Below are 72,089 nucleotides of genomic sequence, written 5' to 3'. Positions count from 1 at the left end.
CCTGCTGAGAAATCTACCATGTACAGATCATCTTTTCGATACCCTTCAAAGACTAGAGATTTGTCAGATTCCATAAGCACAAGGCAACGATATTTTCCAAATATCACAATCATGTTTAAGTCACAAAGCATTGAGACAGACATTAAGTTGAAACCAAGGGATTCAACAAGCATCACTTTATCCATGTGCTGATCCTTTGAGATTGCAACTCTACCTAGACCCAATACCTTGCTTTTACCAGTGTCAGCAAATGTGATGTGACTCTTGTCAGATGGACGTAGGGTTGAATCCATGAGAAGACTTCGATCACCAGTCATGTGGTTAGTGCATCCACTATCCATAATCCATTCTGAAGCCTTTGGTGTCATACCCTACAGTGCAGTTAGGGGGATAGGCTTCACCAAGAGAAATGTGAAGCATAAACATTTGACGAACAAGCATATTATCAAAGTTCAGATCCTGGTTAGGGCAGATAGGATGATTGTCAAGGAATCCAGGAACAAAATACATAGTAAGACCATTTGGGCATTTTATCTTGCGCCCCACAAGATGTTTTAGGTCCCCAGCATAAGCATCAGACGCCTTTGATTTCCGGCTGGAGACCTTTCCCTGCAAAAGAGAGTTAATTTTTCTTAACCACCCACATCTTCAGGGGTGGCTTAGAAGCAATGAGTCTAACACTACTGGAATCAGGATCTTTGCCGTCAGCCAGGTCTTTGCCGTCCGCTTGCTAACGGCAAAGACCTTCTTTGCCGTCAGCTCAGTAGAAGTTGACGGCAAAGATTTGGCTGATGGCAAAGACCATGTTTGCCATCAGCCAAGTCTTTGCCGTCCGCCAGCAGACGGCATATAGTCTTTGCCATCCACTAGCGGGCGGCAAAGAATGAGGGTGGCCCACTACCGAGAACGACCTAACGGACACTGTCTTTGCCGTCCGCTAGCAGATGGCAAAGAAAGTGGCCAAGCTAACGTCCGTTAGCTAGGATCTTTGCCGTCTCCTGTCGGACGGCAAAGAACCGTGCCCTAACTAAAATCCATATCGACGCCCGCCCGCGCCCCACATCTGTCCCCTCTCTCTCTCCGCCCGCGCCCGAGCCGCCGCCGCCCTGCACCATCCCACCCCCGTGTCACCGCCGCCCCGCACCATCCCGCCCCCGTCGCCGCGCCGCCCCAGCAGCCCCGGTGACCCCCTTCCCCGCCCTGCGCCGCCGCCGCCCCACGCCACCCACGTCGTCGCGGCACCCCCCTCCTCCACCCCGGCAGCCCCGACACCCCTCTGCTCCACCACCGCGGCCGCCCCGCCGCTCCGACGCTCCTCCTCCACCCGGCGACCCCGGCGCCCCTCTGCTCCACCACCGCGGCCTCCCCGCCACTCCGGCACCCCCTCCTCCACCCGGCCGCCCCGGAGCCCCTCTCCTCCACCACCGCGGCCGCCCCACCCCTCCGGCGCCCCTCCTCCACCCGGTGAGACCTCTTGTATTTTTTTCTGTTTTTGTTTCTGTATTTTAAGTTTAGTTTAGGTTTGGTTTAGTTTAGGTTTACTTTAGTTTAGGTTTAGAGCATAGATAGCATCTTCTCTACTATAATTGTGTATAATCTCAATTCTCACCAGTAGTCTTATTAGTTAGATCATCTTCTATACTATTATTGATCCACAGTGTTTAGTTATGCATGATCAATTTTTTGTACATTATGCTTTATGTCTCATTTAAATAATGTAGTGCCACATTTCTCAACTCATTGGCATATAATGAATTATTATTGTTATATTATTAATAGATGATGGAACAAAAACTATTTCCCTTCAAAGTGAAAAATCTTTCAGTCAAGTAAATATTAGTGCACGAGTTCTTTTGTACACAAGAAAAAAGTGGCATGTCTTGGAAGGTACGTGGCAACCGTATCATCAGAGTTAAACTTTAGAATTAGTATTTGTGATAAATGAATTCAAATGCATTTCCAATAGAGAATGTAATACACATATCTAGTGAACTGTAAACGAAAGTTATCCACAGACTCCTTGAAGGGGTTGTATAAAAGATTATGAAACTAATAGTGAGAAGAGCAAAAGCTTTCCTCATATTCCTTTGCATATATTCAAATTCATCAATCAGCAACACTTGAATTAGTTTAATTTGAGAAAACAACAAGGCATGCATATTGCTTATGGAATCTGTCATAAGATGCAAACTATACCCGTCTTTTTCTTTTCTTTTTTGCGGAAAGGCAAACTAAACATTCAGCAAGCCGAAGGAAAGTCTAGCGTGTCTTTCTCACTAGCATAGGCATGAAAGCATAATCTCAATCTAAATAAGAGGCCGTGTTGATCGGAGTGACTGCAGCTTGATTATGGTTATAATGTCTTACCCCAGCTTGCATTTACATACCTTTTCTGTAATAGGATCCTATGGTAATGTGATGTGGTACTTGTGCTGATTTGCATACAAAGTAAATTGATTTTAAAACACTACACCCTTAGTTTCTGATTTGAGGTTTGTTTGTTTTCTTGGTGTGTGGCACCTAGAGCCACCTAAAATATGGTGCAACTATGATTTGTTGCCACAAGTATTCCAATGTGATCACACCAGAAGGAACTTTAGGTTTAGTTTTGGTTAAGAAGAAAGAAGAAAGATGAAAAAAAGATAAAGAGGAGAAAGAAGAAGTGTATTTTCCCCTATTTTTAGATTACTATGCTCTTTCTTTCAACATTTTCAGTTTTCTTTCACGTCTAAAGAAATCCCTAGTTTTGACGGGTGCCAATTGCCATTGCCAACTAACCTACCAAATTAACTAAGTGTTGTTGATGTTGTTGAGCACAAGTGCATTGCTTTTTTTTCTCAGTTTTCTTTCATGTCTAGAAACTTGGCTCTATGTTATAGATATGCTTCTAGCTAGATACTAATTGGTCTCTTCTGCTGCTTATTAGAGATGGGGGGAGGCCGTCACTGCAGGCTCCGCTCTGCCACACCGGAGTACGAGTTGGATGCTTTCGAGTTCTTCAGTATCATACTTGGGACTTCCTCCAAGAGGCAGGTATATAAAAGGAGAGATCTCCCCTTCACCCATCTCATTATGATAACTCGGCTGTTTGCTACATCACTCCTCGTCCCAAACTGCAAAGGCTGCCTGACACTTTTATGAACATGCCGGGTGAAGATCCGCCAAATAATGTGAAGCTGCGACAGGCCGGCAGCGGGTTTGGCAGGCTGTGGGACGTGGAGTTGGTGATCATGGAGGGCCACATGTACCCGTGTCATGGCTGGGAGAAGTTCTACCATGCCTATGACCTGCGGCTGGGGTACTTCCTTCTCTTCAAGTACGACGACGACGCCACCATACTCATCATGATGGTGTTCAACGCGACTATGTGTCGCATGCGCTACACTGACGACGATGATGCCAGTACGTTCTGCCTCTTCTTATTCCTGTACATTTGTCTTTGTCTCGCATCGACTGTTAACGGTAATTAATTGTTGCATTTGGACAGGCAATGGGAGCAGCAGCAGCGACACTGGCTACAACCAAAGCAGCAGCGATTCTGGCTGTAGCAAAAGCAGCAGTGATTCTGGCTGCAGCAAAGACAGCAAGGAGGATGATCCGGACTGGAGTGGGGAAGAAGAGGAGCAGAGTGGGCATCAGGCTGAGGATGACCTAGCGATGGTGGTGGCTGACCAAGGGCAAGAGATGCTGGTGGCTGACCATCGGAAAGAGATGGTGGTGGCTCAGGATGACCCAGCGATGGTCGTGCCTGTCCTGCCTGAAGATGGCCTCGCGATGATGGTGGTGTCTGACAATGACCTCGCGCCGGTGGTGGCGCCGGTGATCCCACAGCTGGGCGACATGACCACACCAATTGTGGTAGAAGACTACATCCCACTGCCTCCACCGCCTCGCCGCTCTTGGCGCATCAGGCTGAGGAAGGAGAAGGAGAAGAACAATGAGAACTGAACTATGTCAGGTATGTCAGATCTCCAAAATGACCTATATATACTTAGCTTTGTTGCCTCCGAAATGACGTAAGGTAGCTCGAAGTTAGCTCTAATATGCTTGGTTACCTATGTTAGCTCTAATATGCTTAGTTACATATGTTAGCTCTAATATGCTAAGTTATCTCTACTATGCTTAGTTTCCTATAGGTTAGCTCCAAAATTACTTATGTTAGCACAAAATGACCAAGTTTACATAATAAGCTTATAGTCTTCTTCTTCTTCTTCTTCTTCTCCAAAATGACATAAGTTAGCTATAAGTTAGCTCTAATATGCTTAGTTCACTCAAAGATGGCATAATTAGCTAGGTTGGCTCCATTTTACCTAAGTTGGCTCTAATATGCTAAGTTATCTCTAATATGCTTAGTTTCCTATAGGTTAACTCCAAAATTACTTATGTTAGCACAAAATGACCAAGTTTACATAATAAGCTTATAGTCTTCTTCTTCTTCTTCTTATTCTTCTAGTATTCTTCGAGTATTCTTCTAGCCTTCTTCTTCTTCTTCTTCTTCATTTTCTTCTAGGTTAGCTCCATTTTACTTAAGTATGCTTACTTCTTATAGTCTTCTTCTTCTTCTTCTTCTTCTTCTTCTTCTTCTTCATTTTCTTCTTCTTTTTTTAACATCTTGTTTATCATTTTGCAGATTTGATTTAATTCACGGAAGCTTGCATGGATGGAGTGCTTCTTTACAATTTGTGCTTTTATTTTGTATCAATGAACTTGCATGGTTGGAACTTGTTATATGGATGGATGGATAACCGTGTTGGATGAACAATGTGAAACTTTTGTAATATGTAAGGATGGAACTATATATGTGTTGGTTATGTATGTATATATGACGAAACTTGTGTGTTGGATATGCTTGTTGTGTATATATGTATATCTGGGAATATCTGTGTATATCTGTGAATTGCTGTCAAATTGAATGAATTAAATGAAAAACAGGGCTGTACAGGCTCTTTGCCGTCAGCTACCTACCGGCAAACATACCACGTGGCAGCTACCTGTGATTTCTGGGACTGGCATGTTTGAGCACTTTGCCGTCTGCCAACGGACGGCAAAGACCGTAGCCTCTTTGCCGTCCGCTGGCTGACGGCAATGCACGCCGTTAACCCCTAATGGCCCTCACCCCACCTCACTACCGTCCATGATCTTTGCCGTCTGCTGGCCACCAACGGCGGACAGCACAATCCTTTGCCCTCCGTTTGCAGGAAGCGGACGGCAAAGAAGGCCTTTGCTGGCACATGTTCGGACGGACAGTTTGCTGTCTACTGGCTGACGGCAAAGAAGTTTGCCGTCCATGATCCATGCCTTTGCCGTCCGCCATGGTGGACGGCAAAGAAGCTGATTCTAGTAGTGTAAGTGCAACATCTGAGAACTTCGGCTTTGGAGCCCTATCAAATAGCCTTGCAGATGGTGAATAATACTCATAAGAATAAGCAGAAAAGTTCTTGGTTTTATGAACATAGGGATTTGACGAAACACGCTCATATTCATAAGTCTGAGTATGGTTTCCCTGCAAAACATTGGCGTTAGGGTGACTCTGGTGAGTCCTCAGTCTGTATGAAGCCTTTGGACCATATGAAGCTTTGTCTGGGGTTTGTCTTCTTCCGAGGTGGTGTCATGATGACATTCACAGGAAGATTCTCAAGACAACTTTTGGGCACCCAGATCTTATTCATAGGGTGCCCAGTCCTGCAGGTAGTGCCAATATACCTGGCAAACACTTCACCATTCTGATTCTTAAACAATTTATAGTTTGCATCAAAGGATTCATCAATGATAATCGGGTTAGCACAAGTGAAGCCAGATAAGGTAGACGGATCAACTGAAGGTCCCTTTGCAGCAATACATGTGGTTTTAGGATACTGCTCAGGCTTCCAGTAAGAACCATCCACATTCATTTTCCTCTCGAACCCAACACCCTCTTTCCTAGGGTTTCGGTTCAGAATCTGCTTTTTGAGGACATCACATAGTGTCTGATGCCCTTTGAGGCTTTTGTGCATTCCTGTCTCAAGCAATGTCTTCAACCTGGCATTCTCATCAGCAATAGTAGTGGTATCCTCAGTAGAGGGGTTAGTTACCACATCAGCAGTTGAAGATATTGCAACAGTAGCAGCAGTAGAACATTCAGCAATAGAGACAGCGTTATCACGCTCAAGACATTTTAGACATGGTGGTCCAAATCCTTTCTGAGCGGAACTGATCTGTTGAGCGCGAAGTGACTCATTCTCCTTTTGAAGATCTTCATGATCCGCTCTCAAGTTCTCAAGTTCTTGCTTCCTTTGAAGATAATCGTAGGAAAGCTTTTAATGAGTTGTTGAGAGCGTTTCATGATGACTTTCAAGTTCCTCGTACTTAACATGAAGATTTTTGATGTCTTCAATTAAGGAGTGAGATCGGGTCATTTCCGCGTCCAACAGGTCATCACTTTTGTCTACCAATTTTTGAATATGTTCCATAGCATTCTGTTGTTCAGTTGCAATTTTAGCAAGTGTTTTGTAGCTAGGTTTAGATTCACATTCAGAGTCATCTTTACTTGATGTTTGAAAGTAAGCATCGCGTGAGTTTACCTTGGCACCGCGTGCCATGAAGCAGTAGGTGGGAGCAGAGTCATCCTCATCATTAGCATCAGCGTTGGTGACGGGGCCATTGTCTTCAGCGTTGAAGATGGACTAGGCAACATAAGCAGTAGCTAGAGCCAGGATTGCCACGCCTGAATCGGACTGCTCCTCAGACTATACCTTTGCCTCCTCAGAAGCAGACTCCTCCTCTGAATCCATCTCCTTGCCAACAAACGCACGAGCCTTGCCAGATGAGCTCTTCTTGTGTGATGAAGACTTTGAAGAAGACTTTGAGGATTTCTTCTTCTTCTTGTCATCAGAATCATATTGCTTGCTCTTCTTCTTCTTCTTCTTCTTGGTCTCATTGTCCCACTGTGGACACTCAGAGATGTAGTGACTAGGTTTCTTGCACTTGTGGCATGTTCTCTACTTGTGATCACTAGGGGAAGCTTCATCATTTCTTGAGCTGGATCTTGAAGACTTTCCGAAGCCTTTCTTCTTGGTGAACTTCTGAAACTTCTTCACAAGCATAGAAAGCTCCTTTCCAATGTCTTCAGGATCCTCGGAACAACAATCATATTCTTCTTCAGATGAGGAAACAACCTTTGCCTTCAAAGCGCGAGTTCGGCCATAATTGGGACCATAGATATCCCTTTTCTCAGATAACTGGAACTCATGTGTGTTGAGCCTCTCAAATATGTCATACGGATCGAGAGTCTTGAAGTCAGGGCGTTCTTGAATCATCAGGGCCAGGGTGTCGAATGAGCTATCAAGCGACCTCAGAAGCGTCTTAATGATTTCGTGCTTGGTGATCTCAGTGGCGCCGAGCGCGTGAAGCTCATTTGTGATATCAGTGAGGCGATCAAATGTGAGCTGGACATTCTCATTGTCGTTTCTCTTGAAGCGGTTGAAGAGGTTGTGAAGAACACTGATCCTTGAGTCTCTCTGGGTTGAGACTCCTTCGTTGACCTTGGAGAGCCAGTCCCAAACTAGCTTTGCAGTTTCCAGAGCACTCACACGACCATACTGTCCTTTGGTCAGATGACCACAGATGATGTTTGTCGGTGTCAAAACCGGCGGATCTCGGGTAGGGGGTCCCGAAATATGCATCTAAGGTCGATGGTAACAGGAGACAGGGGACACAATGTTTACCCAGGTTCGAGCCCTCTCTATGGAGGTAATACCCTACTTCCTGCTTGACTGATCTTGATGAATATGAGTATTACAAGAGTTGATCTACCACGAGATCCTAATGGCTAAAACCCTAGAAGTCTAGCCTGTATGATTATGATCGTCCCTATGGACTAAACCCTCCGGTTTATATAGACACCGGAGGGGACTAGGGTTGTACAAAGTCGGTTACAGAGAAAGGAATCTTCATATCTGACGCCAAGCTTGCCTTCCACGCCAAGGAGAGTCCTATCCAGACACGGGTGAGAGCCTTCGGTCTTGTATCTTCACAGCCCATCAGTCCGGCCCAAGTCCAATAGGCCGGACGCCCGAGGACCCCTTAGTCTAGGACTCCCTTAGTAGCCCCTGAACCAGGCTTAAATGACGAGGTGTCCGGCGCACAGATTCTCTTCGGCATTGCCAGGCAGGTTCCTCCCCCGAATACTCCAAAACAGCCTTCGAACACAAAGAACGTGTCCGGATCTGCAAAACAAGTACCACACACAACCGCAAAGAGTATAATATTTCACGAGTCCAATCTACTGACAACTTTTTGTAGCGTGACACCACGTCACCACCCGGTCATTATTTCGAACCGTTTTTCGGCCTGCCGCTCCACGTCTTGAGATGCGGCTTCATTGGCATGTCTTGTCAAAGCAGAGATCGTGTCCCCTTATTATGGGATTCTCATCAATACGGGCGTGGGTAATCCAACCGTGCCGTCTGCACGGCCTTGGGAATAGGCGAGGTTTAAGGCGAGTGGAGAGGCGCTTGATATTCACTGCCTTTATAAGGAGATAAGGATTCCTTTCTTTCACCCACGCCTTCTCTCTCTCAGCCCCTCCCATTCTCAAGCTCCAGCACCCAAGTTCTCATCTCTTCCGCTTCAAAAGAGCACTCCAGCCATGCCTGGAAGTGTTGTGGCGATTGCAAACGCCCGGCACACGTCTCCGGGGTGTGGCCCCCCTCACGGACTGCGCCGCCGGCACCTGGGGGGGAAACGGCCGCGTCGGGTCTACAAGCACTACTAGGAAAAGGCTAATTAGTGGCTCACCTATTTTTGCCATTAATGGCGCACTACAGATGCGCCACTATTATCACGCCATTAGTAACAAAATAGTAATGGCGCACCTCTCGGGCGCCATTAGTATCCCAGATAGTAATGGTGCACCTATAGTGCGACATTACTATGCCTATCTGGTGCACCATTACTATCTGACTTAGTAATGGCGCACCACATAGAAGTGCGCCATTACTAAAAAAAATCAAATTTTTTCCAGGAAATTTTTTTCAATTTTTTTTCGTTGTTGCCATTAATGGCGCACTACAGGTGCGCCACTATTATCACGCCATTAGTAACAAAATAGTAATGGCGCACCTCTCGGGCGCCATTAGTATCCCAGATAGTAATGGCGCACCTATAGTGCGACATTACTATGCCTATCTGGTGCGCCATTACTATCTGACTTAGTAATGGCGCACCACATAGAAGTGCGCCATTACAAAAAAAAAATCAAATTTTTTCCAGGAAATTTTTTTCAATTTTTTTTCGTTTTTTCCTTCATCTCGGGTCACTATGGCTTAATCTCAGGTAAATATGCTTAATCTCAAGTCAAATCGCACTCCATGGTCAAACTTCCCGGAAGGTCACCCATCCTCACACTACTCCAGCCCTAGCACGCTTAACTTCGCAGTTCTATCCAATCCCAGCACCAGCTCACTTCATAAGCACTTGTTGATATATCTATCATATCAATCCTATTAAACCTTGTTGATGTCTACGACTTTGTTCATGTTCATGAGTGTGATGAAATTTTGAAAAAATATTTCAAACTTCCCAGTCATATTACGTATCATATTTCGAAAAAAAATCCAAATTTTTTTGAAACCAAATTTTTTTCTGTTACTAGTGGCGCACCTAGCAAATGGTGCGCCACTAGTAAGTTTGAATTTTTTTCATTTCCCCCCCTCTAGATCTTAAAAGCCCCGTATCTTCGAGTAGATGATTTTTCATATAAAAAACTTTTTAATCCGAGTTCGTATGCAAAAGTTATGCCCATTTTACTAAATTCCAAAGAGATTTTGCAAATAAAGTCGAAATTCATATTTGTAAATTTTCCCAACAACTAGACCACATATCACATGGGAAACTTATTTTCTTTTATTTTTTTTGACATGTCCATCATTTTCTTTTATTTTTTTAAACTGAAAAGGCGGTCCACGCGGGGGGGGGTGCATTTAGCACCAGGGTTACTAATGGCGCACCTGGTGTGTGGTGCGCCATTAGTAGTTTTGAAAAAAATTGTTAGTAGTGGCTCACCATGGGATAGTGCGCCATTAGTAGTTAAAACTAGTAATGGCGCACTGTCCACTGGTGCGCCACTACTAACAATTTTTTTATATTTTTTTTCAAAACTACTAATGGCGCACGGTGGGTGTGGTGCGCCATTACTATGTCAACTAGTAATGGTGCACTATTCCCTGGTACGCCCACTGTTAACAAATTTTTTTATATTTTTTTCAAAACTACTAATGGCGCACCACACACCAGGTGCGCCATTATTAATATGTCAATAATGGCGCACCTGTATCTGGTGCACCACTGCTATATAGCAGTGGCGCACCACATACATGGTGCGTCATTAATGTCCATATCATCTCTTGCTGTGGGTTTGGCCCGGATGTTGCTCCCAGGTGTCCCTATGGGCGGACCTAACACAACTGGGTGGAGAGGTCGACTGGTGAAAGCCCGTCCGTGGAAAGTCAAAGGGCTAGATCTCGTGGTCAACCGCTCTAGGGTTAGGCTGGACGGGGCCATGGGGGGTAGCAATGCCACCGGAGCGTCGCACCGGGCCCTCATACATGCCGGGTGGTGTGGTGGCATGTCTGAAGAGGCGGCACGCGTCTCCGGGTGTGGCCCTCCTCATGGACGGCGATGACACTGTAGTAGACGTTCTGCGGTAACGGTGCGGCGTGAATATTATTAAATACTCGGAGCGCGGCAAAATCATGAGTTTTTTACACGACGTGGGCACATGTGCTATAGGACTGATGGTAATTTTTCATAATTTTTGGTGATGGAGAAGTATCCGAACACTTCTCTCTACGCAGATTGTGCTTCGCATGTCTACGACTATGGACGGCGGCCTCCGGGGGCTACCATGCCGCCAATCTTGCGTACGCGGCCTCTCACAAGTCTGGAAGTGTTGTGGCGGTTGCAAACGCCCGGCACGCGTCTCCGGGGTGTGGTCCCCCTCACAGACGGCGCCGCCGCCGGCACCTGGAGGGGGGAAACGGACGCGTCGGGTCTACACAGAGGGGATCTTGCTGTGGGTTTGGCCCGGATGTTGCTCCCAGGTGTCACTATGGGCTGACCTAACCCAACCGGGTGGAGATGTCCACTGGTTAAAGCCCGTCCCTGGAAAGTCAAAGGGCTAGATCTCGTGGTCAACCGCTCCAGGGTTAGGCGGGACGGGGGCCCGGGGGGTAGCAATGCCACCGGAGCATCGCACTGGGCCCTCATACAAGCCGGGTGGTGTGGTGGCATGTCTGAAGAGGCGGCACGCGTCTCCGGGGTGTGGTCCCCCTCACGGACGGCGCTGCCGCCGGCACCTGGAGGGGGGAAACGGCCGTGAGAGCTTCGCACCGGGTTCTCATACAGACGACAAACAAAAAAATAGTAATATTTGAATTTATAAAAAACACCAGCATTCATCATGGAAAACGGACGCTCATAGTGAAACCTTCAGTGCACGGGCACCGGGCCGTGCCCGGGCACTGAAAGTTTCACCATAATTGTCCGTATTCTTAACGGAAGTCTAATGAATACCCGTGCTTGCTGCGTTAGGAATAGCTAACTATTTAAACTGGTCATATTTCTTGTCTTTGGGCGAGGTGGGACTATTCCTAAAAAAGTTGACCTGATAACTATGCCGACGGCAAAGCCATCGGCATAGGTTGCCACGTGGCACCGTAACCTATGCTGACGGCTAAGCTGTCGGCATAGTTAGCCTTATCCGCTCACGGGGCAACCCCTTCCACCCATTCCAAATTGACGCCCGCCCCCGCCCCTGCCCCCACCCGCCCAGCCGCACCGCCCCTCCACCTTGACTCGCGCCGCCGCCACCCTCTCCGCCCCTCCTCATGCCGCCACCGTCACTGCCTCGCCACTCCGACCCGCGCCACCGCCGCGACCCTCTCCGCCCCCTCCTCGCGCCGAGCCCCTCTCTGCCCCCTGCTCGTGCCGCGCCGCCAGAGCCTCGCCACCCGACCCGGCCGCGCCGCCACCACCAGCCTCTCCGCCCCTCAGCCCACCGCCCCCTCCTCGCGCCGCGCCCCTCTCCGCACCCTCCTCGCGCCGCGCCGCCACAACCATGCTGCCCCGAGTCTGCCCTCCCTCTCCTGCTCGGGCCTCGGCCCTCGCCGTTCCGGCCGGGGCTCGGAACCTCCCTCCGCCGACGCCCTACAGGGGCGGCCCCGCCCCCCGTCGACCATTCCCTGGCCCTGCCCCCAGCCTCCCTGATTGCCCGATGCACCGGTCCAAAGGTGAGCTTTTTCTTTTTATTTTTTTTTCATTATGTTCATGTTTGTTATGTGCCAGGATGAATGGATGATTTTAGTTAGATGGATTGATGAATATTGGTAGATGGATGGATTGATGAATGTTGTTATGTTTTGTTAGATGGATGGATTGATGAATTTTTTAGATGGATTTGTGATAGATGGATGGATGAAATTTTGTTAGATGGATGGATTGATGAATATTTGTAAGTTTTGTGTTAGGTCATGTTGTTTCATATGACACGTTATTTGTCATGTTTAGTGTTAGGTCATGTTGTTTCATAGGACACTTAATGAAGCTTGTTTTGCAATTTGAGAAGTTGTTTCATGTTGGTTCATAATATAGTGTCAATGCTTTATGTGATATGTGATGAGCTAATTTTTTTCACTTGGTTAATTTTACATGATTTGTGGTGTTTAATCTCAGTGGAGTGATCTTTGACGTTGGAGTTGTTGGTCCACGGTTGTCCCTCCTCTGATCGACTCCATCCTCTACATCCGAGTGTGAGCAACAATTCCATGACCTCGTCCGCTTTTTTTGATGTCACTAGATTTCATTTTCACATCAAGTCGCGTAACCTAGGCGTCTCCCGTCCGAAATGGTTGCATCGATAAATATGCATTCAATTGCATATTTATCACTGCAGCTCTTTCAGATTGTCCAGCGCTTTCCACGGACAGCCCGAGGATGTGTAGATTGGGTACGTTGTTCATGCTCTACCCCGTTCCGAGACAGGATTTTGGCGGTGCCTCCCCGTTGTTCTCCGGATGCACATTCTCTCGGCATTTTTCCAAGACGTGTATTTGGAGAACAGCGGGGAGGTCCTGCCAAAATTTTCTCTCGGAATGGGGTGGAGCAAGGACAACATAATCAGTCTACACATTCTCGGGTGGGATTAGGACCCATCTTTACCTATTAGAGATGTAGGTGGATTAAATGTCGTTTCTCGTCAACCCTGTAAAAAATAAAATATTGATGTGAGTAATTCAAATAAATCCTTAATTTTGTTGTGTGGCTTCCAATAAAGCAGAGATGGCAGATAATCAGTGGATGTATAGTGGGTTTTTCCGTCGAAATCAAGTAACAACAGAGTGGGTCGAGAAAACTGATGTGTTCTTGAAAGAGATGTTCCGTAGTCCAATCAGGATTGTGCCAAAATGCCCGTGTGCCAAATGTAAGAGATGTATGCACAGAGATAAGAGTGAGATGACTAAGCACCTTCACACGCATGGATTTATGCCCAACTTTAATATGCCAATAAACTTTGCCCAGCGGGACCGTGGTAGAGAGGAGGTGATACGACAACGCGTCGCTGGTTATGAGGACGATGGGGCTAGAGACATGCTAGATGTCTTTGCTGCACAGCCGACACCTCTGTCACATTCAGCGAATGAACCAGAGGAGCCGGAGGAAACCGTAAAGGCCTTCCTGGATATCTTGGCCTCGGCAAAGAAACCTCTTTATGAGGGTGCCAAGCTCTCTGTGCTGGATGCCATCTCACAACTGATGGCAGTCAAGGCCGAGTACGGCTGTAGCCGAGGTTGCTTTGAAGAATTTCTGGGAGTATGGGCTAACAGCCTGCCTGAGGGCCATGAACTGCCGACAACCATGTACGCTACGAAGAAAATCATGAAGGCGCTCTCCATGGATTATGAGAAAATACATATTTGTCCAAAGAATTGCCCTTTGTTTAGGCATGAGTATGGGAATGACAACTACTGTAGGAAAAGTGTGATTCCTCTCGGTATATTGAGGTGGTCGATGAGCAGGGTCAGAAGTAGCAGCTAAAAATCCCTGTGAATGTTCTTCGGTATCTTGATTTTATAAAAAGACTGCAGCGCCTTTTCATTACCGAGGAGTCTGCCAAAATGATGAAGTGGCACAAGGAAGGGAAAAGGTACAATCCAAGTAAAATTGTACATCCATCAGAAGGTGAAGCATGGAAGTCATTCGATATAGAATGCCCGGAGGAAGCAGCCGAGGCTAAGAATGTCAGAATTGCTATATCAGGTGATGGGTTCAGTCCATATGGTATGTCGTCTAATCCATTCAGGTATTGGCCCGTGTTTGTTATTCCGCTCAATCTCCCTCCCGGCGCCATAATGCAACGCAAGACCATGTTCTTGTCGCTTATAATTCCGGGGGCTGAATATCCGGGGAAGAATTTGAGTGTGTTTATGCAGCCGTTGGTGGATGATTTGCACCATTCTTGGTATTTCCCGAGGTTGACATACGACCGGCATCTGCAGAAAAATTTCTTGATGAAAGTTTGGCTACAGTATTGCATGCATGACTTTCCCGGCTATGCCCTATTCTGCGGATGGTGTACAAGTGGGAAGATGCCTTGACCAGTGTGCATGCAGGCCTTGCGTTTCATTTGGCTGAAGAAGGGTGGCAAGTATGTTGCCTTTGACCTGCATCGATAGTTCCTCTCCCCAGACCATCCTGATAGGGAGACAAGAAGAACTTCACAAAAGGCCTAGTCATCCATGAAGTAAACGAGATTCCAACGTTTTCTGGTGCGGATGTGCTTGCTCAGCTGAAAGCTCTTAAGCCTGCCGGCGAAGGGAAAGGCAAAGCCAAAGCCAAAGCCAAAGCCACAGCCACAGCCGAAGACGAGGGCGAGGACGAGGGCAAAAGAAAAGGCAAAGGGGAAAATGTTTTGAAGGATGTGGTGAGACGCACGACTGGACTCACATTACCCCCTTCACGCAGCTTCCCTATTTCAAGGACCTCAAACTTCCATACAACATCGACGTGATGCACACCGAAAAGAATGTAGCAGAGGCCCTTTTTCGCACGATCCTCAACATTCCTGATAAGACAAAGGATAATGTTAATGCTAGAGTCGATCAATAGAATATTTATGATAGACCACGTCTACACATGCAGCCTCCCACAGGCAGTCGAAAATGTTGGTTCAAGCCAGATGTTGACTTCGTACTTAAAAAGGATAAAAAGATGGAGGCATTCAAGTGGCTGAAACACGTCGTGAAGTTCACTGATGGTTATGCGTCGAATATAAGTAAGGGGGTCAATCTTTCAACGGGCAAAGTGACCGGGCTCAAGAGTCATGACTATCATGTGTGGATTGAGCGGATTATGCCGGTGATGGTTCGGGTCTATGTCCCCGAGCGTGTCTGGCGTGTGCTTGCGGAGCTCAGCCATTTCTTCCGCACGCTTTGTGCTAAAGAAGTATGTCCCGAGATGATAAAAGAAATGCATAAGAAGGTGCCAGAGTTGATATGCAAACTAGAGAAGATCTTCCCACCAGGCTTCTTTACTCCGATGACACATCTCATTTTGCACCTCCGAACGAGGTATTGTTGGGGGGCCCTGTGCAGAATCATTGGCAGTACGGCCCTGAGAGACAGAACAAACATCTGAGACAGAAATGTGGAAACAAAGCTAAGATTGAAGCTTCCATAGCTGAGGCGGTTATCCTAGACGAGGTGGCAGACCTCAGGACAGCGTACTATCCGGACCATGTTCCCACGCTGCACAATAAGGTGTCTCGATACAATACAGAAGACCCCAAGTATAAACCCAGGCTGCCTCTATTCAGCGGGCAAGGTGGCAGGGCTGGATGCTCGACACCTTATATCATGCCACAAGATGAGTGGGAGGATGTCATGTTCTATATCTTGCACAACATCAAGGAAGTTGAGGATGAGTGGATGAGGAAATACCTTTGCACCATTCTTGTAGTCAATTCGTTATGTTCACTTTGCCTCATTCTAATACCAGTTTTCTTTTTTTAGTCGATTCGTTGATGAAGAGTGGACGGGAATGCTGCCTCCTACTGAACCGAAGGCACTTGCTCTTCTCCGAAAGGGTGCCGATGGAAGGAAAAAATTTGTTGGGTGGTTCATGGAGAAAGTAAATTTTTCACACTTCCCTATTACTCAGTTCACCCTACAGTTCCAATTAAACTCATGCACCCTATAATTTCAATTAAACTTGTAGGGAAGAGATCCGAACACATCAATGGATGAAGAATGAGATGGGTTTCCATGGGTTTTAATAGTCGGGTCATGACTGATACATCTCCAACGTATCTATAATTTTTGATTGTTCCATGCTATTATATTATCTGTTTTGGATGTTTAATGGGCTTTAATATACTCTTTTATACTATTTTTGGGACTAACCTATTAACCGAAGGCCCAGCACAAATTGCTATTTTTTTGTCTATTTCAGTGTTTCACGGAAAAGGAATATCAAACGGAATCCAAATGGAATGAAACCTTCGCGAGGATCTTTCTTGGAACAAATGCAATCCAGGAGACTTGGAGTGGAAGTCAAGGAAGCAACGAGGTGGCCATGAGGTAGGAGGGTGCGCCCAGGGGGGGTAGGCGCGCCCCCCACCCTCGTGGGCCCCTCGTAGCTCCACCAACCTACTTCTTTCACCTATATATACTCTTATACACTGAAAACATCCAGGGGAGCCACGAAACCACTTTTCCACTGCCGCAACCTTCTGTACCCATGAGGTCCCATCTTGGGGCCTTTTCCGGCAATCTGCCGGAGGGGGATTCGATCATGGAGGGCTTCTACATCAACACCATAGCCTCTCCGATGATGTGTGAGTAGTTTACCACAGACCTTCGGGTCCATAGTTATTAGCTAGATGGCTTCTTCTCTCTCTTTGGTTCTCAATACAAAGTTCCCCTCGATGTTCTTGGAGATCTATTCGATGTAATACTTTTTGCGGTGTGTTTGTCGAGATCCGATGAATTGTGGGTTTATGATCAAGATTATCTATGAACAATATTTGATTCTTCTCTGAATTCTTATATGCATGATTTGATATCTTTGCAAGTCTCTTTGAATTATCGGTTTAGTTTGGCCTACTAGATTGATCTTTCTTGCAATGGGAGAAGTGCTTAGCTTTGGGTTCAATCTTGCGGTGTCCTTTCCCAGTGATAGTAGGGGCAGCAAGGCACGTATTGTATTGTTGCCATCGAGGATAAAAAGATGGGGTTTATATCATATTGCTTGAGTTTATCCCTCTACATCATGTCATCTTGCTTAATGCGTTACTATGTTCTTATGAACTTAATACTCTAGATGCATGCTGGATCGGTCGATGTGTGGAGTAATAGTAGTAGATGCAGAATCATTTCGGTCTACTTTACACGGACTTGATGCCTATGTTCATGATCATGCCTAGATATTCTCATAACTATGCGCTTTTCTATCAATTGCTCGGCAGTAATTTGTTCACCCACCGTAATATATGCTATCATGAGAGAAGCCACTCGTGAAACCTATGCCCCCCGGGTCTATTTTACATCATATTAGTTTCCCGTTAACTAGCTATTTCTATCGCCGTTTATTTTGCAATCTTTACTTTCCAATCTATACAACAAAAATACGAAAAATATTTACCTTATTATCTTTATCAGATCTCACTTTTGCAAGTGGCTGTGAAGGGATTGACAACCCCTTTATTGTGTTGGTTGCAAGGTTCTTGATTGTTTGTGCAGGTACTAGGTGACTTGCGTGTTATCTCCTACTGGATTGATACCTTGGTTCTCAAAAACTGAGGGAAATATTTATGCTACTTTGCTGCATCACCCTTTCCTCTTCAAGGGAAAACCAACGAATGCTCAAGAGGTAGCAAGAAGGATTTCTGGCGCCGTTGCCGGGGAGATCTACGCACAAGTCAAGACATACCAAGTACCCATCACAAACTCTTATCCCTCACATTACATTAATTGCCATTTGCCTCTCGTTTTCCTCTCCCCCACTTCACCCTTGCTGTTTTATTCGCCCTTCTCCGTTCGTCTTGCTTGCTTCTTGTGTGTCCGTGTGTTAGATCGTTTGTTTTGCCGTCATGGCCAGTCCTTCTATCGTTGTTAGTACTCCCGATAATGAAGTTCTTAATTTTAAACAAAGGGAGGGAGAAAATCTAAAAGATGCTTGGTACAGAATTTGCAATGCTCAGAATAGATCCACTAGGAAGCAATCTACTTCCGATCTTCTTCGCAATTTTTATGTAGGCATCACTCCTTGGAACAGATATATTCTTGATACCATTACCGGAGGAAATTTTTTGGGTAGCCATACATTCGATTCCTATAATGATATGATAGATTTGTTTGGCCCACCACCTCTTTTGGTTAATGGAACTATTTTAACTTTGGAACATGTGATGTAAAGGCTTGAAATTATTGAAAATAAAGTTGCCACTGTAGAGTTGATCGAGATTTTGGATAAAAAGATCCACAACCAAATTACCCAATATGGATCTAAGGTAGCAGTTACTCTGAAAAATCTTAGGGAAAAGGAACCCATTTTAATGAGAAGATAGGCCAAGATTCCACTAGAATTGATAAACTTGAAGATATTATTACCAATTTGGGATCCGACTTATCTTCCATCAAAATTACTACAAATCCTCCTCCTACCAAAATTGCCAAGTTTATCTATGTTCCTAAAAATAAGGGTGAATCTTCTACTAAAGAAAATGAAGACCTCAAATCAATAAGTGTTCACCCCAATTTTTTCGATATCAATAAGGAACCTTTTGCTATGAATGAATTTCTTGATTTCTTGCATAGGAGTTTGATAATTGATAAAATCAAAGAACCTCCGGACGGCAAAAGGCTCCGGCAAAGTAGGCTACGGTAAAGAGCTTCTTTGCCGTCTACTTTCTGAAGCGAACGGCAAAGGGGCCTTTGCCATCAGCGGCGGACGACAAAGAAAGCCGACGACAATAAATTCACTGTTAGTCCGTTAGGCGTCTAACGGCAGCCTTTGCCGTCCGCCTCTGACGGCAAAGAGCATCAAGCCTTTGCCGTTTGCCACTATAGGCAAACTGACCAAATGGGTCAGCTGCCAGGAAGCACAGGTGGTTGCCACGTGGCTTCTTTGCCGTCCGCGGCGGACGGCAAAGAGCCCGTTGCCGTCGGTGGCAGACGGCAAAGAGCCTGCATTGCCTCTTTTTCTGTTTTTTCTTATACCCAACCATTTTCACAGCAAATAGATGATACATATATATTTTTCACATGGCAAGTCCACAGCAAACATATGAGATATCCAACACACATCATACATGCATAGTTCCATCAACCATACATATTACGATAGTGTCATCCTACCATACATGCATAGTTCATCGATACAAAAGAAACATAGTTCATCCAAACAAGCACTCCATCTATAAAAGCACAAATGGAAAAGAAGCACTCCATCCATGCAAGCTTCCGGAATTAAATCAAATATGCAAAATGATAAACAAGATGTTAGAAAAAGAAGAAGAAAATGAAGAAGAAGAAGAGGACTATAAGAAGTAAGCATACTTAAGTAAAATGAAGCTAACCTAGAAGAAAATGAAGAAGAAGAAGAAGAAGAAGAAGAAGACTAGAATAATACTAGAAGAAGACTAGAAGAATACTAGAAGAAGAAGAGGAAGAAGAAGAAGAAGAAGAAGAAGACTATAATTAAGCTTATTATGTAAACTTGGTCATTCTGTGCTAACATAAGTAATTTTGGAGTTAACCTATAGGAAACTAAGCATATTAGAGATAACTTAGCATATTAGAGCAAACTTAGGTAAAATGGAGCCAACCTAGCTAATTATGCCATCTTTGAGTGAACTAAGCATATTAGAGCTAACTATAGCTAACTTATGTCATTTTGGAGAAGAAGAAGAAGAAGAAGAAGACTATAATTAAGCTTATTATGTAAACTTGGTCATTTTGTGCTAACATAAGTAATTTTGGAGCTAACCTATAGGAAACTAAGCATAGTAGAGATAACTTAGCATATTAGAGCCAACTTAGGTAAAATGGAGCCAACCTAGCTAATTATGCCATCTTTGAGTGAACTAAGCATATTAGAGCTAGCTTATAGCTAACTTATGTCATTTCGGAGAAGAAGAAGAAGAAGAAGAAGAAGAAGAAGAAAATGAAGAAGAAGAAGAAGAATATATGACATTTATGAGCTAATTTAGGTGAAATTGATCGTTTGTGAGCTAACCTAGGTGAAATGGATCGTTTATGAGCTACTCTAGGTAAAATGGGTCATTTTAGAGCTAACTTGGGTAAAATGCACCATTTTGGAGCTAACATAGGTAAGATGTGTCATTTTGGAGCTAACCTAGGTAAAATGGGTCATTTTAGAGCTAACATAGGTAAAATGGATCATTTTGGAGCTAGTCTAGGTAAAATGGGTCATTTTAGAGCTAACTTGGGTAAAATTGATCATTTATGAGCTAACTAAGGTAAAATGGGTCATTTTAGAGCTAACTTGGTAAAATGGATTGTTTATGAGCTAACTAAGCTAATTATGCTAAGTCTAGGTCATTGTGGTAAGCATATTGGAGGAAATAAGGCTAAGTCTAGGTCTTTATGCATTTGTTAAGCAAAACACTAGAGAAACTTACCATGATCATGGAGGTGTAGGAGCGGGCTGGCTCGTGCCGGTAGCTGGAGAAGGATCGTGCGATGCTTGTCTGGAGTTACGCTGCACCAAAGATCATTTCCGATGTCTCGTTAGCATGATGACACTCAAATGTTAAGACTAGCAAGTAATGTCCATTCAAATTAAACTCACCGTGGTCCTAGGAGCAATCACTGGCATCGGCGGAGCGGTCTGACCGGTCTTCTCGCACACAGACTGCACATTTGGTTTTGACGACTCAGTCATACTAGTTAGTAATGACACAAACACTACATGAATGTTTTGGCTAATATGCAGAAGAAACTTACCACAAGGAGCTCGTACATGGCCCTTGCCTGCATGTCATTTCGTGCCCTCTCGTCCTCCAACATCTTTGTCGTCCTCTCCTCCAACTCCCGCTGCCTCTCCGCCGCCTCCACCAGAAGATTCTCCGTTCATTCTCTCTCACTCTGTATAGCAGCCTGCAACACCACTCCTCGTTACCATTTGTAATCATTGATGGAAGCACCACAATGTAATGGAGAAAGATAGCTGAGTACGTATAACTAAACTTGATGGCGAGTTGGACTGGCCGTTCACGAGGCCTTATCTCAGGAGCGGAGCTCGACTGGCGCGCCTTGATCTCCGGGAGAGTGCTAGGACAACGGATAAGTCCATCTCCAATGGCTATGGAGCCATGGGACCTCCCGCCACTAGATATCATCACCAGCTCTGGATCAATGGGATCCTGGCTCGGGTTAAAGTCCTCCCCTTTCCTCGCCTTCCCCTCATCTCTATATTTCACGAGCTTGTCGTGGGAGGAGATGTTGGTGAAGTTGTTTGCATCATCGAGGTCAGACGGAGAGAATGCCTTGACTTTCTTGAAAGAGGCAGTGTGGGCCATGGCATATAGGTTGTACACCTCTGGCACCTTATCCGCCTTATTGTAGCGTGCCTGAAAGAGAGAAACAAAGTAAATTAGTAATTAAAGGGCTCAAGCTAGCATGATGAATGAATTGCATGAATCATGAAGCAAACCACATACCCAGTTCCGCCCGAACTGATATAAGTTGGAGTTGCCTTGCTAGTGTGGCACACCTTCCCTTTGGGCACGTTTGTCCTTGGCCGCGTTGTGGACGGCTAGCCATTCTTTTGAGCACCAGTCATTGACCAACACCTCCCAACAATCCATCCGATCCGCACACCATCTCGGAGGCGCCTAAGTTAGCAAATAGAAACTTGAGCGCTACGGCTATGAATTACTAAATCACTACATGAAACAGGTAATTTGCCGTCTGTGGATTACAGACGGCAAAGACGTAAATCCAGACGGCAAAGAGTTTGCCGTCAGGAAGTAGACGGCAAAGAATACTTTGCCGTCTGCTATTTTTTTGGATGACGGCAAAGATTTTGCCGTCAGTCTATACTGTTTGCTGTCAACTAGATCGTCCAGACGGCAAAGAAAAGCAACCTAACAGACTATCGACCCTGACGGACGGCGTTAGTGTTTTGCCGTGAGCCATACTACTTCTTTGCCGTTAGGCAGAAACATCACAGACGGCAAAGCGTTCTTTTTTATTAAAAAATTGGATCAACAGTCTTGTCACCGCACGTCCACATCATCTCGTCCAAAGCTCACTGGAGCAGAGATTCTTGCCGCCCGCACGCGCCCAACAGCCAAGCTGCTCACCATGCCGACCTCCCCGGAGAAGAGATGTTGGCCGCGCCCGGCCTCACCGGAGAAAAGCACCGCTTCCGGAGGGAGGCCACGCCAGAGCGAGGAGGCGCCGGAAGGAGGAGGTCGCGCTGCTTGCCGGAGTGAGGAGGCACCGGAGAGAGGAGACTGCGCCGCGCGGCCCGTGCTGCTCACCGGAGTGAGTAGGCCGCGCCGCTCACCGGCCCACGCCGCGCCGCCCGCGCTGCTCGTCGGTGTGAGGAGGCGATGGAGGGAGGAACCCACGCCACTCGTGCTGCTCGCGGGAGTGACAAAGCCACGCTGCTCGCCGGAGTGAGGAAGTCACCGCGCCGCCCGCGCTGTTCACGCCATCTGCGCCGTGCTGCTCGCCGGAGAGAGGAGGCGCCAGAGGGAGGAGGTCGCGCTGCCTGGAGTGAGGAGGCGCTGAAGGGAAAGGGCCGCGCTGCTCGCATGTCTGTGCTGGGGAGCGGGCAGCGGCGCGAGGCCTCCGGCGTGGGGCGCTGGGGAACGGGCGGCCCCGCGAGGCAGGAGGACGGTGGCGGTTTCCATGGTGACGAGGGACGGGGCCGGCTCGACGGGGATGGGGGACGGGGCCGGCTCGAGGGAGGAGAGAGGACGGGGCAGTTGGAGGGGAGTGTGGCTGGGTGCCAGGGTGGCCGGCGGCGACCGGGGCGGGGCTGCTGGGGAGTTACGGGAGAGAGAGAGAGATGCGTACGAGATAGAGAACATGGGGATAAGGGAGAGAGAACGTGGTGGGGTCGGCTGAGGGTGAGAGAACGTGGGGGAGAGAGAGAACGTGTTGGGGGCGTGGGAGAGAGATACAGCGTGGGGTGTGGATCGTGCCACCTCATCGATCTGGGAGGTCGATCCGCGAGATGTGTTTATTTTTTGCGGTCTGCCGTTTATATTACAGACGGCAAAGTTATTTGCCGTATGCGGTTTTTACTACAGACGGCAAAGAGCACTCTTTGCCGTCTGTAATAAAAACGGCATACGGCAAAGTTTTCTTTGCCGTTTGTAATAGAAATCATAGACGGCAAACTTTTATTTGCCGTTTGTAATAAAAATAGCAGACGGCAAAGTTTTCTTTGCCGTCAGTCATTCTTTGCCGACAGCAGCTGACGGCAAAAGAGCTCTTTGCCGTCTACACCGATGAAAAGCTGACGGCAAAGATGCTCACTTACGGCAAACTAGCTGTTTCCTGTAGTGAATGAAGGAAGTAAGTACAAGGCCTTAAGAATTACCTTCATGTACTGCTCCTTACTTAGGAACTTATCGCGGCACGCCGGCTTGGGCTTCTTGATACCACGCAAGGCGTAGTAGTCTCGAACAGCCTGCACCCGAGCCTCGTGCCGTAAGTTCTGTAGTAGGCGCTTGCAGACGTTCTCGATAACATTTGCCGCCTCCTCCTCGTATCCCTCCTCACACATGTAGAATGTCTGCAATCAAATGAGACAATATTGATTAGTACAATTAATAACTAGCTAGTTGAAGATTTTTAAATGTGTAAAGGAGAAATTACCCAGAACTTTCTGATCACCACGTCTGCCCTCGTGTCGCACAAGACACCGTCGATAATCTCACCTGGCGGGGCCAGGGCAGCCAAGTAGTGCTCCCAGCTCAATCCAAGCTCTGGAAGCCGACCCTCACCAGGCAACGTGACAAACCCCGGGAAGTTTTGCCGGCAAAGCACTCCAAGGACGGAGTTGGGCCGGCAGACACTATGATGGTGGTCCCAACCCCTACAGCATGACAAGGCCAACGCATTAGATATTCAAAGAAACGTGAATGCAGAAGGTACAAAAAGATTAAATGCACTTACCTCTCCCCATCAGGATAAATCAACCACCTCTGCTCGCGGGTCGTTGGCACGGACGGGAGCCGTGTACAACCACGCTGGTAGACGGTGCGCCCCTCCTCCTCAATATCAGTCGGCTCCCCGCCATCATCAGCATGGCCACTCGGCCCCTCAGGCTCATCCGGCCAGGTACCCCATCCAGACGTGTGCTCCTCCGGGGTCTCGTGGGCCGAAGGCCCGTCGACCCGAGGCTCGTGGGCCGAAGGCTCGTGGACCGGAGTCCGTGTAGCCTCCTCCTCGGACGATTCCACCCTAGCAGCCACGTGCTCGGGTGAAACAGCTGGGGGTGGCGGCGAGGAAGGCGCCCTAGCAGTCACCCTACCTCCTCTCCCACGACTACGTGCTCCTCTCTTCTTCCCTCCCTTACCTCGTCCCCTGCTGGGCACCGCTGTTGACGAAGAAGGGCCCGACGGTGTCGCCATACTGTCTAGCAACGCTCGGCGGAGAGGTGCGTGTGGAATGGAAGACCTCCCACCACGCGCCGACAAAGAAGGGGCCTCGGAGCGCTCCCGACCAGTGCCCACCATCTTTCAACCCCTGCCATGACAAAGAGTAAACGAAATTAGTACAACATAAAAAAATACCGACATGAATAATAATATATGATGTTTTTCATAACAAAATCAAAAAATATATATGATGTTTAAATCTACCAGATCAACACAATTATATATGATGTTTCTGATAACAAAATCGAAAAATATATGATGTCAGGGTGTCGGGGGTCGGGGTCGGGGTGTCGTGCCGGGGTGTCGGGGTGGCGTGTCGGGGTCGGGGTGTCGTGTCGGGGTCGGGGTGCTGTTTCGGGGTCTGGGTGTCGGGGGTCGAGGTGTCATGTCGATGTCGGGGTGCCGTGTCGGGGTCGGGGTGCTGTTTCGGGGTCGGGGTGTCGTGTCGGGGTGTGGTGTCGGGGTCGGGGTGTCGGGGTCAGGGGGTCGGGGTGTCGGGGTGTGGTATCGAGGTCAGGGTGTCGGGGTCAGGGGGTCGGGGTGTCGGGGTGTGGTGTCGGGGTCGGGGTGTCGGGGTTAGGGGGTCACGGGGTCGGGGTGTTTCCTTCTCTCCTTCTTCTTCTTTCCTTCTCTTCTTCTTCTTCTTCTTTCCTTTCTTCTTTTTCCTTTTTCCTTCTCTTCTTCTTCTTCTTTTATTTCTTCCTTATTTTCCTTTTTCCTCTTCTTCTCATCTTCTCCTCTTTTTCTTCTTCTTCTTCTTCTTCTCCTCTTCTTCTTCTTCTTCTTCCCCCTTCTACATATTCTTCTTTTCTTCTTCTTCTTTTTTCATCTTTTTTCTACTTCTTATAATTATATAAATAATTAACTAAAACCCATGCACTAGTCTAATCTAATATAATCTAGCACTAAATCTAACACTAACACATATCTAGTCTAATCTAACAATTAAACAGCAAAAAGAAAAAACAGAAGAAAAAAACTCACCGGAGATGGCGTTGGCCGGGGCTTCGCAGCGGCAGGGTGGCGGTGGTGACGGGGGCCGCAGGGCTTCGGGGCGGTGGCGCCGGAGCGCTGGGCAGATGGTGGGGGCGGCGGGGCGCCGCGGCGGTGGGCTGTTCGGGCGGCGGGGCGCCGCGGCTGTGGGCCGTTCGGGCGGCGGGGCGAAGGGGCAAGGGGGCGACGGGGCAAGGGGGCGGCGGCGGGTGGTGGGGCAAGGGGGGCGGCGGGTGGTCGGGGCGACGGAGCGAGGGCCGATGGGTGGGCGGGTGGCGGGGCAAGGGGGCGGCGGCGGGTGCTGGGGGCGGCGGCGGGGGCGGCGGTGGGCGGGTGGCGGGGCAAGGGGCGGCGGCGGGTGCTGGGGCGGCGGTGGGTGGCGGTGGTTGTCGGGGAGGAGACAGAAACAGAGAGATGGAGGGGCGGGGTGGGGCTCGGCCGTTAGTTAGGTTAGCTCTTTGCCGTCCGCCCCACCTTTGCCGTCCGCTTTTTTCTCTCTGCTTTCTGCTGGCAGACGGCAAAGAAGGGGGCCCGTTAAGTTTTTTATGATCAGCTCATTAGCGGGGGCCACCTCTCTCTTTGTCGTCCGCTAGCGGACGGCAAAGAATTGGCTGATTGCAAAGACCTTCTTTGCCATCAGCCAGTTCGTTGTCGTCCGTTTTCCTGAAGCGGACGGCAAAGACCTTCTTTGCCGTCAGCCAGCAGACGGCAAAGAACTGGCAGACGGCAAATAAGCTAATTCCAGTAGTGAAGATTGAAGACTTCGTCCCGTGTCCGGGTGGGACTCTCCTTGGCGTGGAAGGCAGGCTTGGCAATTCGGGTCTGTAGATCTCCTCCCTTGTAACCGACTCTGTGTAACCCTAGCCCCCTCCGGTGTCTATATAAACTGGAGGGTTTAGTCCGTAGGACAAGAACAATCATAATCATAGGCTAGCTTCTAGGGTTTAGCCTATACGATCTCGTGGTAGATCAACTCTTGTAATACTCATATCATCAAGATCAATCAAGCAGGAAGTAGGGTATTACCTCCATCGAGAGGGCCCGAACCTGGGTAAACATCGTGTCCCCCGCCTCCTATTACCATCCGCCTTAGACGCACAGCTCGGGACCCCCTACCCGAGATCCGCCGGTTTTGACACCGACAGCGGCCACGAGGCAGGAGGGCGCGCCCCCCACCCTCGTGGGCCCCTCGTAGCTCCACCGACCTACTTCTTTTGCCTATATATACTCTTATACCCTGAGAACATCCAGGGGAGCCACGAAACCACTTTTCCACCGCCGCAACCTTCTGTACCCGTGAGATCCCATCTTGGGACCTTTTCCGGCAATCTGCGGGAGGGGGATTCAATCACGGAGGGCTTCTACATCAACACCATAGCCTCTCCGATGATGTGTGAGTAGTTTACCACAGACCTTCGGGTCCATAGTTATTAGCTAGATGGCTTCTTCTCTCTCATTGGTTCTCAATACAAAGTTCTCCTCGATGTTCTTGGAGATCTATTTGATGTAATACTTTTTGCAGTGTGTTTGTCGAGATCCGATGAATTGTGGGTTTATGATCAAGATTACCTATGACCAATATTTGATTCTTCTCTAAATTCTTATATGCATGATTTGATATCTTTGCAAGTCTCTTAGAATTATCGGCTTAGTTTGGGCTACTAGATTGATCTTTCTTGCAATGGAAGAAGTGCTTAGCTTTGGGTTCAATCTTGCGGTGTCCTTTCCCAGTGACAGTAGGGGCAGCAAGGCATGTATTGTATTGTTTCCATCAAGGATAAAAAAGATGGGGTTTATATCATATTGCTTGAGTTTATACCTCTACATCATGTCATCTTACTTAATGCGTTACTCTGTTCTTATGAACTTAATACTCTAGATGCATGCTGGATTGCGGTTGTGGAGTAATAGTAGTAGATGCAGAATCGTTTCGGTCTACTTGACACGGACGTGATGCCTATGTTCATGATCATGCCTAGATATTCTCATAACTATGCGCTTTTCTATCAATTGCTCGGCAGTAATTTGTTCACCCACCGTAATATATGCTATCATGAGAGAAGCCACTAGTGAAACCTATGGCCCCCGGGTTTACTTTACATCATATTAGTTTCCCGTCAACTAGCTATTTCTGTCGCCGTTTATTTTGCAATCTTTACTTTCCAATCTATACAACAAAAATACCAAAAATATTTACCTTATTATCTTTATCATATCTCACTTTTGCAAGTGGCCGTGAAAGGATTGACAACCCCTTTATCGCGTTGGTTGCAAGGTTCTTGATTGTTTGTGCAGGTACTAGGTGACTTGCGTGTTATCTCCTACTAGATTTATACCTTGGTTCTGAAAAACTGAGGGAAATACTTACGCTACTTTGATGCATCACCCTTTCCTCTTCCAGGGAAAACCAACGCATGCTCAAGAGGTAGCAATGACATGCAAAAAGTATGATGTGAATGGGTATCGCTTCCATACAGAGGAGCACCAGAATAGTCGGCCTGATCCCAAAACTATAAATATCGGAGTCTTTACCGAAGGATATAATAAAATAGATTACTACAGAAGGGTAGGAAAAATATACAAGCTTACATTCAAAAGTGGCCGCAAACCCCTAAGTCTCACTGTGTTCAAATGACGATCGTTCGACCCCAAAAAGGGTCTGAGACATACGCCTTTTGTTGGTTTAGTTGAAGTTAAACCATCAACCGTCTATGTTGTAACTGATCTCTTTATCGCCGCTACCTAGGCCACACAAGTATATTATCTGCCTTACCCATGCCAGAAAGAGTACCTAAAGGGTTGGGAAGTTGTGTTTAAGGTGTCGCCACATGAAAAGCTACCGGACCCAAAAGATGATGATTACTGCAACATAAAACCCATGACATACGAGGGAGTGTTCATTCAAGAGCAACATGATGACGTGGTACCAAACAAGGACGATGATGACTTGGATTATGTTGACCTGGACCCAAACGATGATGACACACGGATTGATGGTGAGGCAGTTGGGAATCAAAGAGACATAATTATGCTTGAAAAGTTAAATGAAGACGATGACAATGAGGAAGAGCCTCCACCTCCGTCAGACAACGAAGAAGATATGCGGATAGTGATGATGAGACCGGCCGACAAATAGATTACAATAGTGATGATTCATATGGGTTCTAGAAAATGTAAGTTCTTTTAATGATCATTACAATAGTATGCTTAATGTGCTCTTCTGTTATTAATGTTCTTTCCTGTATGCTTAATGTGCTCTTCTGTTAATAATGTTCTTTCCTGTATGCTTGTTTATTTGATATCCTTACTAATTGTTTATCCTCTTCTCAATGCAGGTTTGCTAATCATGGGCAAGTCCAGCGGCGTCGGTTTCCTCAGTAAATTCAAAGGACTTACTCGAAGTGGACGAGCCCACAAGGTTCGCCCCCCCCCCCCCCGACTACGCGATGATGACACCTCACAGGGAGGTCGAGGGGTCGGGGAGGAGACCCTAGAGGAGGAGGGGGTCGGGGGAGAGCCCCTAGAGGAGGAGGAGGTGGGGGGAGAGGCAGGGGGTCAAAAAACTCCGGGCCGTGTCCGAAATAGGGGGTCTTCTTTGATGCCCTCCTATACTGAGGTACCTTCTGAGTCTGAGGAGGAGGAGTATGTTCCTCAGGAGGAGGAGGGCGAGGAGGAGGAGTGCGAGGAGGAGAAGTGCGAGGAGGAGGGTTGTGGAGGGGAGGGTGAGGAGGAGGGTGGAGAGGGGAGGTTGACCCCGAGTTGTGGGATGACTTGTCGTCGGGTGCTCCGAAGAGGTGGCTGCGTGGTATTGCAGAACTACCTACACCACCTTCTATCGAGGCCAACAAGTGGCTCATTGAACCCAAGGGGACAGAGTAAGTGCCTCTCAATCATATTTTGAACACATCCAACATTTTCTTAGTGTACACATGCTAATTCTTTGATTTTCTTTTGCAGGAACTGGATCCTTCACGGACAGGGCTGTAAACCGAACGGCCTTATCACTGCCCTATTGAAGGAGTTTTGGCCGGGCCTATTCTGCCCGAGGCCAGACAGGGACCCGAAGCTACGGGTTTTGGGCACGAGCTGGGCCCACTACGAGGCTGCCAGCGTCACGGAGTACGGGCCGGCCGCTAAGGCCGTGATCACCAAATTTTGGGTAAGTTCTCTTCAGAATCACTTGTCTTCAGTTTCGTTCATAGTTTATCATCGAATCACTCAACGCATGCTTTGTTTGCTTCTGGTTTTTTGCATGATTGCAGCAATTCTATAGAGTTCTTGATGAGCACAAGGCCAGAGCCGACGTGGTCTTGCTGGCTGCGACAAAGAAGAAAGCTCGTCAGTTGCAGTACGAGGTGCGCTCAGTTGCCATCTCGCACTACTACCACACCTACCTTCATCAAAAGATGAGCAAAAGTGAAGCGCAGAAGCAAGGACTTACCTTGAACAGGGAGCAGTACATGAAGGTAATATTAGAGACTTTTCATTCCAACGTATAAGCAGTCAATATCATCGTTTCGTGCTCACATGTCATGCTTCCATTATTTAGGTTATTCCTCCTTGGTGCTTTGGAAAGGATGATGGATCGGCGAGTTTGGTGAATAGGTGGCTCGGCGAGGATGCAGAGTTCGCTGACAAGAGCAGCAAGGCCCGGGCTAACCGTGGGAAAGACGGGACACACGGCCAAGGAAACAAGAACCACTGGGGCTTCAAGGCCATGAAGGTATATCTATATGCATCATGCATTTTTGTTCTTTTTTTTACCGTCATGTTCTTATGTATGCCTAACTTCTGTTTGATGTTGCGGGATGACAAGTTGAAGAGGCCGCTCTCAGACATTGAGTCGTGGAAGCTGGCCCGCGAGCGGAGTGATCGCAAGGCCGGCAAGAGCCAGTACTACGGCAAGACCGAGGAGCACCTAGAGTCTTACACTCAGCAGTTTCAGGGGTTGCATCCTGGTCCAGATGCTCCTGACGTCGTCCAGTCTCAGATCGGCGACACAACGGTGGTGGCCATCCAACCGAAGAGCCATGGCCGGTATCTGTGTTTCGATGGCTTGATCACTCCTTCGGTCTCGTACACATGGCTTCGGGCTACCAACCCGAATCCGTTAGAGAGTACGGGGTGTTCGCAGCCTCCCTTAGCCCGCCAGCATGCTGTAAGTACTTCCCCTTTATCTTCTTTCTCTCTAAATTTCTTAGTTTATTTTCAGCATTGCTCACTTAGAAACAACCTAAATTTTGTAGGCATATAAGGCCTTTGTCGAGCATAGGAATCTTGAGGTGCGGGAGTACTTGCAATGAGTGAAGTCAAACGATGATTACAATCGTCAAGTCATGACGGTTAGTTTTACCCTCTTAAAACCAAGCTAAATTTTTGCACTTTCATTCCTTTTGACTTTCTAGTTTGCTTGTTTAACTAACATCCAGGCTATGTTGGCGTCTTGGAGTAACCGCACGGATCCACCACAAATGGGACCCCCACCACCACCTGCGGGAGAACCCCCACATGTGCCCACGTTCGATGAATGGGTGGCACTAGGCAGTGATACTCCGGTTAGTACATTTGCCTAACTACTGACAAACTAGTTCTCGTTCATTCAACACTATCATATCATATTTACCGTTAGAATCTCTTCTCAAACATGTAGGGGACCGGTGGCTCGACTCCTGCTTCGTCGACCCCAGTCAATCTGATCTGGCAGAGTGGTACTGGTCTTGGCGGTGGCTTTTCTTGGCTGATGTGTTTCGACGATGATGATGTTGAGGATCTTTAGATGATGAACTTTAGTATCTTTAGATGATGAACTTGAGTATCTCTATGATGATGATGATCTTGAGTATCTCTATGATGATGGACTTGATGATGATCTATAGATCTGTCTTATTTCTGTGTGTATGTGGATATTGTCATATTTTCTGTTTTGAAATGCTGTCAAATTGAATTGAAACAGAGAAAACAGAGCAATTTTTTTTTTTAAAACAGGACATATCTATGCCCAGGAGCGCCCAACGGCGGCCACGTGACAGAGATATGCCGACGGCCAAGCCGTCGGCATAGATATCTGTGCCGACGGCCAAGCCGTCCGCATATCTCTGCTACGTGGCAGCTCGTGGTTTGTCAGCGTGTTTGACGGCGCCATCGGTTGCCGTCAGATGAGAATCATTGCTAATGGAGGAGCAATGGGCAGTGGCGCTAGACAGGGCAGCAAGGGATGGAGGCGGCGGCACAAAATGGGAGAAAATATGGGGCCAGGAAGATGGGTGCCTAGCGGTGGGGGCTACGGGCCTATGGCGAGGGAGTGGCGGCGCTGCATTGGATGTTGTGGAGAGAGATATACAAATTTAGAGGAGACCAAACAAGCAGGCAATTAGCGGCGAGGAACAACAACTTCAAGGCACACCCAGCCAGCGTACACAGCCATATCTCTGGAATTACAGATGTCTGACTGCCCATTAATCTATTTATTAAGGCCCCCCAAAAAACTCAGAATTAGGAGATAAATAAAACCCTTGCAAGTTTAACCTTGTAGTATTAAGCATGGCGAAATCTTCCGTTCTCGGCTCGGTTCTTGTCCATCTGCGATACGTTTGGACTTTGCTTGTTTACGATGAATTATCAGTTTCAGGTCAAGCTGTTTGATGTTGATCAACTTTATTTAAATAGTGCCTCTGCCTTTCTAGGACATAAACCAGGGCGTTTGGTCTAGTGGTATGATTCTCGCTTCGGGTGCGAGAGGTCCCGAGTTCGATTCTCGGAACGCCCCACTTTTTTTTTGTCCTTTTTTCCCCTAGTGGGCCCCTGGAGCCTAACCTCTTCCCAGGTCTAACTATCCTAATTATCAATCAACCGCAGAACCAACTTCGCCCTAAAAAGTTCCTTCTTGAAAAAATAAAACAAAAATCTTCTCAAATAAAAAACATGTTTTAAAAAAGAAAATAAACGTAATAAAGCAAATAAATAAATATGCTAAACTCAAATTTCCCACCCCCAACCTCCGTATTGACAATTATTTGAAGCCCAGTTGTCTTTGGAGCATATGCTAGTGTTTTTTTAGGGGTAAAGAGATTCTATTGATTAAATAATTGTCGCATTACAATACCTTAGGATGAGGTCTAAGATTTCATCAAGCCCCGATCCTAACCACTCTACCACTAGTTCCTCTAGACGACAGAGTTGCTCTTATTAACTAATACAATCTTCGTCCCAAATTACTTGTCTTACATTTGTTAGATACAGATGTATCTAACACTGTTGTTGACAAAGTAATTTAGAATGGAGAGAGTATTATCTTTAAAAAAATAGAACAACGAGCGTACTCTATTTCCAAAACCAGAAAATTCAGTCAAAAAAGCACAGGAACATTCAATTCAGTTAATTCAAAACCCTAAAATTCAGTCAAACAAGACGTAAACATTCACTAAATTCACAACCCTAAATTCAATACTTCAGTTAATTCAGTCAAATAGCAGCATTAAGTTAATTCGAGTTACATAAACATCTGCAACCATAAATCAGCAAACCTTACTTTCCAATCTGGAAGCCTGAAATTCCAGCAGCGAAATGGATATAGATTCAGGCATGTAGCTCACGCAAGGGGAAATTTGCAGTGGGTGACTCGATCGACCACCACCCTACGGGAGACATTTGTCGCCGACAATGGCTATGATGAACGGAATATGCTTCTGCCGCGACAATCTTCCTCCTCGCCGTGGGTGCCTCCTGCCATGCCGTCCAGCCATGCTTCATGCTCTATCCCCACCACGCCCTTGTCGTGGATCCAAAGCCGCCTTCGACAAAACCCGCCGCCGGCTTGCCAGGCGAGTGAGAGGAGAGGGAGAGCGTGGGAGGGGAGTGACTAAGGGAGCGCTTGGCCCAATTACTTCAGACAGAGGAGTCAACGGCCGTTAACGCCGCAGCGTCACCGTTGTCGGCTCGCAAGGGATCAGCCACGTCAAAACATGCTTAGAAAGTAGCTCAGGGTTTTTGGCCATTGTCAGAAATTCGGTTCGGTGCAAAATGTCATGAATCATAAATTGGTGGTTTTATGCTAATTGTGACACAAATATGATGGTTCTGTGCATTTTACCCAAACATTGATCTATTGATGTCACATGTGTCTTTTGATCATGGTTTTTAAGGACAATAATTGAAATTTACGATGGATGGGTGCTTCAAACCTTATGCATGTGCATGCTCACGCTCTATAAATCCTAATACAAAATAATAGTAACATCTTGGACATGCCAGTTACAGTTAATTTTAGAATCAAACTACAAAGCAGAAAGATTGAAACTTGAAACAATTTGGCATTCGTTAGAAAGTACAATTATTTTGCCAGTATAAATATATCTTTTGTGTTTCCTATTTAGTGTACTGCCGAGGTAAGTATAATCCACCTTTTATAATGTTTATATATACTGATCTATACTATTTGTACCTGAACAAGTATAAATAGCATGCAACCAAACATATATCTTAACGTACGGAACATAATGAAAATTCCCTTTAACTTTGATAAAACATCATTATTTAGTGCTACTTAGTTGAAGTTCTGACCTTGAGCATAACCCGGTAATGTTGTACATGCATATTGATATTTTCACTTAAGGAATAAAATGCATAGTATGGAGAAATATTAATTCTGAAAGAACTTTCAAGACAGAAATGTACTGCTCCAATATAAACTCTCTGTCTTGAAATTTCAAAGCTTGTTATTAGATAAATATGACCCGTTGCGCCAAATAGCACGGAGACCCACAGACATCATGTGTGCTTTGAGAAAAATTCCATGTAATAGTTGTTTAGCTGTGGGCGAGCGGTACGGTAACAATTCTAACCCCTTTGTATAGAAAAATGAATAGAGGCTTGTTGTTTACAAACATATGCACATAAATATTTGAATCAGGTAGATGACCCATTGCGCCAAATGGCACAGAGTCCCATTTAAAACCAGGAGTGCTTTGAAATATTTGAATTTGTTAGTGACTTTAGGTTGTAGCAAGCACAAATGGCATGAATTGTAACCATGTTATATGAAAAATTAAGAAAGAATTGTCTTTCAAAATCCGTACCATTAGTGTTTTTATAAGGTTTGTCTTTCTTTGTACAGATAGATTTAAGCAGCCACTTAGGCAATGGTACTTGTAACAACGTTTATTAACATCAATACCCATATATATCTGCCGTCACGATAAAAGCAGTGGCAAGTACCAATTCACACTTGTAGGTTTAGACCCAGACTTATTTGAAACGCTTTGCATTTCTCCAATAACTTTAGGGGTACTAAATTATAGATAAGTATATAATATCAATTGTAGTTTGTAACATCGTTTTATTATCTCATGGCATTTTCGATCACAGAAAACCTGGCGTAGATCTGAATGACATTACAATAACCTTGAGCGACTTTACACATGTTAAGAAAGAGAATACTTGTTTGAAAGAATCTATGATCATTGTCATATAAATACATAACTATTGCTCAAAATCTGCTGATTTTCTTACAAAGATAGCATGAATAGCTGGTTCATCCAAAAAACTATAGTTGGCACATTGGAGGAACTACAAAAGTAAGATGATAACAATGGAATATAGTTATATCATATACTCCTATTTATGACATACCTCTATTTATGGTCAAACTTAGACCTCGGAAAGCGTGGACACACTATATTGTGGAATGGAGGGAGTACAAAAGACAACAAAATGAGTTGTTTTCAAGGAAGCAAAACATTTGCAAGAAACATAATCTGACATCTTATTCTCTGTTAGAAGGGAGAGAGTGATATGATCAACTAGTTGTTGTATTGCTTGAGCCTCGTGGGCATATATATAGGAGTACATGATCTACTTGGAGTACAAGACAAGCCAGAATACTTCCTAGTTTATCCTATGTTTCCTAATACAATCACATTACTCAACATCCCCCCGCAGTCACAACGGTAACGACGCAAACGGTGAGACTGGAGAAGAATCCGAAGGTAAGCAGATGGACACCCCCCCTCCACAGTCGTAACGTTCGACGCATCGCGGAGTCGTGGCTGGAGTGGCAACCGACGAGGTTGCTCAAGCAAGGCGGCAGCCCTTTGTGCCGTTTGTCGTGGTAGCCGAGAGCGTAGGTGGTGGAGCCGTGGTTGAGGTAGCCGGGCGAAGGATGCTGTGGTCAATATCGAGTCGGGGTAGCCGGTGTCGAGGAAGTCGCCGTGGAGCCGCGGGCGCAAGGGGGCGCCAAGTTAGGCATGGGCGCAGTGGTGTCGAAGTAGTGGTGCGCCAGGAAGAAAATGATGTTGACAATGTGTCGCGTCGGGTGTGCCAAACCCGGGGACACGTCGTAGACGAAGGCACGCGTTGGTTGCCAACACCGAGCATGCGTAGACGGACGAAGACGAAGTTGACGAAGCGCCACACCGGGCTTGCCAGGCCCGGGAACACGTCGTGGACGAAGGCATGCATCGGTGTTGCCAGCACCGGGCATGCATAGATGAGGGACCTGCACGAGTTGTACGCCATGTCGAAGAAGTCGGAGAGGCCAGCAGAGAAGGACTCGACGATGGTTGCGGAGCCAATCGACGCGGGGCCAATGTCGCCCGTGGTTGTCGGAGTATATGAAGCGGTCGGCGTAGATGACGGCGACGCTGGCGACGAGCTGGTGCTGGACGAAGACAAAGGGGATGGACGGGCCGCGGCGGCGGCTACGGAGGTAGCGGTGGCGGCGGCCAAAGAAGAGCGGTGGCGGCGGCCTGACGGCGGCGGCAGCGTCTATGTTAGGAGTGCGGCGGCGGTGCTCTAAGTAGGCGAAGAACCCTGACATCGTGACGAAGACCGACGCAGACGGTGGCGTTCCCGCACCAAGGGAGACGGCGTGGCGCATACCACGGGAGGTCGACGCGCGGTGACGGCGAAGTGGACCACGGGCCGCGGCGCTATGGCCCGAAGGGGCGACGCAGCGGCTGCGGGCAGGTCGGGGCGACGACAGGAAGACCTCGTGGCGGCGGCGGGGACCGCGGCCCTCGACACGACAGCCTGAAGTGGCGGTGCAGAGGTTGAGCACGGGTCGGTGCAACCGCGGGGACGGCCTCGAGTTGGTGGCTGGGACCGCGTATCGTGGCACTACGACCCGTAGGGCGACGCAGCGGCGACGCGCGAGTCGATGCAGCCGCGAGGAGAACCACAGGGCGGCGGCGCTGCAGCCCGACGGGGCGACGGAGCGGCAGCCCGTTGCTCGATCGGCGGAGGGGCTCGCTGAACTCGGGGACAATCTTCACGCGACCTGTGGAGGCGCGCGTAACCAACGGGCCAGGTCGATCGCGCGGCGTAGATGAGGCGGATCGCGGCAGCGAGCGGGTAATCAAGCCGATCGCACGCGAGGTCGGGGACGCTGCTCGGTGGAGGCGTGGGGGCGGCGGAGTCCGGGATGAAGCCAGCGACGACGGACAACGTGGGACGTCGTGCGGACGAGCTTGTCAGCACCGGCACCCAGGCTGCCAAAGCACCGCCGGCGCCCGGGCAGCAAGGCCCAGGCGACCAACGGAGTAGCCGCGCCCGAGTTGAGGCAGTCGACGACCCTGATGCAGCCGTCCCGACACAGCCAAGGACGAGGCCGGCGAGGTAGACCGCCGGGCCGCCGTGCAGACGCGGCGGAGGCGGGTGACGTGGATCGATGGGCGCGCCGGCGCGCGAGCAACGGCTATGATTGGCCGTCGCATGGCACGAGGCCGTCGGGTCGGGGCGATGCAGGTGTCCCGGTCGGAGCAAGGCGGTGACGGCCGGCGTAGATCGACGGGCTGGGCCGGTGCGCGGACGGTGGCCGTGATGGGCCGCCGCATCGCGCGAGGCTGCCCGGTCGGGCGACTGGCTGGCAGACACGCGGACGACGGCCGTGAGGGGCCGCCTATCGTGCGAAGCCGCCGGGTCAGTGAAGAGGCCGGCCGGTGGCGCCGGTGTCGGAGTAGAGGCGCATGGGGGTCGACAGCGGCGGTGGGCGACGCAAACCGATCAAGTGGATCGGAAAATCAAAAAGGCCGATCAAAGCGAAGGGTGAGAGAGCGAAAACCCGGATCAAAGGATCGGGAAAAAGACTCTCCAAGGCATCCGACCAACACGGCCGGCGGACGAATCTTAGGTACGGGTGGCGCGGACCCCGGCGATGGTCATGGAGGCCGACCGCCCCGGGGGCGGCGCGCGGAGCGGAAGCGTCGGGCGGCGGCTAGGGTTTAGAACCCGGAAACTGATACCATGTTGGAAGGGAGAGAGTGATTTGATGGAATAGTTGTTATATTGTCTGAGCCTCGTGGGCATATATATAGGAGTACATGATCTACTTGGAATACAAGACAAGTCAGAATACTTTCTAGTTTATCCTGTCTTTTCTAATACAATCACGTTACTCAACATTCTCTGTGGACGCATTTAAGAAACATGTGACCGATGACCCGTGTGTCTCGATGGTAACCTCCTAGGAAAAAGCAACCTCAATCTTTTTCGATTTGTTCCACAAAGCGAAGCACAAGGTTCAGCCCTCGACTCCTGGTCATCATGATAATTAAGTGTTGTAGCCAATACACGATTCTTTGGTTACCTTGGTAGTTTGACTATCAGTGCGCCGGTGCCTTCGGTGGTTCTAGCATGCACTTGTCCTCTTCTCCTAAAAGTAAAAAAAAAACACAAACCTCAAGTATATAAGCCTACTTCTTCCTTGGAATAATAACATAAGTTCATCATCTAATAACAAGAGACTACACCGGTGAATAATTATAGAAAAAAGTGTGTGTGCAGATATGATGATATAGAGCCCAACTCAATTAATAAGTGCACATCGCCGTCGGGCCATCTCTTTCTTTTCTCAAACAAATAACACCAGGATCATCTTCAGTAAGAAGTGCACACAACAATCATGCCTCGGTTGATGAATAATAAAGCAGTAACCAAAATATGTAAATACTTGACTTAACAATATTGTACTGTCCCTTCTGAACATAAACCAAGCAAACTAACATGGGATCTTTAACCTGACCCACATATAAGAGTTCAGCACAATAATTTTCAGACCTTTAACCTGCACACCATCCATATAAAGTGTAAGATTACTACAACCTGATTAATTACAATACTCAGTAACAACATACATGACAAACAAAAGATCATATCTGGTTATTTCAGAATTCAGAGTGGCATGTTCAGATATTAATTAGTAGTACATCATACACCTTTTTTCAAATTTACATGGACCACTTATCATGCTCATAAATTTTACACTCATTTGTCTGTTCAATCAACTAAAAATGTAGATGCTAACAATCATCAACGGCGGATGCTCTCAATTTTTACACTCATTTATATGTCCAATCAACCATGGCCGAGTTAAGCGACTCTAAAGCAATTGCCTATACGTAGAAGTGAGCACGTGAAACATAGATGCAAATGTATGAATAGTTAAGAAATGAGAGTGGGTTTTCTACTCTCGGGTGTACTACACCCAAGTTACCCAAAAGTTCAAAAAACGCTATCAAACTATATCCAAAATATCTGAAAATTTGCGACATCAAATTCTATCAAATGTTAGAGCTTCTGGCAAAATTTAATAAATAAATAACATCCGAGGTGCTCCCACAAAAAAAATCGCTGCTCAAACAGTGCACAAAACTTTGAGCAACGATTTTATTATTTTTTTGTGAGAGCTCAAGGGATGTTACTTTTGGATGAAATTTGCAAGAACCTCAAACATTTGAGAGTAGCCACTTATTTTTTTGGACAAACTCGGGTGTAGTACACCCGAGAGTAGACACTACTTTCCGAAACTTTAAGCCGGTGAAGAATGTCATTGTGTCGAGGTTCAGTTTTCTGGTCCTAAAGTGAAAACAATACACAAATTTAAGAAACTGATCAATGTTGTTGTTTTTAAAATGGTTTTGGCACTACTAATAGATCCTCGTTGGAACTAAACAATGTTCAGAAAGAGGCAACTACATAATTGATGGGGTAACAGTAGCTACACATGGGATTCCGCTCCAACACCTCTCCTGATGAATGACCCCTTAACCTATCAATATCATTATATTAAAGTTAATTTTAAAAGTAGATGGGAGTAAGGCCAGCAAAGATCACTTGAGTTCAAGACCGCCGCGTTGGCCTAATTTGCATGGCACCAGCATTTTTAGCACAATAATAAAAACTGCACCCTTCGCTAGGTCCTCAGAATTATCTTGGCCAATTACTCCCTTCATCTCATAATATAAGATGTTTTTGCAAGCTAACATAGTTTGCAAAAACGTCTTGTTCTGTGGGCCAGAGGGAGTAAATCTTAAGTTGCAGCTACCGATCAGTGTGAATGTAAACACAGTGCAGTGAATGTAGCAGATATATTCCAGTAACTCAAGCAAATCCATCCATAAAGAAACTCTAACAATAAGATAGATTAGTGTGCCAGGTTATGCTCATACCGTACCAAGCAACATAAAAAAGGAATAAATCAGACTACATATAAAAAAATTCCAGAGAAAAACAATGCACACAGCTAGAGATAGTAATAAGCTTGTTCTCAAGCGGCAGTCCACCAATCGAGCATGGTGTTTCAGAGCTTTGGACAATGATATAAGCAATCAATTTATAAAATCTAAGTGCTCTTTGAGCCAGAGAGAGTAATATTTACCTAAACAATTGCTTGTGGCATGACGCACATCAGATATTCCTGGCAAGGGCACAAAGAATGTACTGCCACCAAAAGTCCCATAGCCAACCATTCCAGGTCACACCTCAACATCTGCAGAGCGGTCTAGTACAAAATAATTAGTTCTTTAGCACAGTATATCTTAGAGCAGAACTCTTAATCTGTATAATCAGCCTAACCCCACACGCAGAAAAACATTACCCTTAGCAAAAAAAAGAGCAGATAATGGAATAGGAAAAGCACTAAAATATCTACTTCCAGATCCATGGGCGTGCAAGCACCATGGAGTATTATTAAACAAACAAATTGAAAATACATAGGATGGGATGAGAAGGAGGAGGGGAAGGACCAGGAAGAGAGGTAGTGCAATGGATTGGAGGAAGGAGCTCAGGACCGGTTCATCCTTTGTGGAGTGAAGTCTATTATAAACCTTGATTTTTTTTTTGAAAATCATATTATAAACCTTGAATTCATATACTTCGTTGGAATCAAACCCTGGCCTCCTCCATCGAGGTTCAACGCACTGACCACCCCGCGCCCAACCTCATCTGCCTACGTACATCTTTCTCTACGTTTTTATCCATCTAGTTTCCTTTTTCTTTTTTTCCTTCTTCCTGGTTCAATGAAAATTTCAATTTTTTCATGAACCTTTTAGCAAAACCAATGAACTTTTTCTTAGTTTTGATGAAAAAAATTCAAATTCTATGAACTTTTTTCAAAATCAATGAAATGTTTTCAAATTTGACGATTTTTTTTTCAAATTTGGTTACCTTTTTTTCAAAATCGGTGAACTTTTTTCAAAGTCGATGAACTTTTGTCAGGAATCGGTCAACTTTTTTTTTCAAATTCGATGAACTTTTTAAAATTTGATGAACTTTTTCAAATTCGATGAAAAAATTTCAAATTTTTATGAACTATTTTTCAAATTCAAAGAACTGTAAAAAAACTGATCAACTTCTTTTCAAACGTTGAACTTATTTTTCAAATTCGTGACCTTTTTTTAAAGTTTGTTAACTTTTTTCAAATCCATGAACATTTTTGAATTCACGAATTTTTTATATTTTTTCGTTTTCTTAAGTCAACCGGTGAAGGAAGGGTGGCCGGGAAGCTGCGCTCGAGCCGTCGAGCGATCAGGAAGGGGGGCAGATTGAAGCGATCGAGCAGGGGGAGGACCGGTGAAGCGCTCACCTTACATGGGCCGGCCCACAAGCAGGGGAGCATGAGCGCCCGTTCATCCCAGTGGCGCTGAAGGCGCTACTTAGGAGCTCCCGACTACATGTCCTCAAAAAAAAAGGAGCTCCCGACTACATTGGCCCACATGCCATATGTATCATCTATCCCAATCTCGTGATACAACGTCAGTGGTGGCAGTGTGGCACCGAAGGCAACTTCATCTCCTCGAGATCGCGAAGCAACTACGCTGCCGCCAGCAGCCTACTGCGGTAGAACCGGAGCCACTTGGAGTGGCTGGATGCAGCCTATGGTATCGGTGGCGTACGTGACCTTCGGTGGTCTGGCGTGCAAGTCGGCGCGGGCCCTAGTGGAGACGGCATGACGTGGGTCATCGCCGGCAGCGGCGTGCAGTTCCTTTGGGTGGTATGACCCGATGCGGCTGCCGGACAGGTTCGATCGAGGCAGACATGCGCGAGCGTGGGGTTGTAGGGAGTCGGCGCCGCGGGAGGACGTGATCCGGTCGCCGGTCGCCGGTGCCCACATGCTCGTCCTCATCCGTTGTTCGTGGAGATGGTGCTGCGGACACCGCAGCTGTTCGCGGTGCAAATGGTGCGGTCGGCGGAGGCATGTTCCTTGAACAATCTTCCTGGTCACCACCGACATGTATTCCCATAGTGTGATTAGTTCATTGGTTTTTTCTGCTCGTCGCTCCTCACTAGTCAAGTTTCGTTCCAATTTTCATATTTGCGTTCGTCCGTGATGAGTTCCCGGGTCGCACGCACCGAACGGTCTTCTACAACACATGCTGCAGCCAGAAAGTTAGAGCTCGAGGGAGAGAAGAATATGACGTGTGGACCCCTGTCGTCAGCAAGAGTATACAGTGATCCCGACCAGGATTCTCATTATTCCAACGCGCCAAACTGGACTAAAATGGTCGAATGTCGAAATAAGACCGGGATTACAGAATACAGGGTATCAATTTCAGGGATCTGAAGGTTGAGCAGGTTCAATTCCGACGAGCCCTGTGAATTCAAGGTTTAATGCAAACTTCACTCTCCTTTCTGCGCGCACGTTCTCAGCGAGGCAGAAGGCGCAGAAGGGAGGGACAAGCCGCCCACGCCGTCGCCTCTCCCTCTCTCCTATATTGCGCCGAAACCAGAATGAAATAGTCCCACACATCAACGTGTGGGACCAGAAGCCAACGCAGCCTACCAGTCACAGTATGCGGGGCGGGTGTGTATGCACGGGGTGGGTGCGTACGCGTGAGCCCATCTTGTCTCCTCTGTACAACCCCAGACAACAGACAAAAACAAAAGTAAGCCCATGCACTGAACTGTGGGACCAGAAGCCAATGCGGCCCACCTGTCATAGTGCGCGGGGCTTTTTGAGTGTGTGTTGTGCGGGTACGCATGAGTTCATCTCCCTCTTTCCTATATCTAATTAACAAGCGAGACGAGGGAATAGAAAACGTAGCGTGAAGCGAGCGAATCGCGCGATGCGCACGAGACACATAAGGAGAGGGCGCTCGTGCACCCCGAAATAACTGACCCAGCAAATCGCGGGCGAGGCTGAGCCCACAGGTCAATGGCCCTCCGAAACTACCGCAAGGTGAAAACTAGACACAAAGATCCAACGCCCCGGAACATAGAGAAGACCGTTTTGACCACCATCCGATGGCTGAGAAGGCAGAAAATCGAGGGAGCCTCTTGGAGCCAAGTTGGCTAGCAACCTTATAGTTTAGAATTGGCAGGTTGCTATGTATTAATTTTGATTTTATCGAGTGTGCGGTCTGCCTGTCCCCTTTCGTGGTTATATATTTGGAAAGATTGCAACATTATATGGTAGTAGTACTCCTTTTACATCTTCTTGTACTAAATAGCCAAGTAGAGCTATTAATAGGCTCAAACATATCAGAATACAGTGAAAAGCACAAACATACATAAGTAACTGGAAAGCGACAACATTAATTACCTTCTATCCTTGGCTTCCTTGTTTTATAGTAGTTTGGCACCGATCCCTCTATCCGAATAACAGTGACAATGCTAATGTCAACCACAACTTATAACCCCATAAATCTCAATTATAGATTACAGTCTTTTCTCGACTATTTTCATATCCAACACAAATAGTTAATGCATTATTGGTGCTTTTGGAGCACTAAATACCACATACTGTTTTCATCTTTCAGACTTGATGATCATGGCTTTTTCACCAAAAAATAGCGTGCCGAATCTTCGCTAATAGGGCGCTATAGCATACACGGAGAGCCCGCACTAAAGTTTCGCACGGCATAGCTTGTAGCGGGTTGTCTTTTTGGGCAGCCCATTAGCCCAAGGACACAAGCCTGACCTAGCCCAAATAGGTATAATACCCAATCCTCCGCCCGACCAAGCGCTCCTGCGCGGCGGCGGCGGCTTCTTCCTCGTGCTCGGCCCCTCTTCTTCTATTCCTCATTGGTCTTCCCCTGTTCCCCGCTGGTCTTCCCCCGTTCGCGGCGACATGATGTCGCAACCCGTTGTGGCACCGACAAGCGAGGCACCAGGCAAGTTCTTTGGTCTCGCAGATTCGTGATGTATGTGTTGGGTAATGATGTTTGCTAGATGTTAGTTTCCGACTGTGTTGCAAGTTATCCATCTTAACTCCTAGCACCCGATTGATTGTCACTTTGATAAATAGCTATCTACATGGAGTACTTCCATGGACAGCAAGGAGAGGTTATTCTTTAGGAATGGAGATCCTGGTGACACTTGATTCTAAATTAGTATATTTTTGCTATGTTGTTGCCTCATGGGCTGTTGATGTTAGGCTACATTAAAGCTTTTTTTAGTCCTTTATTATTGAACTATATCCTTTATTGTTGCTAAAGTCCTTTAATTTTAGGCCATACCTGGCATTCTTTTAAAACACATTTGTAAATAGAGTGAATTGAAGAAAACCACCACATTGACACCTAGGTTTGCAGAAAACACCGCTTACAAATTGTGACAAAAATCACTCATTTTTAGCCTAATCTTTTGCAAAAAAGACACTGATCGGTCGCTTCGAGCATTTTAACCGTGATTATGACATGTGGGTCCCACATTTGATGATGTGGCGTAACAGTTCACAGTAGACAACGTTGGACATTGTCAGATGAGGGATTTTTTAGATTTACAAAATAGTCCCTGAAATTTTAGAGGGACACCCTTCAATCAATAAACAAAAAGCAATCAGCTCCACAAAAAGATTTGGGCTGCCGAAGCAACCGATTAGAGCAGCAACACGCCGGCAATGGTTCTCGTCGCCGGGAACAGGAGTGGAGGTCACAGGCACAGGCACGCGGCTGTTGTGGCAGTCGGCGGCGGTGTTGGCCGGGCCAGTGGGCCACGCCTCGTCCGTCAGCCTGCGGGCGCCAGAGGTCCAGCGTCCTTGTCCTCAGTCCATCATCCTCAGCCTATGGTCGAGCCACCAGAGGAAGCCGCATGCCGTCTAGCCACAAAGTTCATCGGATCCATGGCCTCTAGTGACAAAGGTCACCGGATCCAGGACGCCCGGGGCCACGGTGGATCCATGGCCGCGCGGTTAGGATCCGCCATGACCAGCAAGTCGTGCTTGACGCCGGTGAGGTCTGCTCACGTGGCCGCCATGACGCGGGACGGGATGGGCATGAGGGAACCGCGAGGAGGGAGGGTGGAGAAGGGGAGGCGCGGCCGCCGGCGGCCCCAAGTTCACCCCTGCTACGCAAGGCCGGCTCGGGAAAGAGAGAGAGAGGAGGGAGGAGGAGAAGTGGAGGCGCGGCCGGCCGGCCGAGATGCGCGCCGCCAGCTCGGGGCAAGCAAGAAGAGGGATAATGGAGAAGGGGAGGCGCGGCCGCTGCTGCTCACGCCCGGGCCCGGGCGGGCGGCAGGGTCGCACGGGTTGGGCCGGTCGGCGCTGGTCTAGGTGGTTAACGCTTTTAAGGCAATCTTTTTTCGAGAGGGGTGGTGTTTTTGCCAAAAAGACCCCTCTAGTGTTGTTTATTGTGTACTGTTACAGACATAAGCAAAGGGTGGGCTCCATCTGTCATAATCATCATCAAATGAGCTAAATCCGGCAACTATTGTTTTTTGCAAAAGATTAGGCCAAGAATCAGTGGTTTCTGACAGAAATTCATAAACCGGTATTTTATGCAAACCTAGACGTCAATATGGTGATTTTCTGCAATTCACTCTTTGTAAATAGCGTGCTATAGCATGTATACCATTTGGAGGAGGCCGCTTCTATTTCTCTTAGCACGCTATTCTTTTTATGAAAGGCACAATCATTTATTCTTACCACTGAATGCATAGTGCTCTCTCCCACAAACAAATTCATCATAGAACCTGAGGCCCACACATAGATTCTTCTCCACCTTTAACGTGTATCTCTGGTAGTAAAATAAAATATCTGAAAATATGTAGCCTGGAACACAACATCAGCTTGCAGATGCTTCTCTAGGAAGTTGTATAGGTAACTAAGGCCTGTACAGGTATCTGCAAAATAGAATGTTGCAGGAGGATTACATATATAAGGTAACATGATTTACATGGATGTTAAACAACACATTATATTTCTAATGCACTGTCATCTCATTTTTCAGATGATGATATGAAGTCTGTCATTGGTTCCGTATCTCCGTTTGCCTGTACAAGTCTGGGGGGTGGTGTGATCAGACTTAAGACTGCCACTGTGCCTGTTCTCGCCTTTTTTAGAAGGTAAATAAGTACCTTGGTTATGCTTTCAAATGATATTTTTTGACATCATTCTTATTATTGATTTAGTTTAATGTTTTCATTGTTGTGTCTTTAGAGAAGTAGTAGATTTTGTTTTGATAACAGACAACCCTATACATGTAAAAATGGTTGGTGTTTTGCCTTACCAAATTGGTGTTTTGCACTAATGTAGGTGTATTTTGATGAGTTAGGACAAATGTCAATTTCGGCTAATAAAGTAATATTTGAACCACGGTGAACATTAAGTTTGTGTTAACCAATTTTAACCTTTTGAATTTATTACCACATGGCTTCTAGTTCCAGTCTTCTTTGGAGATGGCCCATTATTAGCTGCAAGTCGTATTAAACTGATGATGATTTTTAGAACAATTAGTTCATGTGCAATACTTGATATGTCACATAAAAATGGTCTTAATCAATGTTTCCTCAAAATTCCTTGGTGCAAAAACCACTAATGTGATGTTTAAATAGAGATTTTTTTTCCTTAGGCACCATTTTCCTTAGATATCCCATTTTCCGTGTTGCTTTGAATTACTTGAAATAGTTTGAGCTATTAAAATACATACACACATATAATATGATTTACAACCAAATTAATTCGAACATCATGGATTGTGTAACTCAGATGACATTATTCACAGTAAAGTGTTGTTGTCTATTGTGGGGGGGGGGGGGGTCTGGAACACTCACTTGATCTCTAGCTACAGCCTGCAAGTATGAGTGTATACATAAGAGTAAGCCTTTGATTTGGTCGAAACCGATACACACACCCCACACATAGAATCAACCCCACCCCCCCCCCCCTCAATTTCTCATAAAAAAACAACACTCCCCCTCAGATGGGTGATAAATATCTATCATTACCATCTTGTTACAAGCTAAATTATATTCCTCGAGTCCTAAGCCCTTAGTTAGATTTCCCAAGCTTATGTGATTTAATTCTACTAGCAACATTCTTGTGGTTTGCAATGGGAGAAACAAATCACATGCCCCTAGCCCAGTAAGCATGCCTCAAGACTCCCACAGGTCTAGATCCTCTATTTCAATATTGTGCCCCATCCGTGTCACTGCTTATCCTCCTTTTCACCCTCACCGATAGTGTCCTAGAGTCCACCCTATCACAAATATGTCTGAAGGTGGTCAATCCCAAGAAGATGATCTCGGCCACCGCATGGCTCACCTTTCATTGAACCGCACCAGTGAAAGAGAATGTTTGAAAAATCTTTCAGTTTCTTACAATAGTAGCTTAAATATCATGGAGCATTGAGCAAAAAAAATCGGTTGAACTATTAGCCACAATGGTTGCTTCTAAATTGACGTGGCTTCCTTCTATTAGTGTCTTAGGTATGAGTGATAAAATATCCAGTCTCAAAAGACAATAAATAAATGAGAGCAAAAAAGAGAGTCTTATTAAAATTGCATGCACGCCTTATATACTCAAATGAGACTGAAGACGCAATATGCATAAAGGTATGCAGTCATATATGCATAAAGGTATGCAGCCATTTAAAAAATGTTTGAATTATAAGCATGAACTTATATGTTGTGCCACTTACAATGATCTGTTCTACCAATTGGACCACAATGAATTTACAAATACTTGTTGCATGTATCCGCTGAATGGCTTTGTTTCTTTATTTCTGAAGAGAGAATTCATAACTCATAAATTGAATGCCATTGACACCACCTCTGAAAGAGTGTCTCATCATTCTTTAGGGGGCCCTTCCTATTCCTAATCAACTATCAGATTTGGAGAATAAAACATACCGCATCATGCTTACTCAAGCACATGTAGGATGGATCAAGAGCCGATCGTGAACTTTATATATAATTTTAAAATCATCAATGACAGATGAAAAGCAGATCCTGAAATCTAAAAATTATCAATGAACACCACCATTCCACCTTGTTGTTGTGTCTATCCACCTTGACCTCCACGGCGAGAGGCTCGTCCCACGGGAGTGATGGCGGCCCGCAACCTCCTCCTTCTTAACAGGGCACAATTGCAGCGAGCGATCAGAGCGAGAAGATGGTTCCCCGATGTGGAACTATGTCAGCACATCATCAGCGCGCTCGCTGTGCACCCCTTCCATCATGTGAGGCTTGCAAGTCCCCTACCCGTCTCCTTCACCTCCTTCCAGTGACTCCACCGTGACTGGATTGTTGATTCCGGTGAAACCCTACTCGATTCCTCCCACATAGAGCCTCCTCTACACCTCCAACAGCGTCCTGGCCAGGTAACACACGCAATAGTATGCGCAGAGGCACCAACCTTTCTATGACACTTCCGGCGAATTCTTGCCCTACAACGACGGCGGCGAGCGGCCATATGCTGCAAATGTAAAACACTTCGGCTGCTGCCGCAAAATTTGCTCCAAACGGGGGACCATGTAGGACCACAATAAAATGGCTGTTTTACATCACTTTATGCCAAAAACGCTGCTCCAACAAGTGCCCTAAAATAGGACAAGCACAAAACGACATCCACAGTATTTTGGGGCACCAATTTTAGGGCTTCTATAGTTGATGAGCATTTTCTGGTGCCCTAAAATTCACTTTTTGGTGTCCCAAATTTTACTCTAACTGCTTTTTTGTGCCCTATTATAGGGCCATTGTTGGAGATTCTCTGAGTTTTTTTGTGTGTTTTTGAAGTAGCTTCTCAATTCTTTGATTTTTTTTCCCCATGGTCCAATGTCACTATAAAGCACCAATAGCAAGCGACTATGCCTCCTCTCTTCTGCTCTATCGGGTATTAAGTTTTAGCTTACTTGAGCAACAACAATCAACAACCAGAACCAGGGTCAATGCAACTAGCACACCAAGGCCCTAAATCCATCACACTGTTACCTGTCAAAACACCAGCCACACCTCCTACAAGATGTTCTGCTTTGCCTTCTTTCCGCAACCAGCAAAAAAACATCTCCTTCTCTCCACTCTAAGATAGCAGCATCAGCAGCCCACAAACAAATTTAGGCAATAGACATTTTCTCTGCTTCTTGCTACAGTACTCACTACACCAACACCGCTAGCTCCAAGTGATAGTAGCCGTACAGACCTCACCAATCTCTCCTTTCACCACCACGGACCAACACCGCAGACCTGCAGGTCCTTCTACTTGCACGCACTGTCGGCCGTCATCTCGGATGAACTTTTGATTTTGAGCAGCCACATGTACGCCTCCTGCCGCTACCCCCCGCACCCATGACCTACAGTTCCTGCACGAGCCACAAGGTTGCACGACACAAGCTTCAATGCCGATTTGCTGCGCTGCCCCACGCTCCTGGCCATAGGCACCTCTTCTCTCTGCTCTGGTCCACCACCACCAGCGGTTCTCTCCCCACTGCTCTAGACCATTTCCTCTGCTAAAGGCTACGGCTCTGCTGCAGCTTCTCCCATGCGATTTTCTCCTCACTCCAAGAGATCCACTAGCGACAAAACCTCTCTTCACCCATAGCTACGAGCACCACCTTTCCTCTCGCTGCTAGCGATGGCTTTAGTTGTAACCTGGGTGTCAAACCATGTTGTCTCTTGGGGATAAATCAGTAACACTCTCTTCTATAACCTACAAGTATGAGTAGATATTCACAAGGGTGGGCCTTTGGGCCAACAACCCATGCGCACACCCCACACATACACTCAACCCAACAATATCCTTACTAGGATGTTGATTGGTAGAAGTTTGCACCATGTTTCTAAGTTATGTAACTGTTTTTCTACTCAATCCAGTCAAATCTCCATTTCCTTGCATAATAGGTGTTGAAGCCTTGAAGTTAAACTGTAGGATGTGAGATGGTCTTGGTCCTTTAGGCATCAATTTTCATAATAGTACAAGGAGAGCACATACATTTTCTACTGGTACTAATTAGTGGGGCATATTGTCCAAAAAGAATATGATAACGAGAGGCCAATGAGGTCAAAACAAGTCAAACTCCAACAAAATGAGTATTTCATCATATTATTGTATGAATTATAGAGGGTATTAACATGTTAATTAATTCGGGATTGAAACATTTCATTGTTGCAACATCTCCACTACATATGATTCTATTCTTTTTATATGGTGCTTTGATTGCTTTTTACAAGTTAGAACTAATATGATTTGTCTTTGCATGACAACACATGCATGCCTTGAATGGACCAGATTTAATGATAATGTGATGCACATAATATATATATATTTTCCACTGTAATCATAAAGTAGGATTATATTTGTTTCTTAGATTGAAAAACAAATATTAAGTTGTTGTAAATGGTGGACGTTCGAATCATGTTGTTTCTGATTATAGATTTCCATGTGTTCTCTTTGCAGTGGGGAAAAAATTCAAGATATTGTTTGGCCGAAAACCATAGAAATCAAAGGAAGAGTGAAATGGGGGGTTTTTAAAAAATTCCTCAAGGATCTTCGTCACTCTCAAAACCGGTCAATTATGGTAAGGTCATTTTCTTACATTATAGATGATTCATCCTTGTTCTTATGATTTGACATTCTCCTGTTTTAGGATTATTTACTTTTGTGCTGAAATGAGTTTGAAATTGTATTTGATATACCTAGATAACTATGTGTTTTCTAGCGTTAGTTTGCTTTCATCATAAGTTTTAGTAGTTACTGAAATATTACAGAAATAAACCGAAACTGATTTTTACTTGCAACTAATATCCTATTAGGTGATTTCCCTGTTGTTGAATGTTGAGTCGTCGAAAAATGGCTTAGAGGGAATGAAGCAGGTAAAATTGACACTTGATTTTTCATTTCTAGTCTTTAGAAGGTATGGACATTCAGAATATTACGCTTAAGCTATTTATGACACTGATGCAGGTTGCAAAGATGTTAAAAGTGAACAAAAGAATTGGTTTATCAACAACAGAAGATGGTTCATATATTTATGTATGTCCTGGACACAAGGGCATAATAACAGTCCTTGCAAAAAAAGGTTTCTGGAAAGGCGCGTCAACAATCGATAGAAACCAAGACTCATTAATCGGTTTTGTTGTACGGGACCAAAAACCACTAGTAAACACAAGCGAGGGAGAGGTAAGTATCGAGAAAATACAAGAAATCGGGGGCACTCACGTGGAAGCACAAGAAGTGATATATGGTAAGCTTGTATTATCTATTAATCCACATGCATGGAAGTCTTATTCTCTCGATGTCCTCCCCTAGTACTTACTGATCATGGACATCATCCTTCTCTTCTTTCAGATAAGCAATCATACCCTGTTCATCCTCTTCGTGCACCAGTAGATGATGGCATATACTTTCGCCGTCCTCCCCTAGTACTAGCAGAGCCAAGCTCATATTGTCCGTATCCTCCTCCTGGACTACTAGGCCACGACTTCCATGTTCGACATCCTCCTATTGGACTATCATGTCAAGGGCTACATCCTCATGCCCTAGAATGTCAAGGCGTCTTTCATCAGCTTCCGCCTTGTGCAAGAGGTCAAGGCTTCATTACCCACCGCGCTCCCAATTTCGCACTAGAATACTTCAGCCATTAACAGATCATGGAAACAACAACGGTATTTCTCCTGGCCAACAACATTGGATGTTTAGTGAATGGCTTGAAACTGACTATGTTATTGCAGGTTCACAACACTTGAGGCCACCTAGCGGTTCTGCTCCTGGTCATTTGTGGCATAGAATGTCGTGCGCAAGGTCCGGGAATAATCTTCCTGGTTTTGAAAGATCAGAAGGCTTCTCTGGCTCTAGCTCCACATATTACTCTAGATTCGAAAATGGGTCGGGTAGCATGCCTCCCAACTAAATTCATTGATGAAATTGCAGCCTTGTCCCAAGAAACATTCTGAATGATTTGTCTTATATTGGTGTTATTCAGAAGTACAAAGAAGACACCAGGACATGGATTCTTGTTTCTATTTCCAATTGGGCCAATTACTCCCAATATCCATAGAACATAATTCCTGATGTGTACAATGATGCATATGACATTTCATTTAGTCTCCTGATAGGATGTTTGCCAGCACTAGTATGTTCCAACCCGCATTGCTACATGTATCTTCAGATTTGGTGATTAATGAGGTTATTATGTATTTTTCTGGATAGTCATACGAAGTTTTTCTTCTGAATAGCTAAAAGTGTATGTCTAGTAAACTATTCCGTAGGGTAGATATTGCGATGGAACAAGTCCTGTAGTCTCATCGTCTTACTAGTGGGTTTGTTCTTTGTACTAATTTTTTTATCAAGCACCTCCCTTGTTGTCGACTTCCAGAGAAATTCCCCTAGGATATGCTAGCCATTTACCCAATAAGCTTGGCGGGGGGGGGGGGGGGGGGGGGGGGGGGGGGGGGGGGGGGTCCGCATCTAAATAAGTAAATATTGATCTGAGTTCAAAAGAAATTGAACCAGGTCATGAGGGAGATTGGGTCAAAAACCATGAGCTAGTTTACAAGGAAAAGCCGATCGAAAACCTAAACAAATTGACCCAATTATGAGGATACCGAACCAAAAAAACATACAAGTAAGTGGGGAAAAGAATAATGATAAAACATGGGAGTCCATGACAAGGCACACCCCAGCAAGTAGATTGCAATACCAGGAAACACAAGTAGATGTGGGGTGTTGTCTAGGATCACAATGCAAAGACTTGAAAGCTAGTTGTTTTTCATGTGGGTAACAGTCGAGTTTTTCTCCCATTCATGTTGTGACGCAACATATATGAGTGTGTCCCTTTTTGTCTGCCTTTGATTTGGGTCATAGCCAAGTTTTTCCCTTACTAACTTGAGAAAATAACAGGCCAGGAAAAATTGAAAAAGAATTCTCTGTTGTGGACCGACGAACGACTGGCGCGACTATCCTCTGTGATCAGGCTTCCGAGGACATGCAACATCTACTCACTGACTGCCCCTTCTAGCGGCAGATTTGGCACAAAATCCTCTCCTGGTGTCGATCTACCGCCACGCCGCCAGACCAGACGTGGGCGTTCGCGGACTGATGGGCGTCCTCTTGATCAGAAGCTCCTGCAGAGCTTTGCCGAGGTCTTTCTTCCATCCTCCTCACTGCCTGTGGCTGGTGGATCTAAAAACACCGCAACAGCTGTGTCTTAGACTCGCTGCAGCCCTCCGACCCCTGGAAGATGCGTGCCTCTGGGCTAGGGCAAGAGCCAAAGGGATGAATATGCTTCCGAGAGTTAGGCCTTTGTTTTCCTTGGGGCTGAGCATCCCGTGTTCTGCTCTAGCGTCCAGCTTGTGTACGTGTCCCATGATGGTACCCTTATGCCTCTTCCTACTCCTATCAATGCAATGATACACAAGCTTTTGTGTATCCAAGAAAGAAAAAAACACAAGAGAAGATACAGGCTGGGATTGTTGTAGATGTGCTGAATCCTTACTAGTAACGGATGAAAACAGAAATACAAACCAGCTGGAGCGCAGAAATTCCATAGATAATGAGAATGCTGAATTGCTAATATACCAGCGGAGGATTGCCTTGCAAGACAACCACAGTGGTTTATGACAAAAATGTAAATGGTTGCCTAGATCTTATGTCTTGACACTTAATAGCACAACTGTGTGATTACCTATTGAATCCATGAAGCACCATCTCAAGCTCTCAAGCATTACCGTGGATCAATCAACAACCATATATGAAGAAACTGAATTTTGCAGAGGACAAGAAGATATAATTACTTTGTCGTCTCATAAGCTAACAAATATCATAAAAAAGTATTGATTTAAGAAGCACATTCGTGCATACATGAAAACAGGAGTTAAGAAGCCAACAAACTATGGGAGCTACAGTATTAAATATGCAGATAGACTCAGCGATCTGTTCTTGGGGCAGTAAATATCTATATAACTAGTAATACATGTAGTTCAGTATCACATTTGTTATAATAATTTGGCACAAAGGTCAGCAGTACAAGCTTGATATAGTTTTAGAACGCTGAAAAATAGTTGCCATCTAGCGAAAGCCAGCTTGCATCTGTTAATGCATAACTCTGGTTTGCATAAAGCATAGCCTGTAATGTTGTGACACCTGGGATCAATCTAGGCAGATTTGATACCACACTAAGCAGAGGTAAAAGTTCCAACCATTTGCTAGCATCAATCATGAGGAGGTCTCGTTTTAGCCAACCATAGTATTTGGACTAGATGGTAGGCCGTATATAGGTAATATACAACTATATTGTTCAGTTTTGAAATCAGTTGTCCCTAGAACTGAACGTATCAGCTAATAGGCCACTCAGAAATACAGGAAAGAAAAAAGGGAAAAAAAACTGTTGCAGACTAGCAAAGCATGAATGCCTTTCAAAACATCTAATCTCTTCAAACAAAGATGCTCCAGAAAGAACTAAGATTTTAGCTCACAAGAAGTGGAACAAGCAACCAGCAAACTGGGTCAAAACTGCATCCTCAGATTGATCAACATATTGTGGCCATCAACAAGTCCAAAATAGTTCACGACAACAGAAAAGGTCCAGAGTTGCCATTCAAATGAAATTTCTTATGACATATTGACATGGACATGCCAATACTCGTGAACCTAATTACTAGATCAAGCGTTAGCAGTGACCAAACTAGGTCTAAGGTGGGAGAGCTTCGTGGAGGCCTTCAGCGCCTGTGCTCGGGTGAGGCCGCAGGTGTCGACAAGGTACTCCTCGACCGCGAATCCGGTGATTCCGGTGCGTGGGGAAATGGGGGGTGCGGTGGCCGAGAGGAGACGGCCGAGAGGGGAAGGGAATCTGTGGCAGGTGGTGGGAGAGGATAGAAGGTGGGCGAGGATGCAGCTTCGGAGGCGGAGCATGGCGCAGGCGACGGCAACGAGTGCCGCCGGTTGGTGCGAGAGATGCTCGTGTGGTGATTGGCCGGCGAAGCTTTGCAGCGACCCAACTTGTGAGCAACGTGGGCCTCGAAGCCCAACTTGTCACTCCATGCGCTCCAAGAAAACAAAACCAACATCTGAGCGAAGCCAAGCCATTCATGAGAGCGAATTTGTGTACCTAGAGCTACATGTAGGCCTTCTTTTTGAAAAATTTGAAAAACATATATTTAAGCTTCAAAAAATTCTGGACAAAAAATGCACATGAACATAGAGATGTATACTACATTCCTGTCAAATTTTGTGATGAAATACGCTTCGGTGTGAGCGGCATAAAAAAACAAAATTATGGACTTTTATAGTGAATAGCGTCTGTGCTAACAATACATGATTTTGTCGTTTTTGTGTATCTTTCATCAAAACATATTTTTTCTAGGGGACATCAAAACGTATTTCATCGTGTAAATTTGCACTCTGGCTAGCTAATGCCTGTTGTAGCTCGAGCTACACGTAGGTCTTTTTTTTGAAAATAAATAATCTAAAATCATATTTAAAAGCCCCAAAAAGTTCTGAAAAAGATGCACACGAACCTAGGTATGTATACTACTCCCTCCGTCCCAAAAATGAAGTTAGGAAAAAATAGAGTCACTTATTTTGAGATGGAGGGAGTACATCTCTGCAAATTTTATTTAAAGACAACTATTCACTTGAAAATAAGGTGGCCTTTCATGAGGGGGCCGATATTCAAACGAAAGCACTCGCGGAGAAATATTTGAGGCTACCTACTGCTTTGGGCAGGTCTACAGAGGACCAGTATGATCTTATAGTACCTAATACTATAAAGAAATTTGTCACTGGTTGGGATCACAAGCTTATGAATAGTGCGGCTAGAGTGGTTTTGATCAAGTCAATCTGTGAAGCTATTCCTACCTACCTATTCAATGAGCTGTTTTAAACTGTTAAAGAAGACATGCAAAAATATTGCTAGCATTGTGGCTCGGTACTGGTGGGAGGAGATGAAATTAAAAGGAAGATGCATGGGAAGAAGTGGCAAGCTATAGGTATGCCCAGAGACAGAGGACGAACAAAATGAAGGTGTGGCGAACTCTTAAGTAATTTTTTTATGCAAATGCAAAACCATAATAGTCATCCTCAAAACAAAAACATAATAGTCAATACCTATCCCCTTATGAGGCAACCATTTTGCCTCCGTTTCAAAAAACCCTTCCCCTTGGCGTTGCTAGCCCCTTCTCCTCACTCTCCATCTTCTGCTGGCGAAGCACGAGGCTGCACTGCATACTGCTGGCCGTGGCGTGAAGGATGAGAAATTGAGAAGCTGTCGCTGCTCGGTGCGCCTAGGTCTCGACTGCTCGGTGCACTACTGCGCCATGCGTGGGAGCGCCCAACCGCACCACTTGCTCGACGCCCACCACAGGCCATAGCCGCCATCATCCGCCACTCCCCCTCGTACCGGCTAGCTGCCGCTGCGCGCTAGCTGCTGCATGCCACATGTGTGTGTGTCTCTAACTGCCTCTCGATTGGTTCATTTTTTTGGGTAATTGTAACATGTCTTCTTAATTGAAAATGAATGAAACCTAATTTATCAAAACAAGTGAAATTTTCTTTTTGAAACGACAAAAATATGTATTTTGAAATGAGTGGAATTATTTTTAAAAATGGGTGAAATTTGTGTTTAAAATAAGTGAAACCATGGTTTAAAATGTGCAAAATTAGTTTCTTTTAAATGAGTGAAACAATTTTATGAAATTAGAGAAATATGCACTTTAAAGTAAGTGAAACTAGTGTCTAAGAATGAGTGAAATTAGTTTCTTTCAAATGAGTGAAATCATTTTTTTTTGAAATTAGTGAAATTCTTTTGAGTATCAGTGAAATATGCATTTTAAAATAAGTGAAACTAGTGTTTAGGAATAAGTGAAATTAGTTTTTTTAACGAGTGAAATCATTTTTTTAAATTAGTGAAACAGCCGAAATCACTTTTATGAAAAACCGAAACAATCTTAATTTTTTTGAAAGTGATTTCAAAGATAATTGAAATATATAAAATAAAAGTTGTTCAAGTATATCCTAGACTGATCTTGTTTTGAAGGTCTTTTCAGCATGAAATGTAATATATAAAAAGTTTAAAAATGGACATTTGATTCAAGAGATATCAATAATTCGAAATATGAGAGTGACAATTAATACATGCCAGATGTAAGGGATAGAGAGTGCATGCATTATTTTTCTCCTCTCTGACTCTCTCTCCTCTGTAAAAGGCTGACACCTAGTAGGTATATGTACTTTCTGTCAGGTTGTGTCAGTAGTATTCACAGTGTATACAACAAGAAGTGATTTACGTACTCATACCACACGAATCTTGTCGAAATGCATGTGCAGTAGACTTCCAACCTGTAGGTACCGGTTCCGATAAATTTAATCTTTCGTCGTAGCGAATCCAATGACTTTGTGAATTGCGAGGAAAATTTGGCGGGCGGGCAAGTTTCAACTACTAAAACTTGATATGAACTTTGATAAATTTAGCAAGTTTCAAAAACTTTACCCTAAAACCCTAAAAGCATATGAATATTTTTAACATAGTATAGACGTAGACGCTCATACATACGCATTCACACTTGTCCCTATAAACGCACGCACGCACACCCTATTCCTATGAGCAGTTCTGAGAGACTGAATCTACATGTGATCTTGACGAAGTCAGCACAGGCTCATCTTTAGTCGACTGGTACGGTTCTCCAGTTGAACGAATACCGCCGGAAAGCCTAAAATAAATTCAGCAAAATGCGAGCATTAGTGCGATGTCTAGGACTTGAACCCTGATGGGTTGGTTTGACCATACATAACCTAACCATCTGAGCTAGGCTAGTTCACAAAAGAATATGAAACTTGATTATCTCTCCTATCTAAAACATTACCTAAAACATTAGTGAACTTTTTAACATTAGTTACACCAGCCAATCGACTGGATGACCTTTTTTTTTCCAAAACAGACCAATCAATTATTATATGCAACTGAACTCATAGCTTCAGCTATCACAACCATGTACTCTCCTAGCACTAAATTTACGAACGACTCCATCATTGTTTGCTGAAGAAATTGGGCAGAGTATAACAAGATTGATGGTTACATGTACTTATGATTCTAAGTTGCACGACTATTTCTATAAATTGCCTACAAAGGTATGATGATGCAGATTGTGTTGTAACTTCAATCAACATGCTTACTCTAATAGTTTTAGACAACTTGACAACCAGCCAGCGCACAATTTATTGTGAAATTAGGCAAGAATAAATATTGTTGAGGTAAAAAAACAAATTTAGGCAAAATTCATAATAATTCCAGGCAAGTTTTGTAGGCAATACAAGTCTAAGCGTGCGCCCTGCGTCGCTTTTAAATTGCTGGTTTACAACTGTACACGTTTCCTCTGATTTCACCTGTTGAAGACAAGATGAGAAAGAAAAAGAAACTTGTTTACTGTTTGGTGCATATATACAAGATCGTGTCGTGTGTACCTGGGTCTAGGATGACAACGTATTTCTGGCCGTTCCGGTGAAGCCGGTCGACGAACGGCCGGAGCTCCGCGAAGGCGGTTCAGGGTAGTCGATGTTCGTCCACATCACCTCCGGGATCCTGGCCTTCGCGTAGCCGGCCACCACACCCTCGAGGTCAGACACGTTCAGGTACCCGTACCGGCACTGGTGGAACCCTGCAAGCAGGCAAATATTCGCCACGCCCGTTCAGTTTATTCAGATGCAACAAGAAACAGAGTATGAAGTGTGCAGAGTACAGTCCGTCTATCTGGGAAATCGTTCAGCCCGTCCGCTCCCAGCATCCGTCTCCCCGTGCATCTGGTCGTGCACGAGAGAAAAATATCGGGGAGAGAAACACAATGAGCGAACCGGGGGAATTTGATTATTTGCCACCCCTTACTTGAGACTTTGCTATTTTGCCACTAGTTACTTTGTATTTAGTCTGATGACACTTTTTATCTGGGTGTTTGATATTTTGCCCTCTCTCAGATGGGTCCCACGAAAAAGGACGAATCTACCCTTCCTCTCGATGGACCAGGAACAGAGGAGTTGCGGTCGTTCTCATCCCCTCCCACCGTCTCTCGCACGTAGGGTCAAAGGCAACGACGGCGGCGGCCCTGGTGGAGCTCGACGGCGGCAGCCCTGGTGAGTCTTCCTCTTTCCCGCTCCCTCCCTCCCTTATCTCTTGCTCATCTCCTCGGCGGCGCCCTAGGGTTAGGGTGACCAGCAAGGGGAGCGGCGGCGGCGGCCGGTCGGAGCTTCGTCGCGACTTGTCGGCTCGCGGCGCCCCGCGGAGCCCCTGGCTTCCCGTGCGTTGACGACCGCCGCTGCACCTGTGTGCTGCTGCTGTGTGCGCAGGGGCTGAAGGAGGGGACTCATGGAGTTTCAACGGGGGAAGAAGGGGGCGAAGGGAGCACTGGGGCAGCGTGAGGCAGCAGGAGGAGCATGAGAGGGCAAAGGCCATAGAGCAGCAAAGGGGAGCAGTAGGTACAGCGGCGGCGGGGGAGCAGCGCATACAGCAGCGGCGGCTGTGATTTTGAACGGGAATGGCTAAGGATGTGCTGTGTTTGGGTCCAAGGGTACAATGGTCCTCTATTTTGACTACTTACTTTGTCTATTATTTCCATTGATTGTTTTTGTGTTGAAAAATGACAAAATATAAAAGTACAAAGTAATAAGTGTCACCAGATCAATTACAATCTAACTAGTGGCAAATTGTCAAAGTCCAAACTAAAGAGTGACAAATAATCAAAAACCCCACCGGTACGCTAGGGACTCACCCAGCGGTGGCATATGGTTGTAATATGTCTCAACTCCCGCTTCTTCAATTTTCAAAACCCCCACCGATACGCTAGGGACTCACTCAGCGTCCCGCTTCTTTACACTACGTGGGCAGCTGGCTTCTCGATTCCGAACTCCGCAGAGTCAGAGCGTTCGGCTCAGCTCCAATCGTGGAGTTGGAGAAGCTGGCTGCCGGAGCGTTGCCGAACACGCCCGAAGTGTGCACCCGGCGACAGATGGGATGGTGGTGTCGTGGTGCCCGCAGCTGTAGGTGTTGGCGCTCGCTCACGATGTCCCCTACCGCACGCCATCCGGTCCACTGCCTCGGCGGGAGGCGGCGTTGGCCACCAGCCGGCGCGTGAAGGTGCAGCCCTCAGCCGGCAACACGGTCCCCAGCCCGCACGGAGCCATCTTCGGGCGTGGTCGCCCTCCCCAACGAAAACGACATCAGGCGCGGCGGCCTCGCCTCGACGACTCCGCCGCCGCTTCCTCTTTCTGTTCCTCCTCCTCCTGCTTGCGGCCTTCTCCGCCACCGCGACCGCCGCCGCCGAGGAGTTTGCGCCCGACGGGAGGGTGATAGACCTGGACGACGGCAACTTCGATGCCGCTCATACAGGAACAGAGCCGTATCAGCGAACGGCGAGCGCACTGGGAGTCGAGGGCCGATTCCATCTTCCGGCGCTTCTAAAGTTCAGCACCTCCCAGCTCCGGTGGTTCCGCCGGGGCTTCGATTTTGAGCGGCGATGAATTTGCGCGAGAGGGTGACGTGGGTTCGTGGGTGGTGGGCCACACCTTACCGCTGATCCCGTTCGAGCATTCGGGCGACGGAGGGAGTATGAACGAATACGAGCTGCCAAACGTGAAGTCAAAGTCGTCGTCCACGCACCGCTGATGTGCTTGTGGCTGTATCCTCTCTCCACACGCTCTACTTTTTGTACTACTAGTTCTGTTCCCAGCTCGCTCACCGCTGACCACCACCCACCACCCACCCGCGCAGCGGCCAACCACCATGCATCATCCCTCGCCGTTCCTCCTCCTCCTCCTCCTCGCCGCCTTGCCTCTGGTCGCCACCGCGACGACGTTCGACTGCGTCGGCGGAGTTTACAAGGCCAACAGCACCTACGAGGCCAACCTCCGCCGCCTGGCCGCCGTGCTCCCGGCCGAGACCGCCGCCTCCCAGAGCCTCCAGGCGACCCGCGGCGTGGGGTACTGGCCCAACCGGCCACGAGCCTCCTCACAGTGCTACTGGGGCGTCAGCTCTTCGTCCTGCGCCGCCTGCGTCGCCGGCGCCTTCCGGGAGGCGGAGAGGGCGTGCCCGCACGGCAAGAAGGCGGCCGTCTTCGCCCGCAACTGCACCCTCAGCCTCGCCGATTTTCCTAGAGCTCTCGGCTTCCGTGAGTTCTCTTCCCTCATCTTTTTTCCGGAGGATAATTCAGTTGGATCCACAGATTATTATTTCTCTGCCCACATTAGTCTCATCTCTCATGTGCCAAATGATCCACAGATTATTATTACTTGGTTTGCGATTGGTTACCACACCGACCTTGTGGTTGTGGCAGCCCAACATTACTAGGATTAGAACCTCTTAGGATTAGGAATTTAGGATTATTGTGAGCTTGTTTAGTCAACAGACCGCACTTGCATGCGCTTGTGATTACTCCTGGAAGAAATTAGAAGTTCAAAAACTATTTAACCATAAAATTGTTGTACACGAGAATGTGTGTCTAGACGACGGTGGTAAGAGCATCTCTCTAGCAATTCCCTACAAACTTGACTCCTCAAAGAATCCATCAAAACCTAGCTCGTCACATTTGAGGAGTTAAAAATTACGTGCACCTTGTCTTTTTCCTAAAACTCAACTCCTTATAGATCTAAACCCCATGTGGAAGTCTCTCTTTTTTCTTCTCCTTCTCCCCCCAAATATCCATTTTTCCCCACATCAAGTTCGCGGCCAACGACAACTTCTGGTCAATAAATGATGTCTAGGAAGTAGTTAGGGCCTAGAGTAGATGCTCTGCAAAAGTAATTTGATAGATGCTCATCGAGTGTGACGTGTGTGCGAGAAAGGAGACGAGGATCCCTAAAGCTCAACTCCTTATAGATCTAGACCCCATATGGAAGTCACTCTTTTTTTCTTCTTCCTTCTCCCCCAAATCCCCACTTTTTTCCTCACATCAAGCTCGCGGCCAGCGACAACTTCTGGTCAATAAATGATGTCTAGGAAGTAGCTAGGGCCTAGAGTAGATGCTCTGCAAAAGTAATTTGATAGATGCTCACCGAGTGTGACATATGTGTGCAAGAAAGAAGATGAGGATCCTTAAAGCTTAACTCTTATAGATCTAGACCCCATATGGAAGTCTCTTTTTTTTCTTCTTCCTTCTCCCTCAAATCCCCACTTTTTTCCTCACATCAAGTTCGCGGCCAGCGACAACTTCTGCTCAATAAATGATGTCTAGGAAGTAGCTAGGGCCTAGAGTAGATGCTCTGCAAAAGTAATTTGATAGATGCTCGCCGATGTGACGTACGTGTGCGCGAAAGGAGATGAGAATCACTAAAATTCAACTCCTTATAGATCTAGACCCCATATGGAAGTCTCTTTTTTCCTTCTTCCTTCTCCCCCAAATCCCCACTTTTTTCCTCACATCAAGTTCGCGGCCAGTGACAACTTCTGGTCAATAAATGATGTCTAGGAAGTAGCTAGGGCCTAGAGTAGATGCTCTGCAAAAGTAATTTGATAGATGCTCGCCGATGTGACGTACGTGTGCACGAAAGGAGATGAGAATCACTACAACTCAACTCCTTATAGATCTAGGCCCCATATGGAAGTTTCTCTTTTTTCTTCTTCCTTCTCCCCCAAATCCCCATTGTTTTCCTCACACCAAGTTTGTGGCCAACGATAACTTCTGGTCAATAAATGATGTCTAGGAAGTAGTTAGGGCCTAGAGTAGATGCTCTGCAAAAGTAATTTGATAGATGCTCACCGAGTGTGACGTATGTGTGCAAGAAAGCAGATGAGGATCCCTAAAGCTCAACTCCTTATAGATCTAGACCCCATATGGAAGTCTCTTTTTTCCTTCTTCCTTCTCCCCCAAATCCCCACTTTTTTCCTCACATCAAGTTCGCGGCCAGTGACAACTTCTGGTCAATAAATGATGTCTAGGAAGTAGCTAGGGCCTAGAGTAGATGCTCTGCAAAAGTAATTTGATAGATGCTTGCCGATGTGACATACGTGTGCGCGAAAGGAGATGAGAATCACTAAAACTCAACTCCTTATAGATCTAGACCCCATATGGAAGTTTCTCTTTTTTCTTCTTCCTTCTCCCCCAAACCTGTCCTCCATGGGCCATGGTTTGGGCACTTCTTCGACTGAATATATTCTCCTCTTCGTTGTCCTAGTAGCACGATGGCATGGCCTAGGACACAATGATTCGTCGAAATCGGCGACAACAACTGACAACCGTGTTTTCACCGGAGCCACTACCACGGGGACCAATAGAAGAGGACGAAGAAAAATATTGGCGCATTTTGCAGGCGGCGTGAAGGGAGTCAATGGGAGGTTGGCGGGGTCACTGTTGTTGGCGGGATATCGGACTGAGTCACCGGCGAGGTGTTGTGCGTTGTTGGGCATCGGGGAGGAGAGAGAGAGGGTTTAGGGAAACTTGCCCACAGGTACTCAAATTTGAGCAGGTTCGAATGGTTTGAAGAGTTTCTTCTCAAATTTTTGAGGTCTAAAGGGGTTAACTCTTCAAAAGAGGATCTTATGAGAAATTTCAGAAATTTAGGGGAAGGGCTCGGAAACATCGTTCCAAGGGAGTCAAACAGAACAGAAGTGGAGAGCTTTACCTTGGCATTGAAGGTCATCCTGAGCACTCCGTAGGTCTTCGGCTTGCACACGTCGATCTAGCGAAAGAGGTACTTGGCGCCCGGGGTCTTGTCTTGACATTCCACAGGAAGTCCCTTCGGATTTGTTTTTCCCACACACTTGACCAGCCAAGCAGGAGGGGCAAGCATAATTAGTTATAACTACCATGGCGGAGAGGAAGGAGCAGACAAGTTCGACACAACCAGGAGTGCGATGTGATCTACAATCTTATTCCACAACCTTACATGATTATTATTGCCATCCATATATATAGCATTCCACGGTTCTGCTTCTTTTCTTCCCCATATGCTCGAATTATTGGTATGCACATTCTTCCTCAAACATGAACCGAGGAAAGCTAGGTAATGCATTAACGATCAACTATGCTCACCTGGAAGCTTTATGCATTTGCATTCCACAGGCACCATCAGTTGGCTTGACCTCTTGGGTCCGGGACTCATATTTCAAGCAATTGGATTTGCATGGCTTTTCTTCCTGCTTCTGCAAGAATGGCGTGATAAAAGAAGAGCCTCTATGATGTAAGTTTCAAGAGGCACCACATTTGATGTTAAGTTGAGATAGGAAAATAATAGATGAAACAATCTACTTTGTGAATAGGAGCATATGAAAATTAATTTGCTTACCACTTACATGATGCAGGCGTTGTAGCTCTCTTCCGTCTGAAGATCAGTAGTTGGTCAACTTGGTCAGACTATTGGACATCAGCCTATTCCCAACAGGAGGAAACACTAAAATTGGGCTCTACAACAACGCTCACATGATTACCTGAATCGTGATTTGATGTTTTTTAGCGAACATGGTTTGATATTGTCCTCCAATTTGACTGTTTGCATTGGTTACCAATAATTTCCAAGGCCCACTTCATTTGTTCTGTTGTTTTCATCCTATTCTTCGGTCCACTCCTTCGATGCTCCAAATATGTATGTATTTCCAACTTGCCAGAAACAGAGTTCCAGCTTGCGGCAGATATTAACTGAACACTCCTCATCATTAAACTCTTAAACCTTGGTTGGATCACTGCTTTGTGTCATGGGCTCATTTCTCACAAATATGTTGGATATGCAAATCGCAGGAGATAGCACTATGCAAAGTTCAGAGAAAAAGCGGAGGGGGCCGTAAAATAAAGTTCTGAAGAAAAGAAGCAGTTTTGACTGGAACTAGTAGGATTTTGGGGTTTTGAGGATAGTCTCTCCACTAGGTTGAATCGCGCCTCAGCTTGGCGCATTTATTATGGCACCAATGAAAGTGATTCACTGAGCAGGCATATTAAACATAAAAGAACTGAGATCGAAGAAATTAGGCCACAAGCTCCTTCATTCAATAAATGTTCGATTTGCTAAGTGATTTTTTCCATGGGCTACAGCAGAAATTTGCATAAGTCGTTAAGCAAGAAACATGTCAGAGCAAAGTGGAAAATTAATTCTGCAATGCAAAACAAATTTGAACATAAACCTCATTGTGACTTATCAAAATCTCAACCTCGATCTGGGCTTACATGTTGATCGTATTTGTTAGAAGGGATAGAGAGAGATTGGTGGAATAGTTCGATTGTATTCCTTGAGCCTCGTGGGCATATATATACGAGTACATGATCATCTTGGAGTACAAGGCAAGGTAGAATAATATCCTACGCTATCCTAGCTTTCCTAATAATCACGATACTCAACATCCTCCCGCAGTCACAACGGTAGCGACGCAGATGGTGAGACTGGAGAATAATCCGAAGGGAAGCCGACGGACCCCCCCCCCCCCCTCCACAGTCATAACGGTCGATGCATCGCGGAGTCGTGGCTGGAGTGGAAACCGACGAGGTTGCTCAATCAAGGAGCCCTTTGTGCCGTCTGTCGATGTAGCCGAGAGCGTAGGGTGGTGTAGCAGTGGTCGAGGTAGCGTGCGAGAGACGCCGTGGTCGATGTCGAGTCGGGGGTCGCCGGTGTCGAGGTAGTCGCCCTGTAGCCACGGAAGAAGAGCAGCGGCGGCCTTAGGAGGCGGCGGAGGCGGTTAGAGAAGGAGCGCGGCGACGCTGCTTGAAGTAGGCGATAATGAACCCGACAGCGTGACGAAGACCGGCGCGGACGGTGATGTTCCCACGCCAAGGGAGGCGGCGCGGCGCATATCACATGGAAGTCGGCGCGCGTCAATGGCGGTGGCCTGCGGGCCGCAGCGCTCCGGCCCGAAGGGGCAACGCCGCCGCGGCGGGCAGGTCGGGGCGACGGCGGGGAAGACGTCATGGCGGTTGCAGGGATCGCATGCCATGCTCGCTACGGCCTGACGGGACGACGCAGCGGCAGCGCGAGGGTCGGTGCAGCCTCGAGGACAGCCTGGAGCGGACGGCCTCAGTGCGGCGGTTGACCACGCGCCGCGCCACTATGGCCCGAAGGGGCGACACAGTAGCAACGCGCGAGTTGTTACAACCACGGGAACGGCCTCAGGGAGGCAACGGGTACCACATGACGACGCGGCGGCGGCGCGGATCGGTGCAGCTACGGGGAGAACCACGGGGCGGCGGCCCTGCGGCCCAACGCAACGGCAGCCCGTTGCTCGATCGATGGAGGCGCTCATACTCGATGATGATTTTCAAAGACCTGTGAAGCTGCATGCAGACGGCTGATTAAACCGAGAACACAGCAAGCAAGGTCGAGAAGATGCGGACGACGAGACGCGCAGGGATGCAAGCAGTGGTGCAGCCGACGGGAACCAGCCTTGTGCACGGATGCATGCATGCATGCACCCAAGCATACCCGCACGTGAAGCAGCCCACATGCAAGTAGCAAGACTTGCACAGGTTGCATGATTCACAACCGGTGTAGATCGACATGGCCTGATGAGCAGCCGCGAGCGGCCGGCTACACCATGCCCGCATGCGGGACGATGTGCCAGTCAATGACGGCGCAACCGGCCACCGCAACAGCACACGCATTGCACGCGTGAACCAGGGGCACCGGCAACATATCCGGGTGAAGGCGGGAGTTGCTGTTGAGGTCGGAGCAGAGACGCGTTGTAGATGACAAACGACGACGGGCGACGCAAACCCATCTTTGATCAGAAAAACAAAAAGAAACGCCGATCAAGACGACCGCGCGTGAGAGAGAAAAATCCGGATACAAAATCAGGAAAAAGACTCTCTAGGGCAGCCGATCAACACGACTGACGGACGAACCCTAGGTACGGGCGACGCGGCTCCCGGCGGCGGTCATGGAGGCCGACCGCCCCAGGGGCGGCGCGCGGGGCGGAAGCGGTGGGCGATGGCTAGGGTTAGATCGGTTAGGCTGATATCATGTTATAAGGGATAGAAAGATATTGGTGAAATAGTTCGATGTATTGCTTGAGCCTGCTACCTCTTGAGCATGCGTTTGTTTTTTCCCTGAAGAGGAAAGGGTGATGCAGCAAAGTAGCGTAAGTATTTTCCTCAGTTTTTGAGAACCAAGGTATCAATCCATTATGAGGCCACACGCAAGTCCCTCGTACCTACACAAACAAATAAGAACCTTGCAACCAACGCGATAAAGCGGTTGTCAATCCCTTCACGGCCACTTACAAAAGTAAGATCTGATAGAGATGATAAGATAATATTTTTTATATTTTTATGATAAAGATTGAAAGTAAAAATTAAAAAATAAACGGCGAAAGAAAATAGCTAGTTGACGAAAGATTAATATGATGGAAAATAGACCAGGGGTCATAGGATTCACTAGTGGATTCTCTCAAGATAGCATAAGTATTACGGTGGGTGAATAAATTACTGTCGAGCAATTGATAGAAAAATGCATAATTATGAGAATATTTAGGCATGATCATGTATATAGGCATCACGTCCGTGGCAAGTAGACCGACTCCTGCCTGCATCTACTACTATTACTCCACCCATCGACCGCTATCCAGTATGCATCTAGAATATTAAGTTTATCAGAACAGAGTAACGCATTAGGTAAGATGACATGATGTAGAGGGATAAACTCAAGCAATATTATATAAACCCATCTTTTTATTCTCGATGGCAACAATACAATACGTGTCGTTTTCCCTACTATCACTGGAATCGAGCACCGCACCCTACTAGGAAAAGACTAATTAGTGGCGCACCTATTTTTGCGATTAATGACGCACTATAGGTGCGCCACTATTACCACGCCACTAGTAACAAATAATAATGGTGCGCCATTACTATCGGTACTATGCTTAAAAGTGCGCCATTACTATCTGACTTAGTAATGGCGCACTTGGTACGCCATTACTAACAATTTTTTTTCAAATCTGTTTCCAAATTTTTTAAAAGAAAATTTTCAAAAAAAAATCAATTTTTTTTCTTAATCTCAGGTCACTATGCTTAATCTCAAGTCAAATCACACTCCGTAATCAAACTTTCCGGAAGGTCACCCATCCTCACACTACTCCAGTCCGAGCACGCTTAACTTTAAAGTTCTATCCAACCCCAGCACCAGCTCACTTCACAGGCACTTGTTGATATATCTATCATATCAATTCTATTAAACCTTGTTGATGTCTAGGACTTTGTTCATGTTCATGAGTGTGATGAAATTTTGAAAAAATATTTCAAACTTTCCGATCATATTACGTATCATATTTCGAAAAAAAAAATCCAAAAAAAAAATTTGGCGCACCTAGCAAAGGTGCGCCACTAGTAAGTTTGATTTTTTTTTCCATTTTCCCCCTCTAGATCTTAAAAGCCCCATATCTTTCGTTTTGTTAGGTTTTTGGGTATTCTGAAAATCTTGAACAAGGTTCCCCCCGTTCAATTCGGATGTAATTTTTCGAGTAGATGATTTTTTATATAAAAAACTTTTTAGTCCGAGTTCGTATGCAAAAGTTATGCCCATTTTACTAAATTCCAGAGAGATTTTGCAGATAAAGTCGAAATTCATATTTGTAAATTTTCCCAACAACTAGACCACATTTCACATGGGAAACTTATTTTCTTTTGTTTTTTTGATCATTTTCTTTTCTTTTTTCTAAAACTGAAAAGGCGGTCCACAGAGGGGGTGGGTTGCAAAAATGTTAGTAATGGCGCATCACCTAACAATGCGCCATTAGTAACCAGGTTACTAATGGCGCACCTGTTACATGGTGCGCCACATCTCCTATGCCTATGAGATTACTAGTTTGAACTAGTAATGGCGCACTATACACTGGTGCGCCATTACTAGTTTTGAAAAAAAAAAGTAAAAAAAAATTTGTTAGTAGTGGTGCACAGAGTGTGTGGTGCGTCATTACTAGTTAAAACTAGTAATGTTTACTAGTAATGACGCACTATGCCCTGGTGCGCCATTACTAGTTTTGGAAAAATAAAAAAAATTGTTAGTAGTGGCGCACCGTGGGTGTGGTGCGCCATCAGTGATATGGACATTAATGGCGTACCTACACATGGTGCGCCACTGCTATATAGCAGTGGCGCACCACATATGTGGTGCGCCATTAATGTCCATATTAGCTATAGCCCTATTCCTAGTAGTGGCATGATTGAACCCAAAGCTAAGCACTTCTCCCATTGCAAGAAAGATCAATCTAGTAGGCCAAACCAAACTGATAATTCGAAGAGACTTGCAAAGATAACCAATCATACATAAAAGAATTCAGAGAAGATTCAAATATTGTTCATAGATAATTTTAATCATAAACCCACAATTCATCGGATCTCGACAAACACACCGCAAAAAGAGTTACATCGAATAGATCTCCAAGAAGATCGAGGAGAACTTTGTATTGAGATCGAAAAAGAGAGAAGAAGCCATCTAGCTAATAACTATGGACCCGAAGGTCTGTGGTAAACTACTCACACATCATCGGAGAGGCTATGGTGTTGATGTAGAAGCCCTCCGTGATCGATGCCCCCTACGGCGAAGCGCCGGAAAAGGCCCCAAGATGGGATCTCACGGGTACAGAAGGTTGCGGCGATGGAATTAGGTTTTCGTGGTGCTCCTCGATGGTTTCGGGGTACGTAGGTATATATAGGAGAAAGAAGTGGGTCGGTGGAGCCACGAGGGGCCCACGAGGGTGGAGGGCGCGCCCAGGAGGTAGGCGTGCCCCATGCCTTGTGGCCTCCTCGTTGATTGGTTGACGTCCACTCCAAGTCCTCTGGATCACGTTTGTTCCAAAAATCACGCTCCCGAAGGTTTCATTTCGTTTGGATTCCGTTTGATATTCTTTTTCTGCGAAACACTAAATAGGCAAAAAACAGCAATTTATACTGAGCCTTGGGTTAATAGGTTAGTCCCAAAAATAATATAAAAGTGTATAATAAAGCCCATTAAACATCCAAAACAGAATATATAATAGCATGGAGAAATCAAAAGGTGAATATATAATAGCATGAATATATAATATCTCTGCACACAATACACATGAGCCAAAATAAGAAGGGTGAACTCCGGGTTGTATGTTGACATTGACCAGCTTTTCCCAAAGAGCAGTGAATTGCTCAATGTGAATGAGCGCCATTCCCTGTTGGTTATCTATGTGATTAACCCAAGCATTATCCTTCAAAGCCTTGTCGACGCGGGTCCCTTTTTTGCCGGAAATCTCGATTTTTTTATGCAATGTCTTTAGGCCTCAACCCCTATAGCCAAGATGACCCCCAAAATCTCATAGTTGTACCATCACCAATAGTAAGCTTAGTGGCCGCCTCAAAGAGTTCCTGATCCTCATTGTCGTACGGTGTCCCCAAGCCAAGCCAAGCTCTCGGAGGGTCATCCCATTCAAGTCATAACCATCTTAAGCGCAATGCAGTAGCAAACTTTCCAATGTTACGATGCCCAAGCCCCCAAAACTCCTTACACTTGCAGACTAGCTCGCAATTAATTTTACACTTGCCACCGGACACCTTGTCCGAACCATCCCAAAGATATGCGCATTGCAAGGAGTCAATCTTCCTAAACATCTCCGCCGAAAGGTCAAGTAGTGTAAGATGATAAATGGTCACCGATGTGAGCACTTATTTGACGAAAGTCACTTGACTTGTAATAGCCACATGCCTCCCAGTCCAAGGTGCAAGCTTCCCAACAGCTTTATCTTCCAAGTGTTGCAAGTGGACCCTCCTTAATCTTTTGATCGCAAGCAGTAAACCAAGATAACAGATGGGGTAGGAAGAACGGTAGGCTGGGAAGGACTGCAGGGTGTCATCAAGATCATTGCCTTCATACCAGATAGGCGCAATCAGACTCTTAACACAATTAGTGACCAAGCATGTGTGGCGACGAGGAATTGGATAGGGGCACCGAAAACAGTCGCATCGTCGGCGTACAGTGAAGCTCGAATGACCGTGTGTTGACCACCAAGAGGGTTGAGGTGCCCTTGCTCAAAATATGGTGCAACGGGTCGATGGCGAGCATGAAGAGTAAAGGGGACAGTGGGTCGCCTTGTCAAAGGCCTCGTCCATGCTTAATCAAATCCCCGACGACCCCGTTGAGGTGAACCCTGGGAAAGGCCGATGAGAGCAAATCCGAGATCCATCCCCGAAAGTGGGGGGAGAAGCCATGACGAGTGAGCATGTCCATGAGGTAGTCCCCACCTAATAGAGTCAAAGGCCTTTTAATGTCGATCTTAAAAAAAGAGCATTATGTCTTGGTGCACTGGCAACGTCGGGCCATATTTTGGACGCAGAGGTCTCAAAGTACTATCAAATTGAAAGTGTGTTCCACATGCACGATTACCGTTGTACGTCGAGCAAAAGCATGAGTTCGAAGAATCCAAATGATCACAACCATTTAACTACCTTATTCAATGTGTCAGGGTATTCTAACGATATACTACCTCTTTTCCAGTTTATAGGGCTCAATTCAAAAATCTCACCAACCAAGGTAGATGGTGAGTGGTGGACAATTTTTGTAGTTTGCAAAACCACTCAATTAATGCGTTTGTTTTCCTTAAAAATTATGTTTACCAATGCATTAATTGTAATGCATGCATGCATAAAGTACATGCATTGGTCAATTTTCTTTTAACTTGCCTGCAATGATTTATTGCACCTTGAAATCTGAACATGTGATGGGAACAACCAAATTGAGACTTGTAAAATGGGAAAACTAAAATTTTGAGATAAGCCCTATAAGAGCAAGTACAATAGCGGGCTTATAGCCTGCTTACATGGCAATTTTGACTATGTGAAGAAGAGAGACATGAAAAAATGAGGGGAGTGGGCTCTCATGCAAGAGCCTAGCTATATGAGCGCTCCTAGGTAAATACAATAAATGTGTAGAAAGAGATAGGGAGAAGAAGGAAAAAAGTAGCATTCTTATCGGTAAATCACGAGTGGACATGCAGCCACGCGCGGTCGTTATCCACACCGCATGTTTCCATGTGGTTCGTGCAACTCGAATACTTATGGCCGGTATAACATTTTCTATTCC

The 72,089-nt window shown here is 46.2% G+C and overlaps 1 protein-coding gene, 1 non-coding gene and 1 pseudogene across 2 annotated transcripts; all 3 read left to right on the top strand.

Annotated features, from left to right (window-relative positions):
* Positions 1–32,360: 32,360 nt before the first annotated feature.
* Positions 32,361–32,432, top strand: TRNAP-CGG (transfer RNA proline (anticodon CGG)). The gene has a single exon. It is a non-coding gene; the product is annotated as a tRNA-Pro (tRNA).
* A 13,677-nt stretch (positions 32,433–46,109) lies between these two features.
* LOC123140880 (uncharacterized) lies at positions 46,110–52,231 on the top strand (annotated as a pseudogene).
* An 8,561-nt stretch (positions 52,232–60,792) lies between these two features.
* Positions 60,793–64,699, top strand: LOC123140879 (cysteine-rich receptor-like protein kinase 10). The gene is made up of 3 exons (XM_044560143.1): positions 60,793–61,237; positions 64,127–64,244; positions 64,366–64,699. Exons 1-3 carry the CDS (start codon positions 60,853–60,855, stop codon positions 64,397–64,399), a joined length of 537 nt encoding a protein of 178 aa, XP_044416078.1. The 5' UTR covers positions 60,793–60,852; the 3' UTR covers positions 64,400–64,699.
* The last annotated feature ends 7,390 nt before the right edge of the window (positions 64,700–72,089 follow it).

This window comes from Triticum aestivum, chromosome 6D, assembly GCF_018294505.1.
Source record: "Triticum aestivum cultivar Chinese Spring chromosome 6D, IWGSC CS RefSeq v2.1, whole genome shotgun sequence".
Lineage (NCBI taxonomy): Eukaryota > Viridiplantae > Streptophyta > Magnoliopsida > Poales > Poaceae > Triticum > Triticum aestivum.
The sequence above is the reverse complement of the archived record's forward strand: the minus strand, read 5'-3'. Positions and strand labels throughout refer to the sequence as shown.

Excerpts from the sequence above, each read along its gene's own strand:
- LOC123140879 (XM_044560143.1), top strand. The coding sequence starts at position 60,853 with ATGCATCATCCCTCGCCGTTCCTCCTCCTCCTCCTCCTCGCCGCCTTG. Across the intron at positions 61,238-64,126 it reads TCCTAGAGCTCTCGGCTTCC|GCACCATCAGTTGGCTTGAC; the intron begins GTGAGTTCTCTT and ends TGCATTCCACAG. Across the intron at positions 64,245-64,365 it reads AAAAGAAGAGCCTCTATGAT|GCGTTGTAGCTCTCTTCCGT; the intron begins GTAAGTTTCAAG and ends TACATGATGCAG.